General features: G+C 42.6%; 1 long non-coding RNA gene and 1 pseudogene across 1 annotated transcript; one reads left to right on the forward strand and one right to left on the reverse strand.

The window, feature by feature from the left end:
* The first annotated feature begins 38,165 nt into the window (after positions 1-38,165).
* LOC104657889 lies at positions 38,166-38,968 on the forward strand (annotated as a pseudogene).
* A 6,345-nt stretch (positions 38,969-45,313) lies between these two features.
* Positions 45,314-54,836, reverse strand: LOC115896976. The gene is made up of 3 exons (XR_004056933.1): positions 54,687-54,836; positions 48,756-48,849; positions 45,314-45,916 (listed from the first exon to the last, which is right to left on the reverse strand). It is a non-coding gene; the product is annotated as an uncharacterized LOC115896976 (long non-coding RNA).
* Between the last annotated feature and the right edge of the window lie 7,623 nt (positions 54,837-62,459).

Genomic DNA, 62,459 nt, shown 5'->3' on the forward strand with positions numbered 1-62,459 from the left:
ATCTGGAGGGTTTTTCTTTTTTGTTTTATCCAGTAGCAACATGTTTGTTTCATGGGACAAATCTGTTGGCTTGTCAATTAAGCTTCTATTCTAATGTAATCAGTAGAAGTTATTGCTAAAAAATCTTAGGAGTGACTTATTAATACCGGTATAGTAATACATGGAGACCAGACATGGCGGCTCATGCCTGTAATTCTAGAGCTTTGGGAACCTGAGGCAGGAAGATTGCTTGAGACTGGGAGTTCAAGAACAACCCGAGCAAGTATAGCAAAACCTTGTCTCTACAAAAAAGAAAAAAAATGAGAAATTGCCAGGAGTGGTAACACACATTTGTAGTTCTGGCTATTCAGGAGGCTGAGTCAGGAGGATCACTTGAGCCCAGGAGTCCAAGGTTACAGTGAGCTGTGATCACTACACCACTGTACTTTAGCCTAGGGGACACAGTGAGACCCTGTCTCAAAAAAAAAACACCAGGGAGTACTGTGTTAATTCCTTCATCAACCCACCTTTGAAAAATAATTAGCATTCACAATACCTGTTGGTACAATTTATGGCAACCCATCTTTACACTGCATTTTTGGTTTTCACTAGTAGTAATAATGGTACAGCTTTAAAGAATTCTAACTGTATACCAATAACTATGCTCTATTCTTTATATGAATTATTTTATTTAATCCCCACTACAACTCAGTGGGAGAAGGTACTGTTATTATGACCATTTTACAGATGAGTAAACTGAGTTAAATTACTTGCTCGAAGTCCCAAAGGCAGTAAGTGGTAGAGCCAGGCTTTGAACCTACATGTGGCTGATGCCAAAGTCCACCCTCTTAACCACTGTGCTCTGTTAGCACCATTTATTATCCATATTTGTCAACCATATTTTTCTCTAAGACATGTTGTAAGAATCTTTGTAATAATTATCCTATCATGAATCACCAGCAATAACCCTCCAGCCACGTTCTGTTATACCCTCGTCTATGAAATCCTTTTCTTTTCTTTCCTTTTTTTTTTTTTTTTTTTTTTTTTTTTTTTTTTTTGAGACAGAGTTTCACTCTTGTCACCCAGGCTGTAATACAATGGCACAATCTTGGCTCACTGCAACCTCCACCTCCCAGATTCAAACGATTCTTCTGCCTTGGTCTCCCAAGAAGATGGGATTACAGGTACCTGCCATCAGGCCTGGCTAATTTTTTATATTTTTAGTAGAGATGGGGTTTCACCATGTTGGCCAGTCTTGAACTCCTGGTCTCAAGTTATCCACCCACCTAGGCCTCCCAAAGTCCTGGGATTACAGGAGTGAGCCACCACTCCCAGCCTATCAAATCATTTAAAAACAGCAGTGGATCTGAGTTATACTTTGTTTCTGTGATCAAAGTCACTTCCACAGCTGCTGGTATGATGAAAGGAGCACAGGTTTTGGAGTCAGATGTTTCATGTGGCTCAGACTGGAAACATAATCCCTTTAAGCTATAGTTTGCACATCTATAAAGGGGAGGTACATTCACACACCTGGGAAGTTTATAGAGATGACTAAACAAGCTAGTGCATGTCAGAAGTGCTTTGAGGCCAGGCACGGTGGCTCACACCTGTAATCCCAGCACTTTGGGAGGCTGAGGCAGGCAGATCACTTGAGGTCAGGAGTTTGAGATCAGCCCAGCCAACATGGTGAAACCCCGCCTCTACTAAAAATACAAAAAAGAATTAACCAGGCTTGGTGGTGGCTGCATGTAATCGGAGCTACTTGGGAGGCTGAAGCCGGAGAATCTCTTGAACCTGGGAGGCAGAGGTTGCAGTGAGTCAAGATTGCACCATTGCACTCCAGCCTGGACTACAGAGTGAGACTCCATCTAAATAAATAAACAAACAAACAAACAAATAAATAAATAAATAAATAAATAAAATAAGTGCTTTGAGAACAGTGATGTGAGACACACATGCTATTTTTAACTTTCTTTTAACCCAACTTCCTGACAAGTTTCACTAATTCATGGCCACAAATCTCAGACTGGCCTTCAGTGTTGCCTTATAGTCCTACACATTCTCCACATCTCTTAACTCTTTCATTCTTCAAGGTAACTATTTCACATCTCTCTTCACATTGTCCCCACTCCAATTCTAGCTGGTGACCTTGCCTCACACGTCATCAAAAAAACTGAAACAACCAAAAAGACCTCCCTCATCATGTTGCACCCTCACCACCACCCTACGGACCTGATGACTTTTTCTTATCACTAAGGATCAAGGGTCCCATGCTCCAAAAACCAACCACCTTTCAGCTCCCATTGTCCTTCCCAGGGACTTTTTTCTCTCTTTCTTCTCTTCAGCATCACCCACTTTACTTTCTTTACCAGATAGTATGATCTTTTACCTCCTATATTAAATAATAGAAAGAAAAAAGATTAACCCTCTTGACCATGTATTCCTGCCCAGCTCCAACCATTTTACTTTGCTCTCCGTCACAGCAAAGCTTCCCGAAGTCCCTGATTATTATCACTGCCTCCACTTCCTCATCTCACATTCTCCCCTCAACCCACTTCTCCTGAGTTCTAGCCCCTCTGCTCTTTATGCTGCAGAGTCCAACCTGCAATACCTGTCCTCATCACACTTGAGCTCTCAGCAGAAGTCAGCAGCATTTGCCACTCCCTCCTTTTAAAATCCTTTCTTCTCCTACCCAGCAACACACTCTCCTGGTTCTGCTTCCTCCTTGCTAATTGCCTCTTGTCCAGCCCTTTTGCCAAATTTGCTTCATTTTCCTGACTTCTAATTCTTAAAGTAGGTCAGGATTTGTGCTCTGACTTCTTCTTTGTCTGCACTCATTCTCTAAGTAGCCTCACTCAGTGTTACAGCTTTAAATACTTTGTATATACCAGTCACTCCCTCTCCCTTGCACCAGCTATTTGAACTCCTTGGCACTGCTGCATGGATGTTAAGCAAGTATTTCAAACTTATGGCCAATCAAAATTTTTTATTTTCCCTCCCAAAGTTTCTCCACCAGTCTTGTCTATCTCAATATGTGGCACCATCATGGTACCACCAATTGGAGCCATTAAATGGTACCATTTGCTTATGACAAAAATCTAGAAATTATCTTTGATAACTTTCTTTGCATCACCCTCACACCCAAACCATTGGCAAAACTCTCAAGTTCACCTTAAAACATAGGCTGAATCTATCCATTTATCTCCATCTTCTGCCAACACACATTGGCAGAAGCCATTATTACCTACCCTGTGGCATACTACAACAACCCACTAACTGATCTCCTTGTTTCATTTTTACTTTCCTATGATCTCTTTTTAACACAATGAATGGAAGGAAGGAAAGCTCTTCCTTATAGTTGAATTCCAAATAATAAACATAGAAGTGACTATTTAGAAATTCATCAATGTGTGCTAAAACTAGTAAAAGTTTGATGAGCAACAGGATATTTACATAGTCTCAAAGAAACTCCTCAGGAATGACTTACTAAATACGAAGGGAAAATTAGTCACTTTACAGAGGAGAGACTTGGGGAACATCACCTTAAGCAAGTGATCAAAGCTAACATCACCAGTATTGGGACAAACAATACTCACAGGTCCGCATGGCTGGGGAGGCCTCAGGAAACTTACAATCATGGCAGAAGGCACCTCTTCACTGGGTGGCAGGAGAGAGAATGAGAGCCAGCAGGGGAAATGCAAGATGCTTATAAAACCATCAGATCTCGTGAGAACTCACTCACTATCACAAGACCGGCATGGGGGAAATCACCACCATGATTCAATTACCTCCACCTGGTCCCACCCTTGACATGTGGGGATTATTACAATTCAAGGTGAGATTTAGGTGGGGACACAGAGCCAAACCATGTCACCATTCTTGCAAATTTTTTGTAAGTTTGAAATCATATCAAAACGAAAAGTTTCCAAAACACTATACTCATCCCGGCATGTCATTTTTCTGCTTTCTGCCCCTTCAGTAGCTTCCTAACTTATTTATAGTAAAATTCGAAGCCTTGCCATGGCTTACACAGACCTCTGTGATCTGGCCCCTGCCTGCTGCTCATATCATGCTGCATCATTCTTTCTCAGCCTCCTAAACCAGATGTTGACAAAAAGAGTCAAACTCTGTAAAATATTTGAAGAGATTTATTTTGAGTCAAATGTGAGAGACCATGGCCCATGGCACAGCCCTCAGGAGATCCTGAGAACATGTGCCCAATGTGGTCAGGGCACAGCCTAGTTTTATACATTTTAGGGGGACATGAGACATCAATCAAATACATGTAAGATATACATTGGTTTGGTCTAAAAAGGCCTGTAAGGAGAAAGGAGGGCTTCCAGATTATAGGAAGATTTGAAAATTTTCTGATTGACAATTGGTCAAAAGCATTATTATTAATAGAAAGGAATGTCTGTGTTATGATAAGGCTTGTGGAGATCAAAGTTTTATCATGCAGATGAAGACTCCACGTAGCAGGCCTCAGAGAGCACAGGTTGTAAATGTTTCTAATTAGACTTTTAAGGTCTGTGTCCATGTTGAATGCTGGTCAGTTTTTTCTAAATTTCAAAAGTGGGGAGGGTATAATGAGGCATGTCCCACCCCCTCTTCTTGTCATGGCCTGAACCAGTTTTTCAGGTTAACTTTGGAGAGTCCAGGCCAAAAGGAGGGGTCAATTCAGATGGTTGGGGGCCTTAGAATTTTATTTTTGGTTTACACCGGCCAGGTGTCTTTCTGTCCCTGAAATATGCCAACCTCTCTCATCTTAGTTCCTGAGAGCTGTTTCTCTGCCTGGAATGCTCTTCCCCTCAACTTTGCAGATTTGGTTCTTCCTTGACATTCAGACATCAGCTTCAAGGTCACCTCCTCAAAGAGGCCTTCCTTAGCCACACCCCCTCACTCTCTCTCATCCTACCTTACAGTAGGCTCCACGTAGAGCACTTATCACTCTGTGTTTTCTTTATTTACTGATTCTCTTATTATCTTCCCCCTGCCGTGGACCATAAAAGCATGATAACAAGCTTTTTGTCATATTTGTGGCTGCACCTTTCTTGCCTAGAATAGTACTAGTCCCTAGTACATGCTCAATAAATCAGTGCTGAATGCAGTTGGTGTTTTTTATGTATTTTGATAATGCTAATAAATGACAATAAAATTCTAAGTCCCTCCCTCTCATTGAATGGGTCTTCCTCTCAGCCAAGGGGACACAATGAAACCTGAGAATCTAGTTCAGGTCATGATGGAAAGGTAGGGGGCAGGGAGGGAGTTGGAGTCTGTCTGACTGAACACTCTTTGTGGCCATAAGATACCAAATTTCAACCTCACTATTACAGCATCACATCACAGATGGCAGGGCCTTGAAAGAAACTCAAGTTTTTTTGACCCTAAAATATGCTTACCTGACATGTTTTGAAATGGCCCTGCAAAGCTGCCTCTTGTGGGGGAAAGTTAGCATCCTGTAGAGAAGCTGCTTCCTTTACTAGGTCTCTCCAAAGAGTCTGATACTTTTGGTAAGAGATATTCACATATATTCTCTCCGAAGCCTGCTACCTGGAGGCTTGTCTACATGACAGAAACCTTGGCTTCCACAACCACCACCCACCCCCCGCTTACCTCAAGCTGACTTCAACTTTTCAAGCAGAGTTTAACCCTCAACTTTCAAGCAGAGTTTAACCAATCGCCAATCTGCAAATCTTTGAATTCACCTATGACCTGTAAGCACCCCCCACCCCCCGCTTTGAGTTGTTTGGCCTCTCCGGACCTAACCACTGTATACCTCACATATATTTATTGATGTCTTATGTCTCTCTAAAACATGTAAAACCAAGCTATAACCCAACTGCCTTGGGAACATGTTCTCAGGAGCTCCTGAGACTGTGTCATGGCTCATGATCCTTAACTGGCAAAATAAACTTCTAAATTGATTGAGATCTGTCTCAGATACTTTTTGGTTTACACTATATATTATTTGCATATTGAAATAAGTCACCTGGTAATAGAATCTCCCTCTCACCAGTCATGGATACCCTTTCCTATATAACTCCAGAGTTTTCAGTTCTGGGTATCATTCTGGCTATGTTCAAAACAATAGCTATTTTCTTTCAGTTCTTTTTTTTCTAGAGAGCCAAATCTCACTAAGTCCCTTCCCCATTAGGATCCTTGGGGACCAAGGCAATTACTAAGAGGATAATGGACATTATGTGCTCCCACCCTTCCCAGAAATGATGCCTGCATCTCATAAACGCCAGGGCCTCGGTATGCGGTGATGATTTTTATCCTCATTGTTTTGATACTGCTGATGAAATATCCTCATATGCCAATTCCTACAAGCCATACAATAGCGATAGTTTTCATAAGTTGGGGCCCGGGAGAGAAGTTTGATCCTGCTGTCTTCTGCCAGCTCTGAGTGGGGTCTCAGATTTGCCCTTTGAGTTCTCTGTGGCAGCTGCTTCCCTTTGAATTTAGAGAGTGGCTCTTTCAACTTTGTGAATGAAGCCTGGGGCCTGCAGAATCAGAAACCTGGGCCTCCTTCCCACTGGCAACCTATCTTCACAATCTCCTGTATTAGTTGCATTCATGAGCGGCGGTGAAACTCTAAGGACTGTGTGTTGTAAAAGAGACCCTTGATCTGATCCATAAAATTTATGCCTGTCATCATCTTTCATCCACTCCAGGAGGCCTTTCAATGGCACTGCCCTTCAAAATCACCCCCAAATACTCAGGAATATTGCATCTCCCTGTTAACCCACATAAAGGCAGCTAACTACCCCAGGGAGTAAGAGAGAAATGTGTGGACATAAAAAAAAAACAAGTCTCTCCTAGTGCCTGTGATCCCTAAAAGATTGGTCCTGCTTGCTGCAGATTCATAGGAACAGATGTGCCCAGTGAGGGAATATTGCTCAGAGGCACCAATGGGCAGATGGATTAATTACACCATCTAATGAAAAGCAGTGATTCGCCGTGGCCCAGGGGAAGGAAGTTTAGAGGCATAAAGAAGACATACGCACTTGGACACTTTCCCACACAGAGATGTGCAGACGGAGAAAATGCCGTGATGGTTCAGGTGAGAAAATGCTCGTGCTTCTCCCAGAACTGCCAAGAAAGCCCCAACCGCATCCAGTCTACGTTCACATCCACTGCTGCATGGGAACCTGTGTGACCAGCAGCCTCAAGTTACCATAACCCGCGGTACTAACTGCAAATTAAACAAGCCCACGTTGAGACGATGGCTGGAAATCGGCTGGAGAGGATTTAGATGGACTGCAGTGTGATGGTATCTTGCTTCCTGTTAATTACCAGCTGAGTGACCTTGGGCATTTAATTAACCTCCTAAACCTCAAATGACTCATCCACAAAAAGGAGGTACAGGTTAAGCATCCCTAATCCGAAAATCCAAAATCCAAAATGCTCTAGAATTCGAAACTTTTTGAGTGCCGACATGACACCACAGTGGAAAATTCCACACCTGACTTCATGTGATGGGTCACAGTAAAAGAATAGTTAAAACTTTGTTTCATGCACAAAATTATTTAAAATATCATATAATGTTACCTTTGAGCCATGTGTATAAGGTGGATATAAAATATAAACGAATATCATATTTAGACTTGGGTCCCATCCCCCAGATACCTCATTATGTATATGCAAATATTCCAAAATCTAAAAAAATCCAAAGTCTGAAATGCTTCTGTGTCCCCAGCACTTTGGATAAGTGATACTCAATCTGTAATAATAGTACCCACAGCCGGGCACAGTGGCTCACACTTTTAATCCCAAGGAGGGTGGACCACTTGAGCCCATGAATTAGAGACCAGCATGGGCAAGCAACATAGTGAGACCTTGTCTCTACAAAAAAATAAATAAATAAAACTTAGCCGGGAATGGTGGTGTATGCCTGTAGTCCCAACTACCTGGGAGGCTGAGATGGGAAGATCACTTGCACCCCGGAGATGAAGCTACAGTGAGCCATGATCCAGCCTGGGCCACAGTGTGAGGCCCTAATAAAAAATAATAATATAATAATAGTACCTACCTCCTGTGGTTAATGTGAGGGTTAAATGTTAATGTATATAAACACTTAGCACTGTGCCTGGCACAGGGTAACCCTTCAATAAGGTAATAAGGATGTTAGGTATCATCATTACTTCCATTTAATCCTTAGGTGCCTAAATGATCTCAATTGTACACTTGCTGCTTTAATAAAATTCAAACCTTTTTCATGGCTTACACAGCCCTATACCGTCTCATTCCTACCTGTCTCTCAGACCTCATCTCATATCACTCTTTCTTATTTACACTGCTTGAACCAGGCTAGATGTCTTTCTGTCCCTGAAACATATCAAGCTCATTCTCATTTTAGGATGTTTCTATAGATTAGAAAACAGATTTATAAGCCATGTTCATCTGCTCGGCCAGGGACATTATAGCAAATATAATGAAGTTTGAATTCCAAGTGCAGGATCCAAAATAATATATTCACGAAAGGAAATAAACATTCTTTGTGTAACCTACCTTAAGAGGCCAGGGCTGTAAGTGAGAAATCAGTTCTATAAAGTTGACAGAACAAGCATAATTCTTAGGATCTCTTGCATATAAAGAGAACCACATTTGAGTAACCAGCTGGTGAGCATTATTTTGCCAACGAGAAAACTGAAGTTTAGAGAGGTTAACCTTGCCAGAAACAGCACATAACTAATGGATCTGGGTCTTGAACTCAGGCCTGACTCCAAGAACTCTTCTCTTCTCTTGCCAAGAGGCAATTATTACCCTCTACTGACAAAAAGAGTTTCAACATGGGTTCTCCCATCAGTTTTAAAGGCTATTGGGTCCCATTCCACCCATGGAAAGAGCTTTCAAACTAGGAGGGGCCATTCTGATATCTGTACTTATCCCGTACTCATTGGTCTGATACAACTTGCCTAACCAGAAGAATTTCTTAAGATGGCCAGCCTGGCCTACTCTGCCCCACAGGTCTTGGCTCACCTGGCACTGGATCTGCTTTCTGAAAACCCAGTCCCCCTGCCCTTCAGCCAGCCTCAGGGACTATGCCTCAACTTTCCACCCAAGATCCCTTCCCCAATCTTTTCTCTCCATACCCCTTGGCCCACATTTTTTTCCTCTACCAAGAAACTCCCAGTAGCCACAGTATCTCTTGCTACTTAAAGGACAGTTCTCGGCATCACCCAGGAGCATGTTCAAAATGCAGAGTATGAAGTCCTCTCCCAGACCTGCTCAATCTAAATCTGAATCTTAACAAGATCCTTAGATAATCCATAAGCCCATTAAGGCTTGAGAAGCACAGGTCTTACCCATAACTTGGCAAAGCCTCCACCACTTCCAAGGGTTATAAATTAACCCCATTGTATCTCTCTGTCTGATTCCTCAGCCTCTGTGCAATCAAAACATCTGACCCCAAAAGTTCAAATCAGCATTTTTTAGCAGCTCCACCTAGTTTCTGCTGCTTCTTTCATAAACCCAGAGGCAATTAATTGGATTTTATGAACAAGAGCAAAATAGAGAAGGGAGACCATCCCTTATGATACTTAAAGGTGTCGTTCCCATGTCAATTGACATGAGTCCCAGCCAGCATATTATTGTTACCACTGAATAATACGTCATAAATAGATACGAGTTCAGCATACTGTCCAAGGATAGGGGAGTGTGGTGACTTCCATTTAGGAAATAAACACAGCAAGCAGGGAATTAGATCATAGGCTTCTCCTGCCTGATTCTGATGTGTTCTTGTTAATTATGCTATTTTTGGCCAGTCCTTCAAGGTCAATGGCTGGTAGAATAATGTGTCTTAAAACAAAGTTAAAATGACTTGTATTTGTTGCATAAAGGCACTTCCAGAAAGGCTGAGTGTATTGTTCCAGATTGCAATGAGAGTCCATAAGTTTCTTAATTCTGAATCTGTACATAGCCTAGAAGTAGTAGCAATAACAATGTTTGAAGTGACATTGTTGCTTTATAAATACTACTGCCAAGCATTAAGTCAGAGAATGCTTGACTGTCAAGAGAATAAGTCAGAGAATATTATCTCCATCTTTACCTCCCAGAAAACCAAGGTCCAGGCCAAAGACACGGTGATTATGATTGAACTTCAGTAACAGTTCAGCCAGTCAAACTGCTATCCCTCCCCCCATGTACAGGCACATTGATATTAAATTTGGCTTCACCTTAAAATGGACTAAAAATAAGAACAGCTTCAGTCAAATGCAACCACATCAGAGATTTCACACTGAAAAAGTCACTTTCAGAAAAGGGGTATATGAAAGGTCAGATGGAAACTTCCCCTTTCCCACTCCTAAGTGCCAACACCTCTTTATTGAGGCTAGGCTCTTTAAGAAGGTGGCTGTGGGCAAGAGTGATCACCCATCTTGTCTGATATATATAGGAACTGTCTTAAAAAGAAACATGAAAGTGAGTGTAACGATTCAGGGGGGTGGGAGTTAGGTGATTTTCCACCATCTGAGGTCAGGTATAGATAATTCAATTTACTTCCCTTATAAACTCAAGCAAACTCTCTATAATAGAGGGAAAAAAAAAAAGGTGTTACTTGAATTACCTTTGGCCTATTTGATTTTTTTGTTCACATTACCTACTCAAGCCAACCTCTTATCACTTACAAAAAGTGATGAGAAAAATTAGACAATATCTTCTCCCTTTAACACAGCCACTAATACTCAGAAAGTCCAAATTTTTTAATGTTCATTCACGTTTCCTTGGTAGTTTTGATCCTGTTAATAAAGCTTAGGCAATAAAAATGTATTTTGAAGTAAACATTAAACTAGACCAACCCACCATTGGGTAGACATTTCTTTCCAGGAAATGAAATGAATAATTAAAAAATTTAGAAACATTTTCCACAGCCTTTACTTCCTGCTTTCCCTACCTCTTTTCTTGTTTAATTTCCTCACTGAAGGTACTTTTTATGGTGCTAGTTCTTAATGAGGATCCTTATCTCTTGCCCTGAAATAATTGACAAAGTGAAAGTAGTTCTCTGTTTTAATTTTGCCTTTTGGAACATCACCTTTGTCTCCCTTTCTATTCTGTCTTTCAAAAGAGTTGACTGAACATCTCAAATTTGTTATGTTAATATCCAACAATAAGAATATGTGTTCAAATAGTTTCATTCTTCCATCTTGAATGAAAGTCCTATCTAACACATATCTTCAAATGACCATTTCTCTATATTTTAATATTAAAAGCATGAAAAATATAAGATTAAACCAAGTAAGTTTTATGGGGAGAAAAAAAGCACTAGTTCATTCAGAGTCGTTTATTCCATTTCTTGTTCCAGCTGAACATTCATTACCTCCCGCCACCTCCTCTTCGGTTTCTTCATCTCCACGGGCTGGATATTAGCTTCAAATGGTTGAGGAAACAGACTTAGGTATTATTTCAGTAACTTTACACTAACCCGACAATGCAATTTATAGCACCTACAAGGAGCCCTCCATGTTCCAATCAATTGCAGCTCTTCTGCTCTGGGTACCAGCACCAGATGTTATGTTTCCCATGAGTCTTTCATTAACACAGCACCAAGACCCCAAAAAGAAGCTGAAAAAGCAACAAAGACATAGAGCTTACTTTTTTTTTCAGCACTGACTTCATGCTGGTCTAGCAGTAAAGAACAGATAGAAATTGCACGGAGAAGTTGGCTGTCAACAAAGGGCTGGTTCTTTGCGACTGATCTGAGTTTTCCACTTGAGGGCTTTTAAGCAAGCAGAATGCGATGCAATACCTCAAAGCATTCCACGCAGTGGCCTGTGTTCTTAAAGAAGACTGGCCTCTGGGAGCTTTACGTGTCGAAACAAAGCTGGGGCTAGAGGTCTGTGAGGGTCCATGGCTTTGCTGAAAGGATCTTGTCTGAGGCATGTCAGGAGAGAAATTTAAAATGGCCTAGAGAACATCAAGAACCCTTCTTGCTGTTTCAGAAGAAGGAAATGTTAGAAACCCCAATGTCATATTATCTGGAGTTCAGAAAGCCCTGACTGTGGACACCAACACATTTACAAAATAATCTGACAATTCAAATCAAGCTTTTGTTGAATTCAGACTTGAGCCCTGCTTTTTTCCATAATTCAACCTGAAATTACTTTTCATTCGATTCTACTTTTCAAAGAAGGGAAGTCTAGGATTTTAAAATGTTACCCTTAAAGCTCTACACGAAAACAAAGCCACACATTTTACTAAAATGCATATAATCAAGACCATTCAAAGCTCAAGCTTTGTATATGGGTTATGGGTACTATCTACTTATGCTTGTCTCGCTATTTCTGAGCCAAAGCCCTTAGTGCCTGTCGCCAAAACACAGGTGGAGAATAGATATTCTTACCTTTGTGCAAGGAGGACAGGGATCACAACCCAAGGCTAGGGAAACATAAGACATGAAGAAAAGAAAAATTGGGAAAGGCAAATGCCCAATCTTAAAACATGCAGTCATATTCAATATATAATCCTTATTTTTAGCACAGGAGTTTAAAATAATAATTAAGCTTCAATTACTGCAGGCAGATAACAGCAATCCCTCTACCCATACAAAATTATTCCAAATGCCTTCAGAAGTCATCACTGATTGCTGTTCTCTATTACACACTCTCTCATCCCCTCCAAGTCTTTCTACTTCTTCCTTGGCTTCATTCTTTGCTCCTATTTTAAGACCAACACTATGATTTCACTAAACTTGAATTATTGCAGTATTGCCCTCATTTGTCTCCCTGCCTCTAGTTTCTTTTCTTATCTAATGCATGCTGGATACCATCATCGAACTGTTTTGCTACAACTCCATTATTTCATCCTACTAGCTTCCTGGTTAAGAACCAGCAATGCCTTCCTATGGTTCACACTCTTCAGTGTTCACCCACTGGTTCTGTTTTCATTTACAGCATCCTTCCCCGCCACTCCCTTTGAGGGAACAGCCACCCTCTGATATCCATGAAGATGCTTTTCTATTATAAGTATTTCAAGTTAAGACTCTAAGTGTTCACCTCTGGTGGGAGGGAGGGGAAGAGGACACCCAAATCACCTGAAAGGGGCTGAGCTGACCCGGGGCTGGGAAAGACCAGCCATTCCTTGGGCTTAAGACCCACCAGACATCTTTGTTCTGCACATGAGCTGAAAGTAGAGATACCTACTTCTGAGACTGGAAACAAGAATTCAGTGGGGTATTCCCTTTGGGCAGAGGTTGGAAACCGAGACTTCTATTGACTAAGTGGGGAGTAGGCTTGAGGTCCATGGCTCCATGCTCACACAGCTCAAGAAAGATGCAGCCTGGCTGCCAATCTAGAATCATGGAAATGGAAACTGGACATCACTTTAACAAACTGAGTGAAGACACTTCAGATGCAAGGTGGATGCCATGACCTCTGGGAAGCCTTCTCTGACCTTATGCCCTTTCTCTGTGATCTCCACCGGTCTTCCTTAGCATCCCACAGTGATGTAAATCATAGATCTTAGCTCATGTAGGAATTTCTTGTCCTGACTGTCTCCACTACTGAAAGCTTGTTGCACAATGCCTGGTATGTAGAGCAGCTCAGTAAATGAAATCAAGCTGTTCCGAAAAGAGAAGCCAGGGTAAGAGTAGGATGGATTGGAAGCTTTCCTTGTGAGCAGGACTCTGATACTTTTTTCCTCCTCATAACCCAGCTCTGCACTGTGCACAGATGAACTTGCTTAGTAAATCAGTCACTGATAAGCTAATGCCATTTTTTATATTCTGGTGCCCCTTGCATTTCTTTCTTATGCAAAAGTCAAATACTATTACTATTGTAATTCTAAGAGCCTTATATTTAAAACTAATGGTTAAAAATACACCACTCACCGGGCACAGTGGCTCAAGCCTGTAATCCCAGCACTTTGGGAGGCCGAGACAGATGCATCACGAGGTCAGGAGATCAAGACCATCCTGGCCAACATGGTGAAACCCCGTCTCTACTAAAAAAAATACAAAAAAAACTAGCCGGGTGTGGTGGCGGGCGCCCGTAATCCTAGCTACTCAGGAGGCTGAGGCAGGAGAATGGCGTAAACCCGGAAGGCAGAACTTGCAGTGAGCTGAGATCCAGCCACGGCACTCCAGCCTGGGCAACACAGCGAGACTCCGTCTCAAAAAAAAAAAAAAAAATACACCACTCATTGGGTCTTTGATTTTTAAAACTTCTATGTCAAAAATGTGTTCAAATTCTTATATTTTGTTTTAATCTTTATTTTTCAAGAATGGGAATTTTGAAAATATTGCCTTTTATAATGTCTATTACTCCTTATTTAGAAGAAAAAAGGCCAGATGTGGTGGCTGACACGTGTAATCCCAGCACTTCGGGAGGCCAAGGTGGGCAGATTGCTTGAGTGCAGCAGTTGAAGACCAGCCTGGGCAACATGGCAAGACCCCGTCTCTACAAAAATTACAAAAAACTAGCCAGGCATGCTGGCACGGACCTTTAGTCCCAACTACCAAGGAGGCCGAGGTGGGAGGATCACCTGACCCTGGGAGGTTAAGAATCCTGTGATCTGTAATTGCACCACTGTGCTCCAGTCTGGGCAACAGAATGAGACTCTGTCTCAAAAAAAAAAAAAAGAAAAGAAAAGAAAAGAAAAGAAAAAAAATCCAAAAATTATTTTAATAAACATTTCTTTAATATTTTTAATAATTTTAATTTTTGTGCCAGAGTAGGTTATTAGAAGCAAAAAGTGGTGATAGTGTATTGATTGTTCTACTACCTGCACAGTGGTCTTTTCTTGAAAAGATAAATAATGGTGGTTATTTAGTAGCTTTTATAGTCTTGCCAGGTGAGCTTTTAAAAATTAAGTAGCTATCCTTGTCCAGGTGTCTGAGTTTACTAGGTAAAGAGTGAGGGGGTGTCATCACTCAGTAATAAAACTTTTAAAGGAGCTGAGTTAAGATTAGCAAGTAATTTAACCACATGCATAAATACTGCAACCTTGATTCATAAGCATGATTAAATCACGACTCTTTCTTTACTCCAAGAGAATGAGCCTGTGTACTACATTGGTGTATTGTAATGCATAAAATCATTATTCACATAAATCCCTTCATCTCTTACGTGATTTAGAATGAGAAGATACCCTCCCAAATTTTAATCGCACAAGCCCCTTTTAACTATTTAAAAAGCGTGATCTTGATAAAAACAAAAAAATTGCACCAATCAAATGTGCAACTTTAGAGCAACTCTCTTGGTATGAAGGTAGATCTATTTTGATGTTTTACATCGTGCTGCAGATGACTTTGGAGCATTTGCAAGGTTGTCTGTGATTTGATCTCCAGATGGGGCTACAGCAGCACCGTGGTAGCTCTCCTAATTGGGTGTGTTGCTAATGAGAGAGAGGGGCTTGCAGTTGCCTGTTTTGTGTACATGGCATCTCTGTGATGCACACAAACTCTAATTTAGAGCACAGCTTAGTCTGCCGGTTGGGGAAATCTGGCCTGCAGGGTCTGACTTCAAAAACAGAAATAAAGAGAATTCCCAATCCTGGTTTCCACTTTGGCCTTAACTAGCTCCTATTGTGCTCCATATGGCAGGACATATGTTTCTCGTGGCAGAAATTTAAAACATCTGAAAATAATATTTTCCTGATCAGGCAGTCATTAAGGATGAGGCAGCATTTTCTGAACAAAAGATTGAGTCAGTGTTGAACCTGAGAGACAGTGTCGCAGGACAGCCGCCACCATGGCTCATGTCAAACCCAACAACAATCTAAAAGTCCACAGTAGGTTGGGAGGACAGATACCTTTCACTGTTGGAGTATGAGCTTCCAAATAAAGAAAAGAACGGACCACACACATTGTGCAAAAAGCAGTGCTGAAATATACATTCTTTCATAGATTAATTTTTGTGATCTCATCTGTGTTTTCACAGGTCATTTTTAGGCCCTGGACAGTCTCCTGTACCTTGTGGGGTACAGGAGAAGAATACCTTTCCCATCAATTACCCTGAATTGGACCACGTCAGGCCTGGCTGGGCCCCAGGGAAACAGAGTTCAGGGGAGGAAATGTTCCAATTTTGCTGATGGTGTGGTCCTGTCGTTCCCTAGGATTCAGGAAGGGGAATTAGTTGGCAAGGAGATTGAGGGTCTCAGGTAAGGGAAAATGAGGTATTTGGAGACCTTAGGGTTGTGAAAGGGTAGGATGCAGGGAGAATTCTGGTAAAGCCCAAGGCAGCCAGATTAATAATGGAGGCTGAGCCAGGGTGGCTAAATGCCACATCTCGTAACAGGCCTGGGGCAAGGGAGCCTTCTCATGGGATTCCTGATTCAGGGGACGCCACAAAGTCAACATGCAGTTCACCTCGAAAGGCAGTTTCAACTAAGCCATGACCAGGACCCAGACTGGAAAAAGAAAAAGAAAGAGGAAGGAAGGGAAGAAGCAGCAAGTCAGCACTCAAGGTGCTGTAACTTTCCTGCCACCTCCTTCACTGCTGCAAACCAGCCATCCTTCCCTGACAAGCACTTTTCCACCACATTCATTTGTCCCCCCCCCCGCCCCCACTCCCAGAGGCTCTCTCCTGCCTCTCCCTCTCCTAATCTTGCCCATCCTTCAGGGCCCAGCTCAAGCCCCACCTCTTCTGTAGATATCTTTGGTCAAAGTTAATCTCTCTCCTCTCAGCTCCCCCATCACTTCATCTGGCTTTTTTCCTCTTTTCCATCATTTATATGAGTGATTTGTGCAAATGTCTTTTCTCTTTAACAAGAGGGATTTTTGATCCCTGGAGAATTCATTCATTCATTCCCCAGATATTTATTGATTGTTGCCTATGTGCAGACACTGTGTCAGGCACTGCATCAGGGGGTTAAGTGTAGGAGAAGACATAAATTAATGAAATCCTGGTTTTCATACTGCTTTCCTTCGAGACCTGACATTCAAAATGGGTCCTCAAACCAGCTGCATCAGCACCACTCACCTCCTTATTAGAAATGCAGAATTTCAGGTGTCCCCAGACCTAAAGAAACAGAATCTGCTCTGTAACAAGCTCTGCAGGTGGGTTCGTGTGCACAGTAAAGTTTGAGAAGGTGTGCTCTAAAGGGACAGACGACGAACAGATAAATAAGTGTATGATAAAAAGTCAGGGAGAACTACTTTAAAATGAAGCAGGATGAGGGGAATGAGGAAAACAGTGCAGTGTTAGCTGGGCACCCTGGCTCACACCTGTAATCCCAGCACTTTGGGTGGTCAAGGTGGGAGGATCACTGGAGCCCAGGAGTTCAAGACCAGCCTGGGCAATATAGTGAGGCCCTGCCTCTATATTGAAATATTAACAAACAAACAAACAAAAAAAAGCAGTAGTAATCAAAGGGGAAGGAGCTATCATAGATAAAATATGACAAGACAGATTTCTCTGAGCAGAAACCACTTGAAGCATCTAACACAGTGCCTTTTACAGAAGTGATATGGTTTGGGTTCAGTAGAGACAGGGTGAATTGAATTAAACTGAGGCCGTAGAGTTCATGGAACTCAAGGTGGGGTAGGATGCACTGGGGAGAACTGGCTATGAAGGGAGACCACGTGTGAAGGATGGAGAAATGACCTGGGGAAGGCCTGGAAGGACATCAGCCCCCAAACCTGTTTCTGTAGCAGAGTAAGGGTGCCTTGTCCCCTCTCCAACACCTCATGTCTCCCTCCCCTGCTTTAGTTTTTCTAACATACCATTTATTTTTCTTACTTATCTTGTTTTTTCACTCCCTGTCTAGAGCATTAACTCCATGAAGATAGGGGATGGTATTTGCTGTGCTCACTGCCCTAAGCCCTGTAAAATTGAGTGTCAGGAAAATTGCTCTCATTCCACACTGCCTCTGATACCCTTGAACTGATCTACAGTTAAGCAGATTCAGGAGAGCCCAAGAAAGAGGCGAGAACTCCTGAGACCCTGAATTTGTGAGGAGAGGCTCCTGTCCCTGAGAAGAGGTGGTTACACAAGACAAGCACAATAGCAGCCACATTCGGTGTGCTCATGGCCATGCTCAGGCTAAACACCACAGCACGCCGCTCAGTTCTCCCAGCAACCCGTGAGGCAAGCACAATTTTTACCCCTTATATTTTACATCATTGAGGAGCAGAGAGGTAAAAAAAAAAACAGGTTGTATCATATGAAAATGTACATAAAAAAGTATCAAAGTTAGAAATATCATATGGCTTAACGTAACTGTATGCCCAAGATAATGAACGTCTTAAGTGGTGGAATGCAGATGCAAATGCACATCCATCTGTCTGACCCCAGAGCTCAAGTTCAAGGGCAAAGCTCTTCCTGGAGTTAGGGCACCATGGGGAAGCGACACCATTAAACCTCATTAGAATATTCATACAATGAATCCTGGGAGACAGAAGAGAGGATTGGAAATAATTGTCTCTATGAACTATGGCCATATGATCATCCCAAAGTACCTCAATTTTAAAATGAAATCTCCTAATTCAGCCTTAAAAAGGAATAACATTCTGACATAGGCTACAACATGGATGAACCTTAAACTCATCATTCTTAGTGTAATAAGCCAAACAAAAAAGGACAAACAGTGTAGGATTCCACTTAGACGAGGGACCTAGAATAGTCCAATTCATACACATGGCAAACAGAGTGGTCATGGGCAGAAGCTGGTGGGAGGAGGGAATGGAAAGATTAAATGTGTTTAATGAGTACAGAGTTTCAGCTGGGGAAGACAAAAGTTCTAGAGATGGACAGTGATGATGGTTGCACAACATTGTGAATATATTTAGTGTCACTGAACTGTACACTTTAAAGTGGGCAAAATGGTAAATAGCATGCCATGAATATTTCACTGTAAAAAAAAGGCAGCCCTTGCTTCAGTTCAGACTTGAGTTAATCATAAGCTTTGTTGGATACTTCGATGCTAAAAGATGAGGACTATTATTTCAAGTCTATATCTTTGTGTCATAAAGTGTACATATGTATACAAATATATTTGCATGTATTATATGTAAGTAATAATAATAATAAGGATAGCTAACATTTATTGAGCACTCACCTTGTGCCAAACTCTGATTTAAATATTGTATATGTAGTAATTCACTCAATGTTCACAATAGCACTATAAAACAGGTATTTTGATTATCTCAGTTTTGTTTCATACCCACTCCCCTATAACATATATACATGAATCATCTCTTGGTATCTGAGGGGTTTGGTTCCAGAACCCCTGTGGATACCAAAATCAGCAGATGTTTAAGTCCCTTATGTATAATGGGACAGTATTTACATATATTGTCTGCACATTCTCCCACATGCTTTAAATCATCTCTAAATTACTTTGTATAACCAATACAAAGTAAATATTATAGGTGTTAGTCTGTTTGCATTGCTATAAAGGAATACTTGAAGTTGGGTCATTTATAAAGAAAAGAGGTTTATTGTGGCTCATGGGTCTGCAGGCTGTATGGGAAACATGGTACCAGGATCTGCTCCTGATGAGGGCTTCAGGAAGCTTCCAATCATGGTGGAGGGAAAAGGGGAGCTGATATATCACACAGGGAGAGAGGGAGTGAGAAAGAAAGGAGGTGCCAGGCTGCTTTAAACAACCAGCTCTCACATGAACTAACAGTGAGAACTCAGTCATCACCAAAGGGATGGCACTAAGCCATTCATGAAGAATCCACCCGCCTGATCCAATCACCTCCCACCAGGCCCCACCTCCAACATTGGGGATTACATATCAATGTGAGATTTGAAGGGGACATACCCAAGCCATATTCCTATGTAAGTCATTGCTACCTCGTACTGTTTAGGGAATAATGGCAGGAAAAACATGTGTACAAGTTCAGTATAGACACAACCATCCTTTTTTTTTTCTTGAATATTTCCAGTGCACAGTTGGTTGAATCCATGGATGTGGAATCCGCAGCTAGAGAGGGCTGACTGCACATGTTAGAGTGCCTTCACCTTGTTTTTGTACTATTTGGGGATCTCCTGGAGGGCTTTAAGAACAAAAGACTCTATAATGAAGACTGATTAGAAACAGAGGCTTGGAACAATCTCCGAGTGAAGTCCTTAATACATTTTTAACTGAATAACAACATCACAATGAAAATTTATGCCAAAATGCATCCTGATATTTTTACTAAGTGGAAACATGACTAGATATAGCCTACAAAAGCTGGCCCTACTTAAAAATGGTCTTTGGTTTGTATGTTTCACCCAAATTATAGTATCATAAAAATGCCTTTTTTAGATGAAGGAAATTTCATGTAATGGTTTTGTGTCACCTCACCGTTTCTGTGGGTAATATGACCTCCCTCTCACTAGTTTCAACCCCACCTCATTAGAAGCAGGACACTCTATAGTTTGACCACAGAATATTTTTAGTTTCTTCTGACAATATTAGAACTGGGTGTCGGATAGTCAGCTAACAGTCTCTCTAATTGTTGCACCTACTGCATAGAACTGAAAAAAAATGATTGAAGTTCCAGTCACAATTTTGCTGGAAAAGGTGTGATGTCTGTCAGCTCTTCAAGAGTTAAGCAGCAGATCTTGCACTTTCAAAGCCGGTTGTTTTGCAAGAAGTCTTAGGTGAAAACAATGAGACAAAACGATGCTTTGTGAAAGACAATGACATCCATTCAAATGCCTCTCACCAGCTCTTTATACTCACCTATTTTGCACAGACGTGTATCCAGAATTATCCTGTTCTGTTAACTAGTCTGGTATAGGCTCAAAGGAAAAAAAAAAAGACGCTTTTTTTCCCCTTAAATGCAGGGTTGGGGGTGGAAAAAAAATGAAAGCAAAAAGACAGCTCTTTCAACTCATTCACTCCCAGCATTCACTGGGTGGAGAGGTTGTTTCTAGTCAAAGTCCCTTTCAGCACTTTATGGGAAGAGCCAAAAGCTTCCCAGAAGTGCAAATTCCCAAGTGCATGCTTCGTGGTTTAAAATAACTCACTTCAGGCCGGGCGCGGTGGCTCAAGCCTGTAATCCCAGCACTTTGGGAGGCCGAGACGGGCGGATCACGAGGTCAGGAGATCGAGACCATCCTGGCTAACACGGTGAAACCCCCTCTCTACTAAAAATCACAAAGAACTAGCAGGGCGAGGTGGCGGGTGTCTGTAGTCCCAGCTACTCTGGAGGCTGAGGCAGGAGAATGGCGTAAACCTGGGAGGCGGAGCTTGCAGTGAGCTGAGATCTGGCCCCTGCACTTCAGCCTGGGCAACACAGCGAGACTCCATCTCAAAAAATAAAATAAAATAAAATAAAATAACTCACTTCTCTACAAATGAAGTAGCCCCCATGATAGGGGCAAAGGGAAATATCCCTTTGTTTCTTTTCTTTTTTAATATATCAACATGATTCATTGCAAAAATCCTGAAAATTGGAGAGGAAAACAGCTTATTAGGTCTCTGGTCCATTTCATGTCTTTCTCCTTCAACACATTCCTCAGAGATTAATCCCATCTTATATATGTTGAAGGAATATATTAATCCTATCTTAAATATGCCCACCACTTCCCAAAGAACTTAGTGCACAATTTATGAGATTCTGTGGTTAGGACACTTAGATTTTTGGTCTGCGATTCAAGTTTATTGCAGTTCAAGTTCACAGGGCTCAGAGTGTGAGGGAAATGGGTGTCAGGAAGGTGCTCTCCAAGCAAAACGACTCAGGAGAGGAGAGGGCGGTGGAGGAAATGGCCAATCACTGAGACGAGCTGGGGTCCTGGGTAGGAGTCCAAGGCTTCCTGGGTCAGGAAGGGGCAACGAGGTCCCTCAGTGCAGCCTTTGACATGCACCTGTTAGGTACCCATCAGGCTGAGGAGCCTTTACAAATTGCATTGGCAGGAGCAAGCATAACCAACCAATTGCAAGAAAACTGAGTTGAGTATAGTGCCCTGTGTGAAAAGGCCCAGGCTGATGAGTAAAACTCTGGCCCTATCCATTATGGGCTATAATGCCTCCCATCATTACATCTTTTCACTTAAATAGTCAAAAGCTTGCTTTCATCTATGCTATCACTTTGTCCCTGGTTTCACCAACCTGTGAATGCAAAATAATTCATCTTTACAGTTAGGCCTAACTTATAAAGGCTTCAAGCCTCCATTACTTCTGGTAAGAATTCCAGTCTTTTCCAGAGTTATTCACTTCAGATATTTAAGAACTTCCTCAGAGTGTCTTGCATGTATCTGCGAACTAATCTTTATTGCGGTCCCTTACAGTGGCTGCAGAAACCCAGACAAGGCCCTCTCTACCTGATGTCCCAATCATCAGCCTGCTCTGCCAACATTCCATGGCAGGTGGAGCTAGAAGCCCACTATTGCTGAGTGCCAGGCTGAAAATCCCACACTCCAGCCATGTGGCTATGACCAAGCCATCCATCTGCTGCCCCTCTGCCTTGCTGTCAACACTGTCACCACCTCCACCAACACAGAGCCATCTCCCTCATGCACCCCAGTGATGCAAGAGACACCCTACCCATTCAGCCCACCAGGCCATGCTGGGCTTACACACCAGCTCAGCTGCAGGCTGAGCTGGGCATACCTCAGCCCACCTTTGTTATAACTCATATCCACATTGGGTGGCTCCCAAACTCTTGTCCCTCATCCAAGAAGAATGAAGATAGCCTGACAACTGAAAAGTGAGGAGGGCAGATAATAATTTTATTAGGCAACAAAACAGCCCTCAGAGGAGAGGAGACACTAGCGTGGTCAGCCATGGGTGGTTTTTCTCTCTTAGTGTCACTGAGCCCAGGGCTTTTATGGGCTCAGAATAGGAGAGTGAGTGCTGATTGGTTTGTGAGTATGCAAAAATGGTTAAAACAAAGGCACAACTCAAAGGTGGGCACGACAGCGGAAAAACCAATTAGGAAAGGGTAGGAATATGTAAAATAGGTGAAGGATGGGGATCAATCAGAGGAAAACATGCAAAACCAGAAGACAGATTCTCAATCTGGTCTGTGGATTTAACTTGTAGCTAAGCTTTCAGGCTTTAAACTGTCTTTGGCTTGGAGGTGGGGTTTCACCAGGGACCCACCCCTGTCTCCCTAGGATTTGTCTGCCTCCTGCCACTATGACCAGGAGAGAGCTCTGACAATTTGCCCAGGCCGGTGTAGCTTCTTGTGGTAGGAGTGTAGGTGTTCCTTCTTGCTATTCTCTCCAGGTATGACCCACAGCAACACTGCCTGAGCCCAGGCATTACAGCATTTCAGTTGAATAGCACAGCTCTTTCAATTGTCCTGTTTACAACATTTACCCCAAAGCTCTCCCATGGCAACAGGTGTTTGTCTCAGCAGTGTTGCTAGTATCTTTCTGCAGATCAGCACTTCACAGAAAAGATACAAACCCTGGTATTGAGTGCAGCTCACCTCTTCAGGCTCATCCTCTCTATGGTGAAGTTCTTACCCAAGGCCCTATTGCTTTCTCCCTCAAACTTTGATCTGGGACACTGAAGCCCATCAGTCATGATTTTATGTTTTCACTTCTCCTTTTTGGGACCACGGTTGTATCCCTCCATTCCCATGTACATTTGTGGAGGGACAAGGTTATACAAAACCACAAAAACACATGGCTAGGTTGGAGGAAGGAGAATCTTTTGGCATCTGAGCCCCAGACCCTGAATTAGGCCATATAATTCTGGTATGAAAACAAATTGTATCAGAGTCTCCTTGTGCCCATTCAGACAATGGTTATCAAGTGTCTATTACAATTCACTTATCCATTTATTTATCTAACACCTATTGAACACCTACCATGCGACCATGTGCCAGGCACTGTGCTAGGCTTTGGAAACACAAAGATGAGTAAAACAGCATTCTTTTACTCAAGATACAGTCTATGTGAAAGACATCTGTGTAAATTACTCACAATATAATGTTATCTTTAGGGCTATGAGGAACAGGAGAGCAGAGGATTCCTTCTGTCCGGCAGAGTAAAAGTAAACTTCTCAAAGTCGATGACATTTAGGCTTGGTATTAAGGAATGAATAGGACTGCCTTAGGAAGAGAAGTGTAAGGAATTTCAGAGGTCAGTAACGAGCATTGGCCCTGGGGCATGGAAGTTCCTTGCTAACTTGGAGAAGCACTAGAATTAGATGTGGCTGGAGCACATGGCTGAGGAGAGACTGGAACAGCATGAATGAAGCTGGTTAGTTGCACTGGAACAGCTCACAAAGAGCCTTCCCTTGTAAGAATGTAATTTTGTTCAATTTTGAAAACATTTATTAAACACCTACTAGGTTTCTGGCATTCCATTCTTTGGGCACTAGGGGTGGAAAGATTACTAAAGCATGGCTCCTACCTTTGAGGGGGTTAAGTCATCTGAATAGACAAAGTTATACAGATCATTCCAGTTTGATGTTAGGACAGGTCTAAATACAGGATGCCCTGGGGCACCCAACCTGAGGGGAGAATGGGTGGGGGCTTGTCTGGAGCAGGTTTCCTGGAAGCATTACTACCAAAGTTTAATCTTGAAGGATAATCTTCCAGCAAAGAAAAGGGAGAAAAAGTTTTCCACGCAGATAGAACAAAGAGCAAAGACATCATTTATTGTTTTCCTTTATTTTGGAGGAGGACATGTAAGAAGCAGCTCGGTATTACTGAAATATGAAATGAAAGGCTGGAGATGGCAGGAGGTAAGAATTGGGAAACAGGTAAGAGTTCGAATATTTGAGATTCTGATACACCGGGCTGAGATCATTAGATTGAGTTTTGGAGGAAATGGAGAGCTATGGAAATGTCTCAATCAGGGGAGTGATGTAATCAATTCTGCATTTTAGATATGTCACTCCAGTGCAGTGGGAAGCAGGACAAATCTGGGGGCAAGGAGACTCGTCTATAGCAATATTCAGGCAAGAAATGCTGAAGTCTTGAAGGAGGGAGTGGAGGGAGGAGATTACTTCATCTATGACTTGTTTGCCTAGATATCTTCTATTAAGCTAATTTTTAAATGACACTATTATGTTAAATGTGGCACTTTAGGTTCATGGCTGATGCTAGAAAGAAAACTTAGACAGAAAGAAAACTCATGCTTTAAAAATGAGTCTGGAACACATGTTTATAGCAGCATTATTCACAAAAGTCAAAAGGTAGAAGCAACCTGGTTGTCCATTGAGGGGTGAATTGATAAACAAAATATGGCATATACATACAATGGAAAATATTCAGCCTTAAAAAGGAATACAATTCTACACATCCTGCAAAACAGATGAACCTTGAGGATATGCTAAGTGAATAAGCCAGTCACAAAAAGACAAATACTGTATCATTCCACTTATATGAGGTACCTAGAGTAGTCAAATTCACAGGGACAAAAAGTAGAATTATGGTTGCCAGGGCTCAGGAGAGGGAAGAATGGTGAGCTAACTTTTTAATAGACACATATTTCCAGCTGGAGAAGATGAAAATTTCTGGTGGTGTATAGTGATGATGATTGCACAACAATATGAATGTCCTTAATGCCACTGAACTATACACTTAAAAATGGGTAAAGTGGTAAATTTTGTGTTAAAATATATATTTTACCACAATTTTTTTAAAAAAGGAGACAAAGCCATGTATTAGTTGTGGTATATATTGGTCTTGTCAAATAAAAAAGAGGTAGATCTGCTGAAACTAGATTCACAGAAATGAAGAAACGTAAGAGGTAAAATGATATATCGTTGAATAATACAATCCATGGCAATCCATAGCAAAACCTTTTCAAAACCGAGACTGAATTCTGTAATACATCTTGAAATATGAGATTTAAAAGACTGAAATACAATCTAGCACCAATTTTTAAAATAATAAAAATCCTAGACCACCCCACTGTTTCTGTAAATAAAGTTTTATTGGGACCTAAGCACACTCATTTGTGTTACACATTTTCTGTAGCTGCTTCCACTCTACCATTACAAAGTTGACTAGTCGCAACAGAGAATGTCTGACCTGTAAAGATTAAAATATATACTGTCTGGCCTGATACTGAAAAATTTTGCTGAACCCTGTCCTAAACATTTGAATATAAACTTTGCATTAGATAAAAGCCTTGTACCAATGTTAAATGCACCTAGTGTGAGACTGTATTTTGGTTGTTGGTGGGAATTCTTTTTTACTTAGGAAACGAGTGCTGAATATTTATGGGAGAATATTCAAATGGTAGGTAGATAGACCGGTGGGTGAATGGAGAGAGAGAGCAAATGTGGTAAAATGGTAACACTCGGTGGATCTTCATGAAGAGTAAAAAGGTGTTCACATATTCTTCCTGCAACTTTTCTAAAATTTGAAGTTTGTCAAACTAAAAATAGGAGAAAAAATAAATAAATAAATGAATCTACCTTTAGAACCCAATTTCTTTCTGTTCTACTCTGCAACTTCTTGAGCACTGGTGATTTTTATGACTTCTTATGATTGCAGATTAGAATAAAATGTTCAAGTTAGAGACAAGATTATGCCCTCTCTGCCCCATAAAGGCACAAAACTATTAAAACCAATCACAACCAATTAGTTCCTGGGTTCCTTCTGGTGTTGTTTTTTTTTTTTAATTACTTTTGGATTGTTGTGTTTGGGGCTCTCCACATGCTATACAGGTAATGCCAGCAAGTTCTCTTGCTGATGGGCTATAAAAATAACAAATGAGTAGCACACTTTCCCTACTTACATTTCTATAGACACTTAGAAGTAGAATGAGTTGGCTTATGTTCCACTTGCCACTTTAAGGCACCACTTATCCCAGTGTTGGACCAGCTTTCTCTTCACTGTTTTCCGTTTGAAGAGCTGAAAGTGACCTCACTGCTCACAAGCTAATTAGGGACATATAACATGCATCCAGAAAGAGACACTTGAGAACAACTGTCAAGGAGTATATAGCTTCATACTGTCTCAACAATTTCATACTTAGAATATATTCTTAAGACATGCTCAGTACAAGCTTTAAAGTGACATGTACTGGATTTTCTTTGCAGGATTTTTGTTTATTTGTTTGTGGTGGTAAGGAATTGAGGGTAATCTGGGAATTGATGGGGGAGTGAATAGATATAATGTGGTAAATGCCCACCATGGAGTGCTTTGTGTCCTTAAGAAGAACAGAGTAGACATGTCCATAGGAACATGTGCACAGCACAAAAACAGTGCTTGGTGAGAAACAGAGTGACAGATAATAACACAATAGCATTTGGCGGAAATTAGAAGTACCTGCACAGAAGACACTGGTAGACATTTTTCAAAAAACACTTAAAGCTAAGTGATACTGTTAAATACTTTTCAATGGTTGTTAGCAGAAAAGGGGAATAGAAAGGAATATATAATTAAATTAAACATTAAGAAACTCTTGAAAAGAGAGAAGAGACTTGTAGCCCCAATGATGAGGTTTAAGGAAAAGAAAAAATAACTTACCAGAAGATCCAAGCAACAACATACAATATATAAGTGATGAATACATGAAGCCAAGAAGCAATCAGCAAGAGTAGTTTATCAGGGAAATCTTCCTGGAAAAGGTGACTTTTAGGCCCAATACTTTATCCCTCACTCATTACCATCCCCCACTAATACTCCTATTAATCCCACAGAATAGCTGTGGCCATCATAGAAACTAATAATACTTGATGATAACACTGACTATATTCTGGATACTTATTTGGTGCCAAAATACAATCTTGAGTAATTTACATGCATTATTTTATTTAACCTCCACAAAACTCAGGATATCAGGATTATTATCATCCTATTTCATAGATGGTGAAACTGAGACTCAGAGACATTAATTTTTCCAAGGTGATATAGCTGGAATGTGGCAAAACAAGATTGATACCCCATATGTTTGACTACAAAGGCTGTGCTCTTAACATATTTTCTGATGATGACACATGGCAGACACTCAAAAAATGCTTGCTTAATGCCAAACCAAAGGAGGCAACAGTGCTTTTAGAGCTTTCTTCCAGATTTGAAGCCATGCAAGTGGCAGCCAAAACAAATTCCTGTTAATTAACATGCTTGTTATGACAGGTAGTCTCAGTCCTGGATCTCTCTAGGTTTATCTCTGTAGGTTTATTCATTCATTGAAAACAAAATTATTTGATTGAGAATGTACATGTGGTATATTGTTCTAAGTGCTGAGGATACAGCAATGAACAATTCAAGCAAGGTTTCTACTTTCATGAAGTTACAAATATGTTGGGGGGAGAGAAGGGAGGCTATATTAAAACCAAGATTGTCACCTATCATAGTAAGTCAAAACATAATTGTAAAGTATTAAAAGGTAGCAATATACATGTTATTTAAAGAAAATATACAGGTAAACACCAAAAGAAATAGCTATTTTATGTAGTAGCTACTGAAGAGTGGAGTGGATCTTTGGGTGTACGTGTCAGTGTTTTGTTATAAGCTTTTTAAGAATTATTGACTTTTTAAACTACACACACGTTTTACTTTGTTAAAACAAAACATACTACAAAGCTACCATTCACCAAACCAGGAAGGGCCTTTGAGGGATAGAGAGAGATACTACAATTGTATCATGTATCTTTAAGTTTATTCACAGCCTAGAAATCATCATAGAAACTAACCTTTCCTTTAAATTTTATACCCTAAAATTTCAGCAGACATACTGTCCATTTAATAAATAATATTAGGGTGGGCATGGTGGCTCACACTTGTAATTCCAGCACTTTGGGAGTCCGAGATAGGACGAATGCTTAAGGCCAGGAGCTTGCAACCAGCCTGGGCAACACAGCAAGACCCTGTCATAAATAAATAAATCAATGTTTTGCAGCCAATAATCATAGTTTTAAATTAGTTGGAAAAATCTGTAGAGTCATAAAGCACATGTTTGCTCACTATTTGGAGTACCAAAACAAGAAAATGGTATGTTCACAAAGACCCATGCTCAAAGAATTCTTAACTAGTTAAAATCACCAACTATCAATAGATTTAAATTCAATGATTACAGAGAAAGGTTAGAAAAGTATAGGTAGGAATAATAAAACCATACTTATATGAGATAAAGAACTGGCAAAATATTCAGACTGACTACTAAAGATTCTGGATTACTTAGAAATGACCAAAATAGACTAAAATCAAAATCGAACTTAACCATTTTATTTTATTTTTTTTTACAAATTGTATACAAAAATCATAACATGATGGGGGAAACTGCTCATGGTAAATGTGACAATTATGTAAGGCTTGGTTTGCATCTGATTCTTACACTGATGTGCTACCTGCTCTGAACTGTTCTCTTAGCCACTACCAGGAGAATATCTATAAGTCTTTCCCTTCCTTCCTTCCTTCCTTCCTTCCTTCCTTCCTTCCTTCCTTCCTTCCTTCCTTCCTTCCTTCCTTCCTTCCTTCCTTCCTTCCTTCCTTCCTTTCTCTCTCTCTCTCTCTCTCTCTCTCTCTCTCTCTGTCTCTCTTTCTTTCTAGATGAAGTCTTGCTCTGTCACCCAGGCTGGAGTGCAGTGGCACAATCGCGGCTCACTGCAACCTCTGCCTCCCAATTTCCAAGGATTATCCTGCCTCAGCCTCCCGAGTAGCTGGGATTCCAGGTACACACAACCACACCCAGCTAATTTTGTATTTTTAGTAGAGATGGGGTTTCACCATGTTGGCCAGGCTGGTCTCAAACTCCTGACTTCGTGATCTGCCCGCCTCAGCCTCCCAAAGTGCTGGGATTACAAGTGTGAACCACTGTGCCTGGCCAAGTTTTTCTACTTTTATTACTAGTACCTACTACTATTTTTCTGATTCTTCTGTCTCCAAAACCTCACTGCCATTCTTTTCTATAGTACTTCTTTTTTCTCTCTCTTTTCTTTTTCCTTTTGTTTTTTTGAGAGAGGGTCTCACTCTATCACTCAAGTTGGAATGTGGAGGCTCACTGCAGCCTCCACCTGCCAGGCTCAAGCAATCTTCCCACCTCAGCCTCCTCAGTAGCTGGGACTACAGGGGCATATCACCTGGCTAATTTTTTTACAAATTTTTTGCAAAGATGGGGTCCCACTGTGTTGCCCTATCTGGTCTCGAACTCCTGGGCTCAAGCAATCCTCCCACTTCAGCTTCCCAAAGTGCTGCAATTACAGGCATGTAATCAGCCTCTTTTCTACAAAAATATTCAATTGCAGTACTTGATTTAAGGAGACTGTAGAAAATTTGGGGAAAAGTTCCAAGATATTGACACTTTGGTAAATAATTCTTAAGAGAAAAACCAAAAGAGCTTGATTTATTAAGTCAGAAGTGAGATAAGGAACATAAGGACTTTTTCTTGTTTGTATCCAGACCAATAACAACAACAAAAAACATAGATCTATGAGCAGCTGACATGAAATTTGTGGTGACTAATTAATTTTTAATTAATAAACTTGTGCTGCCTTGTTCATCTACTAATTTCCAGGTTCCCAATGGCTTACTAATAAATTAGTCCTAATGAAATCAAACAAATCTAAAAGGAACCAGTGCTTCTCTCTCCTAGGATTATCTCCATGTTTCTAAAGACAGACTAATACCAGAAGGTTACTTCCAAGATTTAATCTGTACCAACCAGTCTAAATATTACTGGTTTTCAAGCATTTGATTTCCCCGCACAAAGAGCATGTACTTTCTTACCACTGACTTGGCACTAAACTCCATCTTCAAATTTAGCTATGCAGTCTTGACTTTGAACTAGACAGGGGATTTCCATGTTTTCCCCATCTTCATTTTAATAAAATGCCTCAATTTTCTTCAGTAGTACTTTAAAAAATGCAGGCTCTGTCTCTAAGAAATGAAAGACTAGAGTGTTGTAGTTTCATAGAAATTTAAATTTAAAGTTTCATATATTATAGGCACCATTCATAAAACTACATATGAAAATTTAGAACTTAAATTAAGCATAAATATTTATCAAAGAGACAGGAGTACAGGCAAGAAACACATACAGCTAAGGATATGGTAGCTTGAATTAGGATCGTGGTAGTGGAAATGAAAATTGAAAACATTCGGTAAGTGTTTCAGAAGTAGATGGATAATAATGGAGATGGTGGGAGATGATGGATGGCAATAGAGGAGGCAAGAATGATTTCTAAGTTTTTAGCTCAAGTGACTTGGGGGACAGAGTGCCATTTACTGGAATATGTAGGCTAGAGTACAGGTCTGAGAAAATAACCCTTTCAATTTTGTAGACATTTTACTTTTGAGAAGCCTAGTAGACTTCCAAATGAAGATGTCAAATAAGACGTTAGATATATGACTTTGGGGTTGTGGGGTGAGGTCAGGGCTACAGATGTTGATTTGGGGATCATAGGCATAGAGACAGTATGTAAAGTCATAGTCCCTGATGAAATAAGAGTGTAAAAAAAAAAAAAAAGAGAGAGAGAACTGGGGCTAAGGAGCTAACCCTCATACATGTCACAGTTTAGAGGTTTTACAAAAAGAAGACAGAAAATGAAACTAAAAAGATGTTAATAGAGAGGAGGAACACCAAGAGCATGAAAGATGAAACAGAGACCAAGAAAAGAAACTAACAAATGTCGCTGAGAGATGAGTCAAGCGAGGAAAGAAAATGACCTCTTATTTGGTTACATGAAGGTCAATAGGTCTTCAATGACCTCAAGAACCTTGACATGAGTCCACGGAGTTGTGGGGAGAAAAGCCTGAATGGAAGGTGAAGAAGTGAAAACTATGTCTGTAGTCAACTCTTTCAAGAAATTTTGTTGGAAAGGAGGCCCAGAAGTGGTATGACTGTGAGAGGGGAGGATGAGGTCAAGGGGTTTGCTCTGTCATTGCTGTTGTTTTTACTCCTTTTTACTTTGGAAACTTAACCTACAAACGACCAGAGAATTATATAAAGTACCCTCATGTACTCATCACCCAGCTTCAACAATGATCAACTTTTTAGTTTGTTTCACCTATTGCCCCATTAAAATTGTTTTATTAAGGTAAATTTACATAGGTAAAATTCACTGTTTTGGGTGCATAGTTCTGAGTGTGTATAACTGTATACAGCCATATAACCACCACTTAAATCAAGACATAGAACAGTTCAATCACCCCCAAATGGTGCTTCCTGCCCCTTTGTAGTCATCTTCCTTTCACTCATAGCTCCTGAGTCCTCATCTAGCTCTTCTAGACTCTAGACCTCCATATTTGACTCCCTGCTGGATAGCTCCACTTGTATGTCTCATAGAAATGTCAGATTCACTATGTTTAAAACTAAATTATTGGAAATGAAAAGACAAACTACAGACTGGTATAAAAAATACTTGCAAAACATAGCTTCAACAAAGAACATATATCAAACAAATACCTTATTATTGAGCTACTATGATTCAATAATAAGACAAACCACTCAATTTTTTAAATGAGCAAAAGATTTAAACAGATACTTTACCAAAAAGATATACAGATGGCAAATAAACACATGAAAAGATGCTGGACATTATTAGTCATTATGGAAGTGCAAATCAAACCACAATAAGATAGCACTGCATACCCACTAGAACGGTTAAAATTAAAAAGCTGGACCATATCATGTCTTGGTAAGGATGTAGAGCAACTGAAGCTCTCCCATATACTGCTGGTGGTAATGTAAAATGATATCATCACTTTGGAAAATGGTTTGTCAGTTTCTTTAAAAGTTAAACATATACCTAACCACATAATTTTGCTATCCCACTCATAGATACTTACCCAAGCTATAAATGAAAGCATGCCCAAGAGAAGGAAAAATATCATCTGTACACACAAAGACTTGTACACTTATGTTCCTAGCAACTTTATTTGTAATAGTCTAAATTAAAAACAACCCAAATGTCCATCAACAAGTGAATGAATAAAAATATTTGGTATATCTATACAATGGAATATTACTTAGCAATAAAAGGAAGTGAACTATTGATACACAACAAGGATAGATTCAAAATAATTATGCTGAATGGGAGAAGCCAAACAAAAAGGAGTAATTCATATAGTAGTCCATTCATGTCAAATTCTAGAAAATCCAAACTAATATCCAGTGACAGAAAGCAGATCAATGATTCCCTGAGATGACAGGGCACGGATGGAGGGATGGATTATAAAGGAACACCAGGAAGTTTTTGAAGGAGATGGAAATGTTTATTATGTTGACCATGGTAATGGTTTCATGGCGTACAAACATGTTAAAACCCATTAGATTTTACATTTTAAATGTGAGCTTCTCATTATATATCAATTAGGTGTCATGAAACTATAAATAAAACTTAAATTATTTATCCTTCCCTTAAACTTGCTCATCCTTTGCTATTGCTTCTGTGAATGCCTGCACCCTCTGCTCAACCACCCAAGTCAGAACATTGAAGTCATCCAACTCCTCTCTTTGACACTCACCCTCCCATTCAGTACTTATGTCCTATTCACCTGAGCTATTTTCATACAGAGGTGTAAAAAAACTCTGCTCACCCTAAAGCATGTTTCAGAGAAACTCCCAGAATCCAGAATATATGGGCTTTAAGACGATAAAACCATAGGTAGAAAGGTTAACAGTGAAGAGTACGTTTTTCTCTTAGCAGCCCTATCCCCTACACTTGAAAACTTTTCCTGAGTAAAAGCTTGGGATGATGATCCAATAAGCCTGAACTTCCTGTGACCCTTTAGAGAGAGAAACGTGTCCTGTGTGCTGCCAGGTCGCTAGGAGGAATAAGGGACTTGAGATTTTAGGAAGCCAAGTTCGTATACAGAAGGCACTGCTCTTAGTGGAAAACTGTACTAAAGTTGCTTTCATCCTAGTGTGCACATTATTTGAATCACCATTTGGAGAAAGCAACCCTTAATATTAATAGGTTTTGGATGGGAACACAATGCTTAATTAGGTGGAAACAAAGCAAGTAAATTGCTCAAAAAAAAGTGGAAATAATAGACATGGGAAACCCAGGGAATATAGAAAATAAACATATATAGGAGAACTTGAAAAGAAAAAAAAAAATGAATGAGAGAAAATAGACCAAACCACTAAAACCAACCCAATGTGACAAGGAGGAAATGCAGTAAAGTACTAAAATATATATATATATATACATACACACAAATGAAGTGATGCATAGTTTTTATTGCTTTCCTCTATATGCAGTTTTCCTGCCAAAATATTAAACACATGCAATCATGATTTACATGCTGTGTATAAAACCAAACAAAATATACACAGCCTTCGAATAAATGTTCATTGTATTTTACTTATAATTAGTGATGTCCCATGATAGAGGTACCTGGAATATCATATCTAAATACTTTTTTATTCAACCTGAGAAAGCATAAATTTTAAAAGATGAAAAAATAGAAAAAAATTAAAAACGTAAATACTTTTTGAAAGCATGACATGACAAATATTCTTTGACATATGTAATCGCAGCACTTTGGGAGGCCAAGGTGGGTGGATCATCTGAGGTCAGGAGTTCGCGACCAGCCTGACCAACATGGAGAAACCCCGTCTCTACTGAAAAATACAAAATTAGCCGGATGTGGTGGCTCACGCCTGTAATTTCAGCTACTCGGGAGGCTGAGGCAGGAGAATCGTTTGAACCCTGGAGGCGGAGGTTGTGGTGAACTGAGATAGTGCCATTACACTCCGACCTGGGCAACAAGAGTGAAACTCCGTCTCAAAAAGAAAAAAAAATAGAATAGATATCAGTATTACTCATATAAGCCTACAACTTAAAATTTGTATTTTATTTCTGGGACATTTTCAAATACTGTCCTTAATGTACCTCTTAATGCATGATGGTAGGGAAATACAAGCTGTTTGAGAATTAATTATAAGAAATTGGAGGGAGTGGGTTATATGGAGTGCTGCCTATTTTTAGCTCCTCAACCCTAACACTACACATCTGATATTTTAAAATGAAGATCAAATACAGTTCTCTTGGATGCCCGCCCTCAGCTCCTGCCTCACATGCAATCATTTTAGCCACAGCTCTGCTCTCAGTGTGTCTTTGCATGACAGTTTTTTTCTTCCTGTTTTTAAGCATTGCTGACTTACACTGTCTCTCTGGACCCCTCTAGGCATATTGTGGTCCAGCCTTTAGCTCATGGGCCCTTTAATTATGCCATGTGCAGGAAGCAGGCTGGAAAGGATGGCAACTGTAGACATATCTGCCAACAGATGAGTGAAAATGTGCCTTCACTTGCCTTATGCGCTGGGAATATCTCTGACAGAAAAGAAAAAATATATATCTACATATATATATGACCTCTGTCTTGCTGTCAGGGTAGTGAAATCCATTGTGATCTGCTGTGTAGATGTCAGCTCCACTATTTTCTAGTGCCTGGAGGCAGATTTAAGTTGAATACTCAAATGCAACCCAAAAATCCTCTCTCTGAAATCTAAGTGAAATGCACCTATTTTTTCCCTTGCTCCATTTATCAAGATTATCTGGAAATTTTCAACTACTTCTATTTATATATTCATTTTCTGTATTTTATCACTTTGAAGTTTCTCCTAATCACCAGGCAATGGCTCAACATATTACTGTTGCTTGAACAGTCACTTCTAGCAAGATAATGTTGTCACATTAATGATCCTGTGACCTTTAGGAATAAGAAATATATGAACACCAACTGTTTCCATTAGAAACGGTGGTTCCTTCCACCATAAAGGAAAATATAATGGTCACATATTGACTGCAGAGTAACGGAAATCCCATTCCAAGCTTAAAGAAAAACTTCCCTGCATTTGTGGCTATAATACCTGAAGTTATCATCTGTTGAATTTTTCCATAAAATCCTCTCTGACTGCCGTGGACTAACTAGCATGCTTTCTGAAAATAAATTTGTATAATTTCCAGTAAATGTGGTAGATGGAGCTGACAAGTTCAGGCCACTTTCCCACTAAAAACACCTAAAATTGTGGGATAAAATAAAGCAAACTGATTTACTTACTAGAGTTGAACTCAAACTAAAGAAAGGAAATTTTCCAGGAGCTGGGAAAGAAGCAGGCACCAAAACCTAAAATGGCAAGAACAGAAGTGTTGGGACTACACAGCCAACAGACCCAGGCGTGGGCCTTCGGGGCTTGAGGTTAATATTTTAATGTCTTTAGAGGAACAGAAGAATTGAGGCTTCAGCTATTCAGAGGCGAGGCATGGGAACAGCATTATTTTTTGCCATCTGTGAGGTAGGACCCTGGCCAGCTCCTCCCGTAAGCCCGAGAGTGCATCTCCTGGGCACTGGGCGAAGAGAATCACCTGTGAATTGTCACTAAACCTGAGCCTTTGTCTGTGGTATCTAAGCTGTGATACCAGCACGATATAGGATTTAACAAAACTGGTCCAGAACAGACAAGAATCCTAGATTCTCTGCAGAGGAAGACATAAAGGAAACATAGCTCAAATGAGGCTTCCACAGAAAACTCGATCACAGCTGAGTTCACAGTAAAGTATTACCCTTACGGAAGGAAATAAACTGCTGTGAGGAAGAGCGGGGCATGCAGATCCAGGAACTGAGGTAATAGAACAATCAAAAAAGGTCTATACAGTAAATATGATTATAATGCTTAAATAGATTTTAAGGGTAATATGGAAAGCAATCAGCTAACACTTTCCCCTGCAATGAACTAGGATAGGATGAATAGGGGCGGTCACAGACACACTAGCTGGTGCAATGTCCCAGGCATTGGGAGAGATGAGGGAAGCGATTATTAAAAGGACTGTGGAATTTAGTGGCTGTTGCTAAGTACCACTGATTGAAGGATGAAAGAAAATGACAGACTCAGATTTATTAACCAAGAGATGAAAGCAAAGTGTGAGAATTAGGGGGCTTCTTAACAGGTTTTAAAGAGACTCTAATCTCCTGCAGTCAGAGGGCAGAGGACAACCAAAAGATGGGCACAAGGCTTAATCAGATGAATGGCAGAACTTCAGAGAAGACTGAATTCTCAGCCTAGGTCCGTCTCCTATGTCAAAGTCAGGGTCCCCATGGGGAATGAGAGGGATCCTGAGAGCTGGGATGAGATATTTGGGTAGATTCAAACGAGAACCTTAGATCTCCAGTTTCTTCTGAAACTTCTGGAGCTGACAAAAAAAGTCCCCCTTCACTACTTTCCTGAAAACTATTTAGAGGCATCAAATGAAGCAGGAGCTTGACCTCCAGGATCTGCTGTTTCCATGGCCACCACCTTCATACTTAGGATCAAATCTCAGCATAACCAAAATGCAGGAAGAGAGCCTGCTAAGGGAGGAGAGAGATGATGTCAAGATTGCTGTAGGACCTGGCTAACAAGAAAAACAGGAATGGGGGTGGTTTGGCAAGAGTGAGGAGGACATGCAAGGAGAGGATTCTCTGGGTACCAGATCAAGGTGAGTGAAACCTCAAGTTAAATAAGGGGGAGTTTACTGATATGAGGACACTCTGCCATAATCTTTAACAAAATTTAACATCCTCCCAAGGGCCCTAGGTGACAGTTTTAATACTCTGCTTAGATTCTTCTTAAAATCTTAGAAAAAGTGATAGCTTACATTCAACAAAGTTGAGATGTGATTACTGTAGTGGCAAACTGTGGAGAAAGGGATCAAAAGGCTCAGAGAAGAAGACATGCTAGAATGGGTCTAATCTTACTGGCTGACCACTATGGGGTCAGTCCTGCCTGGAGGACAGTCTAGTTTCCAAGGTAAGAAAGAGTGCACTGGTGAGGGAACACCAAAATCACTGAAAAGCTCAAGATGCATGTTCTTTGTAGATGACATTGGAAAACAGAAGATGCCAATTCATATCTCAGCTCCCTGAAAGCATTGGAAGCAGTGGTATCCCAGAGGAGCAAAGGCCAAATGGCAACATCTAACCATCAAACATAAGATGGGCGTCACTTCAATAACAGACAGCAAGGATGCAATGGCAGCATAGATCCACAGGGGTCTATGAAGATAGCTCAAGGAACCTGGTGTTCTTAGGGCAACACAGATGGGCAACTAACAAAGGTATACTTAAAAGAGATCAAGAATATGGGAGGCCGAGGCAGGAGGATCACTTGAGCCCAGGAGTTCGAGACTAGTCTGGGAAACATGGTAAAACCCCATCTCTACCAAAAATATTTTTTTAAAAAATTAGCCAGGCATGGTGGCATGCCTGTAGTCCCAGCTACTCGGGAGACTGAGGCATGAGAATCACTTGAACCCAGGAGGCAGAGGTTGCAGTTAGCCAAGATTGTGCCACTGCACTCTAGCCTGGGCAACAGAGCAAGTAGAAGGACTCCATCTCAAAAAAAAAAAAAAAAAAAAGAATGAGAGAGAGAGATTAAGAATAGAGGAGCAGAGCTCTCTCCTCCCACTGCCCAAGATGCCAAAAGGAAAGAAGGCCAAGGGAAAGAAGGTGGCTCCGGCCCCTGCTGTCGTGAAAAAGCAGGAGGCCAAGAAAGTGGTGAATCCCCTGTTTGAGAAAAGACCTAAGAATTTTGGCATTGGACAGGACATCCAGTCCAAAAGAGACCTCACCCGCTTTGTGAAATGGCCTCGCTATATCAGGTTGCAGCGGCAGAGAACCATCCTCTATAAGCGGCTGAAAGTGCCTCCTGCTATTAACCAGTTCACACAGGCCCTGGACTGCCAAACAGCTGCTCAGCTGCTTAAGCTGGCCCACAAATACAGACCAGAGACAAAGCAAGAGAAGAAGCAAAGGCTGTTGGCTCGGGTCGAGAAGAAAGCTGCTGGCAAAGGGGACGTCCCCACTAAGAGACCACCTGTCCTTCGAGCAGGAGTTAACACCGTCACCACCTTGGTGGAGAACAAGAAAGCTCAGCTGGTGGTGATTGCACACAATGTGGATCCCATTGAGCTGGTTGTCTTCTTGCCTGCCCTATGTCATAAAATGGGGGTCCCTTACTGCATTATCAAGGGGAAGGCAAGACTGGGACATCTAGACCACAGGAAGACCTGCACCACTGTCGCCTTCACACCAGTGAACTCGGAAGACAAAGGTGCTTTGGCTAAGCTGGTGGAAGCTATCAGGACCAATTACAACAACAGATACGATGAGATCCGCCGTCACTGGGGCGGCAATGTCTTGGGTCCCAAGTCTTTGGCTCGTATCGCCAAGCTCGAAAAGGCAGAGGCTAAAGAACTTGCCACTAAACTGGGTTAAATGTACACCGTTGAGTTTTCTGTACATAAAAACAATTAAAATACAAATTTTCCTTAAAAAAAAAAAAAGAATAGAGGAGCAGAAGCCTGGGGTCAGCAAGCCCAATGGAGAAACATGATCTCCTGCTCAGTGCCCAGGCCAGAACTGGTTCTCTAACCAGAACCCACTGACTAAAGGAGAAGCTGAGTCTCCAAGAAGTTGGGCTCTGCACCACCATGGCAAGAATATACTGTATTGATTCTCCCAGTCTTTCCCAAGACATCCTATGGTTGCTTGCTCAGATAAACATATATTAGGGGAAGGGAACGACTCAAAGTACCACCATGGCCCTCCCATTGGAGTAGCGGTAAATGGTGGTTAGATAGTCAATGGAGTTCTCACCTAGTGCCATCTCACAGCAGGTTTCACACATGCACAGACCCATCTCATGGTCGTTTCCTTGGTTCCTAAATGCGTATTTGGAGTAGGCATACTTAGGAGTTGCAGAAAGCTCACATTTGTTTTTCTGACTTATAACATAAGAACTTGAAGTAGGAAAAGCCAAGTAGATGCCCTTGAAACTGTTTTCTGACCAAGACAGAAAATCTAAACAGTATCAGCCCTGGAGGGGGTGGCAGAGATTATTGTCACCCTTAAAGACTTGGGGGACTCAAGAGTGCTAGTCTTTGTTATATATCCCCTTTTAATTCAATAGATTATCCCCCATACAAATTGAACGGATGAAGGTCCTTAGTGGTTAACTGCTATAACTTAACCAAGTAGGACCCCCAACTGCAGCTTCTGTACCAGATGTGGTGTCTTTGCTAGAGCAGATGAACACAGCTTCAGGACGTGGTATGAGGTCACTGGTCTGGCATGAAGGAGGATCAGAGGCAGTTTGTATTCGCATGGGACAGACAAAAATATAGATTTATAGTTTTGTCCAGGGCTATGTTAATTTTCCTGCTCCCTGTCAAAACAGAATCTGAAGGTGCTGTTAGGTGACATGAAAGTCTGCTAGCTTTAATAACAAGACTGAAAGTGCCTGTAGCAGGCCCAGGCTTCAGCACGAGCAGCCTTGCCACTTGGGCCACATGACGAAAAGATCTCTCAGCACTTAGAGGTATCTATGGTGGAGGAAGACAATCTGTGGAGCCTCTCGCAAGTGCTAATAGAAGACATTTAGGGTTCTGGTGCAAGACCCTGCACTCTACAGCAGAGAACCATAGACCATTTGAAAAGCAGTTCCTGACATGCTTCTAGGCTCTGGTGGAAGCTAGACAATGCCAGACTCAACAAGGCCTAAACTGCATGGGTCTTGAACAAGCCATTGTAAAATGAAAATGGTATATTTGGGATCAGGCTCAAGAGAATCCAGAGGGCACAAGAGCTTGGTTCATGGGTGGAGTGGCTTTATAAGTTGTTACAAGTTGAAAATGGAATGTTTCCATAAAGCAGCCCAACTCAAAGTGTCTCAGGAAGAGTGGTGAGGGGAAATCTCTCTGATGAATAGATTGAGATAATGCACATCAGCATCCACTTTGTGTGGAAAGAGAAGTGACCCAAGATAAAGCTATATGAGGGCTCATGAGCAGTGGCAGATGGCTGAAGGGAAATTACAAAGCATGTAATTTTCAAGTTTACTCTTGATTCAGAAATGTGGTGTATGCTGGCTTCTTTATAATGTTTATATTATTAGAGAAGAGAAAAGCCCATTTCTTGGTGTCCCTAATAACAAAAGAACAAGTTACAGTTGCATTCCAGCTTTGCCAATTATTCTAGTTTATAAAAAGGGAGTTAGGACACCTTCCCTAACTAGGAAACAGTTGCAAGTTTATGTCCACAGAATGACAGCCTTTGAGTCCACCTTTCTCAAGATGGGGCAGAATGGAGGGCTGGCTCTTAACTATGCAGACTTTTGAAATACAAGAAGTAACTTCAGCAGCAGAAACTGAAAAAACAGCATAGTTAACAGTTATTTTGATCTAATATTACCTTGGTTGGAAAACAAAAAAGACTTGCTTGAAAAATCTTTAAGTTAATATTTGTACCCTGTTTTAATTTATATCTCACTGTTATATAAAAGAACCAACTAGTGAATTCAGGTCTGCCATCAAGAACATTAACCCTGCTCTTGCCAAGTGTTCCTAAGATAGCCATGTAACCAACAAAGCATCACTGCCCAGAGTGCTTGAAGAGCTCCTACAAATAAATAGGATAAAGTAAACCCCGAAGAAAAACCAAGCAAACAATTCACAGAAGATGAAAACCTGAAAGGCTGAAAAACACTTAAAGAGATGCTCACCTTCAATACTAATCACAGAAATGCAAAGTAAAACAGTGGCAAATTGTTCATCATACATTACTAAGTATTGGCAAGGTTGTGAGGGAATTAGACTTCTCATTCAGTCCTGGTAGACGGGTAACCATTTTGGAGAGCAATGTGGTAGTACCCAGAAAGTTGAAGTTTGTACACCCTACACAGATTAGAAATACTATGATACAAGTGCACAAGAAGAACTACACAAGAATATTTTAGTCATACTGTCATAGAAAAATAGTGAAGCAACCTAAATATTCATCAATTGGGGACTGAAACATAATTATGATACATTCCTAGATGGAAACTACATAGTGATTTACATGTGAATGAGCTAGTTCCACAAGCATCAAAATAGGATAAGTCTTGAAAACACACCATTGAATAAAAACAGCAACATACTATTTATTCAAACATTTTAACTACCCCAAACAGCACTACAGGCAATATTGTTTGTGGATCCATACATATGCCATAAAATTCAAAAGCATGAAAAAGAAATAAGAACCAACTTCAAGAGAATAGTTAGCTCTGGGGTGGAACAAAGAGAAGATTCAAATTCTATCTGTAACTTTTTAATATCTTTTAAAAAATCCTACAGGGCATGGTGGCATGCAGCTGTAGTCCCAGTTACTCGGGAGGCTGAGGCAGGAGCATCACTCGAGCCCAGGAGTTCATAGTTACGGTGAGTTATGATTACACCACTGCATTCCAGCCTGGGAGACAGAGGAAGATCCTGTCTAAAATTAAAATTAAAATTAAAAAAAAATCTGAAGTAAATATGACAGAACGCTAACATTTGTTAAATGTTGACAGTGGGTAGTTTTATGTTTGAAATGTTTTGTCATTTTAAAAAAATAGTCAATTCATTAAATTAAAACATACAATGTAATAAAGCAGAGGGAACACCAGTCCTGCAGCAGGGCGGCTATTCATCGTGGGCTAGGGCAGATGGGTGGAGGGACTCAGGAAAGCCAGCGGGGCCCCCAGCTCAGTGTGGGTTGAGAGCTGTGGCTGTGGAAATGAGAATGGCACAGGGAGCAGGTGAACTGTAGGGAAAGTCTCCTGGCCTGGGTTGGATAGGGCTAGAAAGGCTTCAGCCCTCTCCTTGGTCTGTCCGGGTCCAGCCAAGGCAGGGCAGGTAGAGGGGAGGGCATGTGGGCTGAGGGTCAAAATTGCACAGCATTAGGTGTTGGGGCACCCATGGGGATGCCTCTCTTCCCCCTTCTCCCCCCAGCCCCTGTGTTGCTCTCCTGCCTCCTCTTTTTCCAGCCCCCTTCCCTACACAGACATGGTCTTTCCCTTTCTCCAGCTATGCATCACGGGCACTTCTATTTTGTCTATATTATAGTACTGGTGTGAACATTAATTTCTTTATCCTCCTGCCTCAGCCTCCTGAGTAGCTGAGACTACAGGTGCACATCACCACACCTCGCTAATTTTTTATTTAAATTTTCAAGTTAAATTAAGTTTTAAAATTTTTTGGCTTCCAATTTCCCCACCCTATTCAGCAGCTGTTGAAGAGAAAAAAGGGCTTCCCTTTTAATACCTCCCTTCTAAGACTTTATTTCTCATCTTTTCTAATAATAATAATCCACTAAAACCAACTGTGTGTCAACTATTGTGTGGGCTCAGTACTTTACAGAAATGATTTCATTTAATTCTCATTTTTAAAACAGTAAAGGAAAAGAAAGAACCCGATGAGAGAGTTTAGCCCTGTGCTACGGGTTATCTCCATCTCATAGATGTAAAACTGAGGTTCAAAAAGGTGAAGTCACTGAAATGGGGTCCACAAAGTGGCCCAGCAGAAACTTAAATTCAGCCAGCTTCTAGAGCTCAGCCGCAGGGCTGATGGAACCATGGGGCTACAAAGGAAGACTTGTCCCTGACCAGAAGTCTGAAAGGGGCTCTGGAGCATACAATTTTACTTAGTGTTATAAGTTTTACGAGTCCTGTTTTTCTGTAAATTTAGGACTTTGTGACTTTTCAGTATAAGTGCTTAGATTATTAGATTTTCTACAACAAAACTGAATTTTATTTGGAAAGTGTCACATCATTCTCAAATATGAAAAACTATATTGTGGAAGAAACATCAAACATCTAATCAACCTTCTCTCTCTCTCTCTCTCTCTCTCTCTCTCTCTCTGTCACACACACACACACACACACACACACACACACACTCTCACAGGCACCCACACTTCCGGATCTACTAACTGAGATCAGCAGGCTAAAGGGCTTCTCAGAGACTCCCCTCAGCATTAAGGATGCTAATTGCTACTCTAGCAGTTACTGGAAGATCAAAGACCCGCCCACAGAGCAGAGCTGCGTTTCATCTTCCACAGACCAAACACTAATACTGCCCATCCCCCACCAGCCTCTGCCCTCTCAAGCTGGCGGGTTGGACCAATTCCCTTTCCTCTTCCTCACATGCTCTCCCCGGCCCCTAAAATAGCTCTGCACCAGAAATAAACACTCAGAAACATGCTTGCGGAATGAATGGAGAAAGGTAACTTCACTATCGTTATTATTCCCTTCTAATTACCACGGCTTGTGGAAGGATGTGCTTGTTTGTTTCTGGTACCCATTCAGAAACCCATCACAGGGAGTCCTCCCCAGTCCTTCTCCCAGGAGCGGGAACAGGAATGCTACAGCCTCATCACCCTTCCCTCTGGCACCAAAGGCCCTGGGCACACACCACGAATCCCTGTCCCACATGCTGGGTCCCAGCCCTCATGGGCTGCGTGGTCATTGGGCTTTCACTCAGGAGGGTTCAAGTTTTGCTGGAAAGCAGCTCTATGGAAAAGGCTTCCCCTTTCCTGGGGCAAAGCATTGCCCTGCTGGGGCTGGCACAATAACAGGCGGGGGGAGGGGGGTACTACGCATGGCAAAGAGGGGTCGACACAACCAAAGAGGCCCAGTCACTCTGATGGTGTCAACTGTCTGGCTCTGAGATGGGATAAATGAGGCAACCCTCCACACTCCAGGAACTTCAGCAAAGCTCTTCCTAGTTCCATGGAGGGGAATGAGATAGAATGGCAGGACATGGAGCCCCTCAGTGTAGGGTGAAGAGATGGGAAGTCTCAGACAAGAGATTTCCTGAGGAGCCTGGCTCAAGGGCACTGTGATGGGGCATTATTGGTGGAGCAGGTGTATCAGTGCCCCTCCCCAGCAGACAGACGCTCATGCACTGCAATGGGTAGCTGGAGTCTTCAGTTAAGAAGCTGCCCAGCACAGAGCTGGGTCCCCCTTCATGCCGTGGTCTACTTCCTCCCGGATCTCTGGACAAGGATCCTCTTTCCACAGTCAGGGACAGCTCTTACAGCTCTAGTTACTAATGAAGAGCAGAGGCCTGGCCCCACATTCACACTCCCTGTTCTGGGCTCCTGGAGTGAGCTCAGTTCTGTTCTCAGCTCAGCTCCCGTTGCCAGCTCAGAATCTGTGTCCTGGGGGGCCACAGGTTTCCCAGGCCCTCCTCATCATACTGAACCTCCTCATTCTGTTCCTGGCCTACAGCGATTTCCATGTCCTCCTTTCCTTCTTTCCTTTCTCCCTTTCCTTCTTCCCCCAATCCCACCTTCCTTTTTCCCTCCCCTCCCCTCCCCTCCCCTCCCCTCCCCTCCCCTTCCCTTCCCTTTCTTTCTCCTTTTTAAAGCATGGTTCTCCTCTGAAGAAGTGTTTCTAAACCCATCCCCGCCTTTCCATATCTAGCTCAGTTTCTTTGGTTCAAAGTTTTTCTCCCTGGGCCCATTATCAGTTTCCTAACAATTTGCCATTTCCCACCTCTGCTCTCGCAAATCTATTAGGGAACCACTGCCAAGTGCAGTCTTCTCCAAAAGCGGTTCTGTTCATTGCATGTCCCTACTCCAATGCCCTTGATGACCCCCATTAAATACATTACTATTTAAGCTGTGCTGAGGATCCCCAAGTGGAGGTATGTAAGTGAACTATCAATCCAGAGTTCTAATTTGTGCAATTTTTCTCTCTGGGCAAATGCACTTGGCCCACCAGGGTCCAAGTTGCAGAAGAGTCCTAGGAGACTGAGTACAAGATAGGAGATAAATGAACAGGTGTTGGCCTTTGGCCACCAAGACTGAGAACCCTTAACCCTAGTAACCATTCCTAGGTAAGGTGCTGGGGGAAAAAATGTACTCCCAGGGGTTAGAGATTCAGGATGCACAAGTTTCTTCTAGGAATAAAAGTTGCAGGATATTTGATTATAATACAGTGCAGAGTCATCTAAATTGTCTTCCATCTAAAAATCCCTCAAATCTACCATCCCTTTTAGTGCCAGCTTTCTGGGCTAAAAACTGACAGGATGAGCAGGATGTGGTGGCACATGCTTGTAATCCAGCCACTTGGAAGGCTGAGGTGGGAGGATCACTTGAGCCCAGAAGTTTGAGTCCAACCTGGGCAACACAGTGAGGGAGACTCTGTTTCTAAAATATATATCTATTTTGTAAGTGAAGGGATAATAAAGTCAAGTGAAAGCTGAGAAACATCCAAGCTGCTCTCGTAGAGGTGATTGTCAGACCCTGGGTGTTCCTCTGCCGCAGTCAGCAAGACGACAGAGTGGTCCAATTCTCAGCAGCCGGAAGGTGCCTCAGCACTGCAAGCCAGGCCGCTCAGGGTCAGAGGAAAGACCAAGGCTGAAAGGAGACAGAAGAACGCATTTGCTGTAGAGTTCACCTGTGAAACACGCCAGGGAGCCCTTACATGGAAAGGCAAGATTATAGGGAGGCACTTTTCTAGGTGTCAGTTTCATTCTAGTGACAGTTATCCCTTATTTACATATTCAGGCGGATAACCTAAGGGACGGTAGATTACAGCTGACTCATTTGTAAATTGAACAGAGAAAGTCCCTTCTCCTTAGCCAGCACTCACATTTGGCCCCTAGCCGTCAGACCAAGCATGAACTGTTCACCTCTTGGTGAACACACCCCAAACATCTCTGCCATTGCCCTTTTGCTCATGCTATAGTCAGCTGGGTGCCCTCCCTTCCTCCACTTCTCTGGCCTTTGTTTTAAAAATATCACCCGTCCTTTAGAACCCAAGTGAAATGCTACTTCTGACATGAAGCTTTCCGTGATTGTTTCAGTCCTAAATGATTTTCCTCTCCTGGGTTCATGTGACCATTTCAACTTGTATTTTGTTTTCCACCACATCCCACTTTGTGATGGAGCTATTTGTGCGGGTCTGAGGGCACTAGTGATTTGCGGGTGGCTAAACCCCTGTTCTTATCGTTCTTGGTCTCCTAACGGTATTTCCTTCTTTCTTTCTTCCTTTTTTTTTTTTTTTTTTTTTTTGAGACCGAGCCTCACTCTGTCACCACCGTTGGAGTACAGTGGTGTGATCTTGGCTCACCGCAACCTCTGCCATCCAGATTCAAGCGATTCTCCTGTCTCAGCCTCCCGAGCAGCAGGGATTACCAGCGCCTGCCACCACGCCCTGCCACCATGGCTAATTTTTGTATTTTTAGTAGGGATTGGGTTTCACCATCTTGGCTAGGCTGGCCTTGAACTCCTGACCTCATGATCCACCCACCTCAGCCTCCCAAAGTGCTGGGACTACAGGCGTGAGTCACCGCACTAGGCCTTAACGGTATTTCATACTCTTAAATATACTTTCCCTCTTAGAATTCTTATCACTTTGGCATCTGTATAGACATCTGGGATCTTGCCTGCCTGACTTCTCAGTTTCTTCAGGTAACAGCACCCTGATTTTCTTTTGAGGAACCATCCCTTTTCCAACTTTCAGTCCATGTGAAGTGTGGGTAGAGCTGATGTCAACCTCTAGCTCAGAGTTGGGCATCTAGCCTACGTCAGGCTAACAATAGTCATACCTGGTGTGGTTGCTGGAAGCAACGGAAGAAGGACATTTTTTACTTTGGGTAGGATGTAAACCTGAAGCCTCTGCTGGCGACCCAATCAGGCCACCACATGGGAAGATCCACTTGGCACAGAAGTCCATTCAGAAGACAGAACTGAGAGATGGGGGGAGAGGCCATTTCCCAAGGAGCTGGATGTTTGAGCACTTGAACCCAGGCATGTCTGACCAGTCCTGATTTCAGGCTATAAGAGCCAATAAATTACTCTTTTTTGCTTACATCAATTGAAGATGGATTTCAGTAATGTGCATTTGAAAGATTCCTAATTCAGCCTCTAGTATACTACACTCTCCTGCCTTTCCACCTACCTGGCTGTTCCTCCTCAATCTCCTCTGCAGACAAGTCCCCCTCTACTCAGACTTTAAAGGTCATAATCCATCAAAGACTGGTTCTAGTCCCCCTTCTCTTCCTGATCTTTATATCTCCCTTGGCAATTCCAACCACCCATGATTTCAATCACCATCTCAAAATTCACAGCTAATTCAACCCAGGTCTCTCTAAATATGTACATGCATCTGCCTACTCACCATGTCTACTTAAATGGCTCCCCAAACAGCTCTCCTCTGTTTCTAGCATAGCAAAAAACCTGGAGTCATCTAATCTATTCTCCACACTTTAGCCATTAACATAAATTAGATCTTGTCTCTTCTGCCCATATCCTTCCAAAACTTTCCCAGTGGTAGTGGCAGCATAGACCCCAAGGCCCTGCTCAGTGTAGTTCCTGCCCACTTCACTTCTCAGGGCTCTTCTCCTTGCTCCCTAAGCCCAGTTACTCTGGCTACTTATTACTTCTTGGAAGGTCGTGTGCTCTCTTCACCTCAGGGCCTTTGCACTCATTCTTGCCTTTGCCTAGAACTCCCTCCCCCATCTTCACTTAGTTCACCGCAAATCATCCTCAGATCTCAGCTAGAAGGTCCAAGAAGCCTTGCCTAACTCTTCTAGACTAGATCAGGCCACCATTATATACTCTCATAACATCCAGTAACTCCTTCATCATACTCACTATTCAGTTGATTCTTTGATTAATAGCTTTGTCCCTCAGGAGATTTTGTTTCAGGAGGCAAAGACCATGTCTGTTTTTCTCATTTATGCTTTCTTAACACTTAGGCCTGCTGTATAACGGGCACTGGGCATCAGTGAATAGTTGTAGAATAAAGTGATGAATACTTATTGTCTCCTGCTAAGTGAATAAGCACTTCCAAACATGTGGAAGCAGGTGGGCGTGCAGGCAGGGTGGCCTCCAGGCAGTGGGACTGCCATGAAAAAGGCCAGAGAACGGCAAAGGGAACTTCCAAGGGAAATAGCACCCCCATGGGCAGACAGAGGCTTGGGAGAGCAGCAGCACGGTGGGACCATGCCTGAATTAAGGTCACACTGATAAGGGGAAGTAGGATGAGACCTGATCACAGGATGGTGTGTTTGTAGATAGATATTCACTTGGCCGGGATGTTGAGAATGGAGTGGAAAGTCCCAGGTAATATCTTCTAATACAGATGAATTTCGAGGATAAGCATTTATAATCTAATCGAAGATCTTGTGTGTGTGATGTGTATCATACATCAAATTAAAGTAAGATGTAGGCCGGGCGCGGTGGCTCATACCTGTAATCCCAGCACTTTGGGAGGCCGAGACGAGCAGTTCACAAGGTCAGGAGATCGAGACCATCCTGGCTAACACGGTGAAACCCCGTCTCTACTAAAAAAAAAATACAAAACATTAGCCGGGCGCGATGGCGGGCAGCTGTAGTCCCAGCTACTCGGGAGGCTGAGGCAGGAGAATGGCGGGAACCCGGGAGGCGGAGCTTGCAGTGAGCTGAGATCCGGCCACTGCACTCCAGCCTGGGTGACAGAGCAAGACTCCGTCTCAAAAAAAAGTAAGATGCAAGGCCGGGCATGCGGGCTCATGCCTGTAATCCCAGCACTTTGGGAGGCTGAGGCAATTGAGGTCAGGAGTTTGAGACCAGCCTGGCCAACATGGTGAAACCCCATTTCTACTAAAACTACAAAAATTAGCTGGAGGTGGTGGCAGGCACCTGTAATCCTAGCTACTCGGGAGGCTGAGGCAGAAGAATCACTTGAACTCAGGAGGCAGAGGTTGCAGTGAGCTGAGATTCACCACTACACTACAGCCTGGGTGACAGAGCGAGACTCTGTCTCAAAAAAATAAAATTAAATTAAGATGCAGTGTTAATGGACTTGTTGTGGATAATTCTGTCAAATAGTCTTCAGCTGTGTGATATTCATGCTATTGTTGTGTGTTGAAACTTTAGAAGGAAATGTGAACTAGTATTCTTGGAAAATTAAGAAGGCACAGACAGAGAAAGCATTAGACTTTGCAAGATACCTGCGCCAGGAGATTGTTATGTGCTATCAAACAAACGAAGTTGCCTGGACAGGGATGTCAGGAACAAAAATAAAGGAATTTTAATAAACATTTTAATAAATATTTATTGTACACTTAATTTATGCTACTTTTGCTACTTCCTAAGTCTATGATCCCATTTAACTTCTTTGTGTCTCAGTAAAACTGAAACAATAAAGTGTGTTAGGATTAAATGAGCTAATAACACATTTAGGGTCTTAGGAACAGTGCCTGGTACAATATAAACAATCAAAAAGTTAGCTGATATTATTTTAAAATATTTCATCATGCCTATATCCTGGGCCCTTGTGGGAGTTCAGTCAGGCTAGTGGGAAAATTTTTAAGATGAAGTTGTATTTATAGACACAAATCTTCTTGGAATGCTGGAAGGTTTTTGCAAAAGTCTCAGGATAGGGTTATGGCTGAAAGCAAACTAATCCTTACCTTGTGTAAATAACTTAGAGTAGATGCATAGGAATTTAGGGGAGTTTATCTAAATAACTTGTTTACTCATGTGGTCCTAAAACTAACCTTTGATCATTCACAGGCAGGATAGCTCTCTTGGGGGGAAGGCAACCAGGTTGATTACCCTCTAATGGTGTTGACTCAAAGCCTTTGTCATTTAATGTGTGCTGAATAAATGCTAGCAGGGCCAGCTAGTCATGGGGGCCAGGGGCCCTGACTGCAACTCTTTACAGCACTCTCCTTGGAGTCTGTAGTGGCCCAGACCCTCAGCTGGACTGACAAGCATAATATCTGTGTCAACATACGTTATTCATCCATTGTTGGGCCAGGGTCTGTGGGACAGACCCCCCACAGGCCCTTTCTAGGAGCTGAGGCTACAATTGTGAAGCAAACAGACAAGATCTGACTCCCACAGAGCTTCTATTCCAGTTAATGTGGAGACAAATTAGTAAGTGGTAAACAATATAATCTCAGAGAGGGATTGATGCAAAGAATGGTGATGAGTGGAATGTTCTGGGGGCAGAGGCCACTTTTAAAAGGGCAGTTAGGAAAGGCCCCTCTGAAGAGGAGGCAGCAGGGCTGGAACCTGAGCGATGGGAGTCCTGCAGACAACCCTAGCCAGGGCGTTCCCAGCCAGATGCACAATGAGTGCAAAAGCCCTGAGGCAGAACTGAGCCAAAGTGTCAGAGGCACAAGAATGCAATGTGGCTGGAGTGTGGGGAGAGCAGAAGAAGGTGGTATGAGATGAGGTCAATGCAATGAGATGAAGAAACCCACCAGCACCAGGCTGGACTGACCTGAGGGCAAGCCAACGTATCCTGCCACAGTAATCATCTTGACAGGGCATGCCTGCTGATAAGAGGCTACAACTCAGCAGAATGTGATCCTGGAAGTCAGCACACTGGGCTTAGGGAAAAGACAGCAGCGGTGCCAAGGCAGAGCCTTACCACAGCCAGGCCCCAGAGGATACATGGCCTCTAACAGGCAGGACCTCTCTGTGGGTCAATTTTCTCCCCACCTATTCACAATGACAGACACCACTAGTTGCCTGATTAATGGCCATTCATTCCCTCTTTCTTCCTTACAGCAGAAGCTTGATTTTGTTCATGGTGGCAATAGACCAGCCCAAAGCAAAACAGCATTAGTCCAACCCAATCAAAACACACCTGCAACTTGAAGCCTGTGATAAAAGAAGTGCCCAGGACCCCAGCCCCAGGGAAGGAGATCTTTTCCTAGGTGTGAGAATCAAGACCATCTACTCCACACTCAGCCTGGACACCAAGAGCTGAAAGCACTTCTCACTGTCTACATTAACACGACTTTGCTTTTGCAGGACTCCTGCCCGAACTTCACAAAAGATTCCTCAACCCTTCAAAGGAAAGCATCAACAGATCATTTCACTCTAAGATTTTTTGTATCCCTCCTCCCAGAATCCCTACCTTCCTCTTTCCACTGATCTTAACTGTTAACAAACTTCCAATTTTCAAGAAATTCAGATATCACCATTCTCCTCTGAGTCATTGCCAAAGCTCTGCCTAGATGGTGTTTGCTCTTCTGTACTATGGTAAATAATACTCTGCTTTGCTTATCAAAGGGCTCTGGTGGTAATGTTCAGGAAGCCAGCCTTTGACAGGTCTGTCAGCAGAAACTCTGTTTAGTGTTGTTTATAAGTAAATACACCCAAGTTTTATATATGTGTGTGTGTATATATAATATATATAATGTTTTATACTTTTTATATGTATATATAAAGCATATATTTATATAACATATACAACACATATATAAAACATATATTTATATAACATATATACTTTCTATATATAAAAAACTAGATTTCAATGGTGATAAGAGATTTGACTTAAAGGAGTTCAGATAAATATGCATCAACTTTGGATAGTTCTCTGATACTTGTTGAGATGCCTTTTACCAGAAAATCAGGTTATAAATCTAGTATTATGGAAGTTCTCAAAGATGTAGGGGAGGAAAAATACCTGAGATCCCTAAACAATAAAGAGATTAAAAAGAGAAATGCAGCTGGATGTGGTGGCTCATACCTATAATCCCAGCACTTTGGGAGGCTGAGGTAGGAGGTATTGCTTGAGCCCCACAGTTTAAGACCAGCCTGGGCAACACAGGAAGACCCCATTTCCACAAAAAATTTAAAAATTAGCCAAGTGTCATGGTGGCTCACAGCTGTAATCCCAGCACTTGGGGAGGCCAAGGCAGGCAGATCGCTTGAAGTCAGGAGTTCAAGACCAGCCTGGCCAACATGGTAAAACCCTGAGTCTACTAAAAATACAAAAATTAGCTGGCCATGGTGGCAGGTACCTGTAATCGTAGCTACTCAGGAGGCTGAGGCAGGAGAATCCCTTGAACCTGGAAGGTGGAAGTTGCAGTGAGCCAAGATCATGTCACTGCACTCCAGCCTGGGTGACAGAGTGAGACTCCGTCTCAAAAAAAAAATAGCCAGGCGTGATGCACACGTGTGCTCCTGGCTACTCAGGAGGCTGAGGCAGGAGAGTCACTTGAGCCAGGGAGATAGAGGCTGTAGTGAGCTGTTTTCATGCCATTGCACTACAGCCTAGGCAACAGAGCAAGACCCTGTCTCAAAAAAAAAAGAAAAAAAAAGAGAGAGAGAGAAATGCATGTACATTTGTTTAAGTTTTACATGACACAGAAGTCTTCATAAGGAAATGAAGATCCAAAGAAACAGTTAAATCTGTGTATTTTTAAGCTAGGTTTGATAAAGAGAGGACACTTGTGGAGAAATACGATAAGGCAAAAAGGGTAGGATTTAATGTAATAAACTGGGTGATGGAGGGGGACTTAGCAAGGCCTGTTTGTTCAGATTCCTCTCTGTGTACCTGTGTCTTCAGAGATGAGGCTGTTCCTTTCCCCTGGTATAGGGAGGATATCTCTTACACAAGAGTCTTATGACCTGCTCCAAGGGAAGGTCAGAAAATCCTTCAGGGAGGAAGGGCAGGGAAGGCCAGAGAGAACTTTCTGCTTCTGCAACTTTTTTCAAATTCCCTCGACTTAAAATATTCAATATGTGAAAGTACCATCTTTGGGTGTAGCATGTTGAACCCCATCAATGTCAGATGCCACAAGTCCTTTCCAGAAAATATTTTTCTTAAAGTTTGAAAGCATCAATAACTTAGGCTCTTATCTTTCCTAAATCAAGACAAACAACAACTACTAACAAGTAAAAGATATTATAAATTAATAGACCTTTATTATTTTCTATGATATTAGGATCAGTAAGCACGTTAGAAACCTGATTTTTAAAAATTATTTCTGCATTTGAAGTTGTAGACAATGGCTTGTTATTTATACGTACTTATTCTGTGGTAGATAATAACAAATTCATGAAATTGATTGATATTATCAATGAACAGAGTTCCACCTCCAACCTGACTAGGCAGGTTTTACATTTCTTTGCAAAATGAAGCAAAGTGTCACCTAATGTCACATTAAAACAAAACATTCAAGAGTGAAGTCTTGAAATGCTTTCGCAATGCACAATGAACACATTGTGGTGGAGTGGTTGATTATGTAAGGTGACTCGTGAGTGACCCAGCACAATGCTTGGGATGTGTACATGCTCATGAGTGAGAGCCTGGGCATGGAAAGTGCCCTCCAGGGGCTACGGCTAACCTGCTGCCAGAACCCAGATACAGACCCAGGGATAAGCACTTTATGTGGGTCCTCTTATCATCAGCACCCTGTGAACTAGGTACTACTTCATGTACATTTCACAGAAGAAAAATTTAGGCACAGAGAAGTTAAATACTACAGTGAAGATCACACAGCTAAGAAGTGCTAGAACAAGAATTCAAGCCGAGGACATCTGTCCTTGCCTCTACGTGGTAACACCTGTTAGCGGTAGTGGTGTGGCACTGGCAGAGGAGAATGAGAGGGAGCCAAATGACCAAGGTGTCCGCAGCCTCTGGGGAGCTGGTAGGACACTGGGAGGCTCACGTTACACATTGCATCAAACTCTAGACCATGCTGAAAGAGCAGAGGTAAGATCCTCCCTTGTTTCCAGCTGTGAGACTTGGGCCAGACCCAGACGCTGCTGCTCTCTCCTCTAGGAGGCTCCTGCTGGACACTGACTGTCAAAGAGGTCTTCTTAATAATTCAGATTAGTAACACAAGTAGGATGTCAGCTTTGAAGGGAGGCTTGCCACGGCCCGGCTCCCCTGCTGAACACATGTGGAGCAGAGCAGAAGGCAGCCATCGCCAGGGGAGAGGACTGTGAATTCTGTTAGATTGTAATGAGGAAGGAAGTCCAAGGGGGCTCTGAGGCTGAGGACATGGGATGTGGCAGAAGCCAAGAGACTGTGGGGAAATGTCAGAAATGGGCCACCTACTGAGACGAACTAAAGGAAAGGGCAGCATAGCAAAAAGCCTCAAGTAACTACCAGGAAGGATCACGAAGAAAACTGCAAGCAGAAGAGCAAAGATGACAAGAGGTGATTCCCTTGAGGGGAGAAAATATTTATTACCTGGACATGGAGGGGCATTGGGACAGAAAAGAACCCCCATGGTTCTGATAGGACACACCGTTTACACAGTCATTAGGAGCATTCTTTAGCCACCATTGAAAATGTGGCTGGGTTCCTCTGTGTCCGACATCACTGGCCTCATCTCTGTGGGAACTTAAGCTACAGGATGGTCACAGCTATGATAGGTTTACTCACCGATGTGTTTCCAGGACATAGCACAGTGCCTGGGATGTGGTCCATCCTCAAATAATAGTTCTTGAATAGCCGGGCACGGTGGCTCAAGCCTGTAATCCCAGCACTTTGGGAGGCCGAGACGGGTGGATCACGAGGTCAGGAGATCGAGACCATCCTGGCTAACACGGTGAAACCCCGCCTCTACTAAAAAATACAAAAAACTAGCCAGGCGAGGTGGCGGGCGCCTGTAGTCCCAGCTACTCGGGAGGCTGAGGCAGGAGAATGGCGTAAACCCGGGAGGAGGAGCTTGCAGTGAGCTGAGATCCGGCCACTGCACTCCAGCCTGGGCGACAGAGCGAGACTCCGTCTCAAAAAAAAAAAAAAAAAAAAAAAAAAAAAAAAAAAAAAAAGGGGGGAAAGAGGGAAGGAAAAAAGGAAAGAAGGAAGGAAGGAAAGGGGGAAAGAGGGAAGGAAGAAAGGAAGGAAGGGAGGGAGGGAGGAAAGGGGGAAGGAAGGAAGGAAGAAAGGGATGAAGGGAGGGAGAGAGGAAGGAAGGAAGGAAGGAAGGAAGGAAGGAAGGAAGGAAGGAAGGAAGGAAGGAAGGGCTGTGACCCAGGATGGCAGGCTATGCTTAGTCGCCCTAGCTGACTTTAGGAGGGCTACATCACAAATCATCTCCCTCTTCCTGCCTCTCTACCTCCTGTCTCAACACACAGGCAGAGTCCCACCAGCTCACATACAAAGGGCCAAACAACCCAGGGCGTGTATGGCAAAGCTCTCAGGAAGCTCTGGTAGCCCACACCCCAGCTCCTGGGCTCCCAGGGCATGCCAGCAGGGTGCTAGGTCAATCTCTACAGCTGCTTCCAGAGTTAGCTTCTGGTCCTGGGCAGTCTTCAAAATTCAACCCAAATGAGCTGGTTTAACGCCTCCCCATAGGTTCTCAACTGCTCAATGAAGCCAACGCCACGCCAGGAGCTTGATGGGGCTTCTCTCTCTTATAAGAAATACTGCCCTTTCTCCCCAGGTTGAAACAATCCCGGTATTATGGTCAAGAGGAAGAGGGTGGGGCAGAGAGTGGTACTTTGTTTATCAGGCAGGATAGGCTAGTCTGCGCAACAGTATCAACCCCAAAACCTCAGTGACTGAAAAACAAGGTTTGTTTCTCAGTCTCACTCCCTATTCATCACAGTTTGGCAGAAGACTCAGTTCTGCATTGCCCTTTCTCTGGCACCCAGGCTAATAGAGTGACCACCATGTTCCTATGGTAGAAGGAAAAACAGCTGTGGAGGTTCTCAGGCTGATATTCAAATACTCCAGTCTGGACGTCACACACATCACATCTGTGCACTGTCATTGGCTGGAATCAACACGCAGTCCCACACAGTCACAAAGAGTTCAGGAGTACAATCCTACCACAGGTAGGGAAGGCAAAGAGCTAGAAATAACGACCCTAGTCAGGAAAGGAGACTTAGAGCTGTGACCCAATCATTCCTAAGCCCTTCTCCTCACGCACTGGTTGCCCTCCATTGAGGAAGTGGCCAGAGGCCTAGCCCAGAGGGCCGGGGTTACTTACTAGTCAAGTCTGATGCTGAAAAGTTGTCCTGTTTTATACTTTCTGATCAGAGGATTTCCACTTGTCCTTCAGTCACAGCTTTCCTGAGAGGAACAGTCCTCAATGAGGATGGTGAGTGTCAGGGCAGTCTGGCAGTCCTCCCAGAAGACTCCAGCCCAGAGAGGTCAGCGTCCCCTCAACGGACCACCGACTCCTACCAAAAGTCCAGTGAGGGTAGCATTGAAATCAACAACCAAAACAAGACAGTTGGTTTGAGAATTCGCTTTCTTTATTTAAAAAAGTATTTCGGCCAGGCGTGGTGGCTCACGCCTGTAATCCCAGCACTTTGGGAGGCCGAGGAGGGTGGATCACGAGGTCAAGAGATCGAGACCATCCTTGCCAACACAGTGAAACCCCGTGTCTACTAAAAATACAAAAATTAGCCAGGCGTGGTGACACGTGCCTGTAGTCCCAGCTACTTAGGAGGCTGAGGCCGGAGAATTGCTTGAACCCAGGAGACGGAGGTTGCAGAGAGCCGAGATTGTGCCACCGCACTCCAGCCTGACAACAGAGGGAGACTCCATCTCAAAACAAACAAACAAACAAACAAACAAAAACAAACAAATGTTTTCCCCTATGTTATTTTAGGAATCAAGCAACATGGGAAGTGTTGAGGAAACAGCACAATTGGGCAGGGAGGAGGGTTAAAGAGCAGACAGGCTAGCTGGGATAGCAGAGGATTGGGATGGGGAGAGAGGGTGGGATGGAGAGGGCATCTGAGGGGAGACAGTCAGAGGTCAACTACTGTCCTCAAAATTCAACCCAAATGAGCTGGTTTAATGCCTCCCCATAGGTTCTCAACTGCTCAATGAAGCCAACGTCACACCAGGAGCTTGATGGGGCTTCTCTTATAAGAAATGCTGCCCTTTCTCCCCAGGTTGAAACAATCCCGGTATCATGGTCAAGAGGAAGAGGAAGCCCTTTTTCAAAGTCATCCCAGATCTTTGAAAGGCTCATTTGCATTTAACAGCTGTTGATGTTTCTTTAAAAATGAATCTGAGCGTTTGTGGCTGGGCAGCAGGCACCAGTATCAAGAGGAGGACAAACAATCCTCCCCGAGCTGAGGATCCCACCCTGGGCAAAGCCTGTAGTGCAGAGAAGTGGCGGGAAACTTAGGGCTCCAAGAGGCAGACCTACAGGGAGCTGACCATTGCACCCACCCTTCCGATCCTAGGCAAAAAGAGGGAGCAAGCTGAGGAAAAGTTAGAACTAGGGTTCTTTAAAGTAACATATTAAGCACTATTTAATTTCTGGTCTAGAGCTCAAAGGAGTTAAACCAGGTGACTTCCACCAGATTTTCTTGATTCTGTGTTTGTTCCATGAGAAGCTATAGGTTCGATCCTGTGCAAGTTCTAGAATCTTCTGGAACCTGCAGAACTTATATGGTCAGTTGAAGTGAGAGGAGAAAGCAGGAATCTCAAAATATCTCAATATAAAGACACCACTCCTTCCCCTCTCTTCACAGCCTCCACAAAAGCAGGTCCTCCACGCCACTGCTGCCTACCCAGAGCTCTGCACTCTCACTAATGAGGCCATTTCTTTCTTGACTTCGCTGTGCTCTTGACCCGGTGACAGCGATCAGAAGTAATCAGGCACGATCAAGCCCATGCTACCCTGGACAGGAGGTAATATTCCATAGAGGGCCTCCTAGTGGCTCTCCCTCCCTGAGCAGTGGGGACATGGAGCGGCTGTCAAAATACCAAGGGAGGCCCAGGAAGGATGTTCGTCTCCAGGGAGGAGAAGAGGGGACAGCCAGCGTGTCTTCAGCTAGGAAGGGAGATGACAGCACAGGGCAGCCCGCGGGGACATGGTGGGGTAAGAAATCTTCCTGTGGCTGTGGAAATCTTGATAAGGTGGCAAGCGTGTTGTGCAGTGGCATCCTGAGGGCTGCCCGCCCTCCCATGCACCCAGGGCAGGCAGGCAAGCTACACGCTGTCATCGCCTAAGTCAGCGGCATTGGGCACACTTAATTACAGGGGAAGCAGAATCCGATTGCACTTTCTGTGCCAGCTCCTGACTTCATTTGCGTCGTCATTTTTTTTTCCTTTTTCATACCTCAATGGAATAAATCTGAAAGATGTTTAGAGCCAGATTTTCACCAGCAGGTCTTCAGAAATAAATACAGGGATGAGGAATTTCATTCACTTATCCTTGTGTTGGCTGAGCAAATATTTATTGAGTGCCTGTTGTATCCAGGTACTATGCTTGGTGGTAGAGGGATTCTCAGATTTGTTTTCTAAGGTGAAATAATTGGGATTTGGAGTCACCAATATTTTCCATGCTCATCACAAGGGAGAGGGGAGCTATAATATTTGGACATCATAATGAGGTAAACTGGAAGTAATCAGCCCAGAGACACTGTCTGGTTCCTGGAAGGTAAAGACCGAGATGCAGGTTCATAGGTGGGAAGCTCTGCCTTAGATCTTAACTTCTGCGTTATTTCCATTAATGAGGCATAAGGTGGAAAGGTAGTGCCTCACATCTGGGCCTGACAGTCTTTTCAAATGCCCTAGAAAAAGTCTTCCCTCCTATGGGCATTTCTCTTTCTCTTTTCTTTTGTTTGGAGAGCTTGTCAGAAAGAGTATTATACAGAGAAATACTGTTGATCATTGGGTCAGCTATGTCATGAAGGTAAATGATTGAGGATTTATTTTCTCTGCAATTGGGAACCCCAAGCCAAGTCTGTAGGAGTCCTTTAAAGGATAGGGATTCAGACCCAAGTTTGTGTTTCTCATAATGATACAAGATTATTTTGAAAACTGGCTGAAATGGATATTCCCGAACTCTTTGTCCTCCTTGCTAGAAAAGTCTGCCTCTTCTTTGGCTGGTAAGACTAGGAAAGCAGCTCTCGTGGAGAGTCTGCAGATCATGAAATAACACAGCGACAGGGCTTTTCCAACTGGAGCCTAGAGGTTCCTGAGATTCAGGAGCTGCTGGAAACATATACCTCTGACCTCTTTCCTGCTTCACTTAACCAGAGAAGATTCATGCTTAATATTCTTGTATATATGAGTTTTTCTTTCTTAAGAGATCTCATCTAAAGAAGGGGTTTCTATACTGAGAGATAGAGAGGTGAGAAAGAAGGAAGGTAGGAAGGCAGGAAGGCAGGCAGGAAGGAAGGAAGGTTCAAATCACATATTTAATAGAGGAGGAGACCAAGGCCCAGGAAGCACAAGACTTACCAGGCTCATACAGCTTCCCAGAGCTAGCACTGGAGTGCAGGTAGACACCCTGCAGGGAGCTTCCCAGATGCCAAGGCCTTTGAGTACCTTCACGTATTTTTAGAGGGCATTTAATACGCTGAGTTTTACTTACCTTTAATTTAGCAGTTTTCAAAAGGAACTTCTGTTGGGCCTCTACTGTTTTTGCTCTAGAATCTAGAGAGATTCTTGAGGAACAAAGCTCTAGCTAAATGTCCCTATCTAACTTAAGAGAAAGACAATCCTGTTATGTCAAAGCTTAGAGGCTGTGATGAGCACCACTTGTCACACCCCGTGGTCTCCTTGTTTGGAGAGGGTGTTTGTAGAACCAAGAGCATGAGAGAGGCAATGCAGTTTGCACAGATACAAACCCCCCTCCTCCACAATATAGTAGAAGAAGAGAACCTTTGTAATGGGAGAGGAGGCAGAAGCTTGGACTAAACCAACATCTATAATGAGAATGTCTCATTGAAACAAACTCTTTCCTTTTCAACACTACCTTGATAGTCAACTTTTCCATTATTGCCCAGCTTTGTCTTCCTGTCAGCATAAAAAACACCATCATAAGGTGAAATGTGTATGATATTCCCATAAATGCATACTGTCAGGAAGTTTCACTGCCATAAACTTGCCCTCTCATTCCTCCCATTTCCTCCAGCTCTGTGCTTATATTCTGATGCCTGGCAACCCTGTGCCTGCTGCAGTCGCACACACAGGGGCAGGCAAGAGGTGAGAGCCTTGGGGAATCCCCTGCAAAAGGGCAGATCTGCCAAGGGCCGTTATCAGATGAGGGTGAGTGGTGTGAGGTGACTCAGACACTGTGAAAAGGCATTATTCATCTAGAGCCCTACTTCCCTTTATGGTTCAGAAAACGTGTTCTTGAAATGCTATGTCTAAACAAGGTTCTGCAAATCAGGTCCTGTGTTACACGGGTTGGAGAATCTTGCTATTCAAATGATTCCTACAAAGCACCCTCTATCTATGAGACTTCATCCATTTGTTTGTTTATTTGTCCACTCAACAAATACATATTTATTCAGGACTTTGAACAGGGCACTGGCTCAGGCATTGGGAATATGGAGGAAAATAAGATATGTCCCTGGGCTTATGAGCTTCAGATCATTACACAACTACTACAGGAGAGAAATTCAGAGGTGCTCATTGATCTTTTGCAAAATTGGATATTCAAAGGTAATTGCTTACAGCAGATTAGTAACTAAATAGAATCAGGTCCTTGGGTCAGCTTCCTCTCCCTCCTAGGTTCCTGTCAGCTGATTTTTCCAGAGCAGAATCTCCCACCTCTTCCTTTCAAAATTGTAGTTTTAGTTTTACTTTGATCCAAGTTTTCTGTTGCAGCCTATTTGAAGTACAATATGATCTGTTGAGCTCGGATCACAAACACATCTGGGAAAATTACTCTTTGAAGAGACAGCAGGAGATAAGAGCACCTAGTTTGTGCGAAAAGATCATTAGCAACGTCTCATTAACAAATATGTCTCTGCCTGTTTAGGGTCAGGTATCTAAAATAAGGTAGACAAAGCAATTAGCAGGAGGGAGGAGGAAAGATCAAACACCGAGGTTGGTCCAGCTGCTACTACTGTTGCTGTCTGATCTCTCAGCAGCAGAAACAAACCCCAGGGCTGGGTAAGATACCCTGCCTGGAGGAGACCAAACAGACACCTGGTGCAAGTTGATTATATCAGATCCCTTCCACCTAGGACAAGAGCTGGGGCAGTAGTTTGTCTTTATTGAGACTGATGTGTTCTGGCCTGGGTTTTACCTTCCCTGCCCACCATGTCTGGGCTGGGCCCACCATCTGGTGCTCTCAGAGCATCTGACTTGTTCACATCACTCATACCATTGCTTCAGACCCAGGGACCCACTCTATGGCAGGGGGGTGCAACAAATGCCTATACCTGCAGGATCCATTGTACTTTTTAGATGTGGCACAAGCTGGAGACTGCCAGCTTGAGAGTATCCGAAAAACCCCCAAAAGGCCCAGTCATCTTTCCAGATTCACAGTATACTTTAGACACTTTGAACAGATGGGAAGAGTGGGGCCGTTCATCATTATTCCCACTGACTGAGTTAGGGAATTCATGCTTCATACTCCTTAAACTTTAGGCACAATCAGCAGAGGCAGTCAGAGCCTGACAAAAACATGGCAACCAGAAGTTCAGATCCTCAGAGGTAAATTTCAGGATTATTCCACCAGGCAAGCAACCTAGACCAGCAAAGCTGCCTTCTGGGAAGATGAATATTAGCCATGGCCTCAGGGCAACATCAAGAATGGTAGCTTGTCCCACCAGACCACAAGCATTCCTCCTGTAAAGTTTTCCTTTTAAGAAACTGGGAGGAAAACTAAGTGAGAGTGGGGTGAGCCACCACCACCTTCTTGCAGAATCAGGGATGGGTCAGCGTGAATCTAACAGGGCACATGAGTGCATTTAGGCAGTGGAAGGAATAGACCGCAGTAGAGGCTATCAGTGCCTCGTCCACATGCCCTCAATGCTCACTGCTCCTGTGCACATCCAGAGCCTCTGCAAACACCTGCTACTAAGTACGTCAGCTGGACTTAGGATAATGCTTGTCCTATGCACAAGGAAGCCAGAGGTGCTGGGAAATTGATGCACCCAGGAACAGGCCTCAAGTGTAGCAAATGGTATTATTGGATAAGGGACCTGGAGAACATTAACAGGGAAAGCTAACTTGCCTAGTGCTCGGGAAAGGCCTCTCTGACACCTGAAGGATGAGTAGGAGTCAATCAGACAAAGAGCTGGAAGAAGAGTGTGGATAGGAAGACAGGTAAGATGAAGTCATGGCACACACAAGGAAAGGGCAGGAGAGTAGAGTGGGACACAGAGCCACAAGAGGGACAGGCAGATCCCATAAAGGGTCTTGGGATTCTTGTCTCGAATCTCAATTTTATGCTCCAACTTATGTGTTGGGAGACCACTATGCCTGGATTATGAAGAATGGTTT

Source organism: Rhinopithecus roxellana, chromosome 4, assembly GCF_007565055.1.
Source record: "Rhinopithecus roxellana isolate Shanxi Qingling chromosome 4, ASM756505v1, whole genome shotgun sequence".
NCBI lineage: Eukaryota > Metazoa > Chordata > Mammalia > Primates > Cercopithecidae > Rhinopithecus > Rhinopithecus roxellana.